Below are 72,089 nucleotides of genomic sequence, written 5' to 3' on the forward strand. Positions count from 1 at the left end.
CCTTGCACAGGGCCCCTCGCAGAAGACGCTTGTCGCGTAGATTGTGAGGCGAGACCCTGTAGGGGTGGAGTGTGGGGACAAAACCCCAAAAAACAGTTTCCAGGCTCTCGGCCTCACATAGAAAGGTGCTGGCTCGGGTAGTAAATGGCCATCAACTGTGATCAGATGCCAGCAGCTGTGGCTAGTTGGCCGTCAGCTGTAACCCGTAAGCCATTGGCCACTAATATAACTGCTGTGGCTACGCTAGCAGAGAAGGAATGGGGGCTAGCAAGAAGATGGTGGCTGGCAAGCGTGGACTGCTGTTAGGCAGATTATGTAGATCCTGCTTCTTGTGTCTCCAGCCCAGCCAACAGCGAGAATATATTGGTTTGATTCCCCTACTTATGGCTCCATGGGTGTTCTTGTTTGGCCTTACCGTGTCCTGCGTTCTTGGGCGGGGAGTGGGAGCTGAGACCCTGCACGACAAGAGGAACCCAAAGAAGCTCATTGAAGACACACCATAATTAAAATGACAAAGTTTAAAGACACAGAAAGACTCTTAAAAGCAGCAAGAGAAAAGCAGTTACTTACCTTCAAGGGAGCTCCCATAAAACTGTCAGCTGATTTCTCAACAGAAACTTCTCAAGCCAGAAGGGATTGGTTAGAAATAATCAAAGTGATGAAAAACAAGGACCTACAGCCAAGATTACTCCACCCACTGAAACTATCATTTAGAATAGAGGGGCAGATAAAGAGCTTCCCAAACAAGAAAAAGCTAAAGGAGCCCATTACCAACAAGTCAGTATTAGAAGAAATGCTAGAGGGACTTCTTCAAGATGAAAAAAAAAAAAATGAGTAATACAATGGCAATAAGTACATATCTACCAATAATTACTTTAAATGTAAGTGCTTTAAGTGTTCCAATCAAAAGTTATGGTGGATAAATGGGTAAGAAAACAAAACCCTTACATATGATGCCTACAAAAGACTCACATAAGATCAAAAGACACACACAGACTGAAAAGTAAAGGGATGAAAAAAGGTATTTCATGAAAATGAAATTAAAAAAAAAAAAAAAGCTGGGAGTGCAAGTATTTTATCAGACAAAATACACTTTAAAACAGAGGCTGTAACAAGAGACACAGAAGGACCCAGTAATTCTACCTCAGGGTATTTATCCAAAGAAACTCAAAATGCTACTTTGAGGGGACATGTGTATCCATATGTTCATTGCAGCATTGTTTACAATGGCCAAGATGTGGAGGCAGCCTGGGTGTCTGTCAATGATAAATGCATAAAGAGGGCATAGTACATATATACAATGGATTATTGCTCAGCCATGCAAGTAAATGGGTCCTTGCCATCTACAGTGGCATGGATGGACCTGGGAGGTATTGTGCTGGGTGGAGACAGTGAAAGACAGATGCAATGTGATTTCACTTATATGCGGAATTGAAAGAACAAAATAAACAAACAAAACAGAAATAAACTCATAGATACAAGAACATTCTGATGGTTGCCAAATGGGAGTTTGGGGGTGTGGGTGAAAAAAAGGAAGGGGTTAAAAAGTACAAATTGGTAGTTATAAAATAGCCATGCAAATATAAAGCAAAGCACAGGGAATGTCGTCAATTATATGGTAATAGCTATGTATAGTGCCAGGTGGGTATTTGACTAGTCAGAGGGATCACTTCTTAAGTTATATAAGTGTCTAACAACTATGCTGTACACTTGAAATTAATATAAAATGATATTGAATGTCAACTGTAACTCTAAAAAAATAAAAAAACGTGGGAGGAAGGTGAAGGGAATAACAGGTTCAAATTTCCAGATATAAAGCAAATAAGTCATGGGGATGTAACATACAGAATAGGGAATATAGTCAATAATATTGTGATAACCTGGTACAGTGTCAGATGGTTGCCACACTTATCATGGTGATCACTTCTTTAGGTACATAAATGTTGAATAACTATGGTGTACACCTGAAACATACATAACATTGTATGTTAGCTATATTTGAATTAAAATCTTGAAAAAATAATGGAACAAAAAATAAAATGTGAAGATATATTTAAATTCTGTGTAGTGATATGGGTAGATGTTAAAGAAAGTTGAGTCTACTCTCTAAACCTCTCTAAACCTTTGCTGTCTAATAGAAATATAAGCAGCTTATGTAATTTAAAATTTCCTAGAAGCTACATGAAAAGAAAAAGGTAAAAGTATATATCCCTCATTTCAAAAATAGTATCCTTTGAACATGTAATGATGTGTATTGATATGTTTTACATTCTTTTATGTATTTTTCACTCTGTTGCAGAAATCCAATGTTCACTTTTCACTGACAACATATCTCTCTTTGGACCGGTCACCTGCCAAGTGCTCAGTGTGCAAGTGGCTATCATTCTAATAACTTTGTACCCCAATAACTTATTTTCTAAAAATGTGGTTCCCTGATATTTCTCTCTAATTAAAACTAATATTTGGTGAAATAGATTTATCACAGAGAAAATATTGTTAATTATAAACATGAAAAATATATATTTTAGAAAATTTGTTTGTAATTTCTTTACAGTAGTATGATTTGGTCTCTGCCAACCCATTAGTCCATTAGAATGTAGACTCCAAAACTATAGATTTTATTTTTTTGTCTTTTTAGTGTAGTATCCTACAAGTGCCCTAGAGTCCCTGACACACATTTGGCTTGCATAAATATTAATTAATTACAATATTTTTAAAAGTCATCTTTTCTGGTCATAAAATTTTTCCTGCAGCCAAATGCTTACAGTACATTTCCACAAATAGAGCCATTACTATTAGGTACTTTATAACCAATCTAGTGTGGGCATCATTTGTGAAAATTTCCTCTGCATTATACAGAGCTCTGGAAGTACCTCACTACGAGAGGAAATTTGGTAATACTGCCTTCAGAATGAATTTGCTCCAGCTCTTAATTTCACTGTTTCTTCCCAGCAGGAGAACTGCATTTGCCCAAAGTGTCAGTACGTTTCCATGGTCCCTTCTCACTCATATGGCTTCACAAATCTTAAGAGCAAAAGCAGAAAAAGGAAGAAAACATTGTGTAAATCCCCTGGTCCAAATAAAAAATAAGAAAAAGTCAAGTATGATGATCTTTGTTTAATAAACAGTCTCCCCAATACATCAGCAACAATTATTTTTGTTGGTTTATTCTGCTCCAGATTAAGAAATGATTCATTTTCATTGTTTTTTTTTTTCATTTTGTACCAGTGTAAGACATTTGCTACATTTCTATCCTTTATAGTTACATTCTATTCTATTTTTTGTAACAAAGTTAGTGTGTGAAGCAGCCTACTATATATTCAGACAGAAATATAAAGTGGTTTCTGCACATATGTTTTGAACATTGTAATTTTATTTATCGTTCCTCCATTTTATTTCCTGGATCTCACTGAATATTAATTTGTTGAATGGATCCTACTTTAGAGAATCAATGTTGGATAAAATCAATTATATCCCTCTGGTGAAAGTCTTTTCCTTTTGTCTCTTTGCCTTTTCATATTCTTTTTCCATTCTGTTTATATTAACTTTATATACACAATACAGAATAACTTCTTTATGTGCCTCAGACTTGAGAAAGTTGCATGATCAAAGAATGTATTATTTGGATTTGGAGAAAGAAAACCAAATCCCATTCGAAGATTTATAGACAATAAAGTATTCTGAAACTGCATTTCGCATGCACACTTGAGTATGCTCCAAGATAATGAGAGTTAATTATTTCTGGTCAGTGATCGAGTTCAATGGGCCAGGTGGTAGTTGGGAGACACGGTGGGTTAACCTGGCTAGTTTATGGGCCGTTTAAACTGGAAAAATGCAAAGACAGAATGTGTTACACATTATTATTTTCCAGAAATGAGGTATTGCATGGAGATTTAGTGAATAAGTGAAATGTTTAGTTCGTGAATTAGTGGTTCTTGATTATTTGTAAAACAAGGATTTTATCTAGGAACACTTTTAAAGTCTTTCCCAGCTCTCATTTATGATTTGTTTCATTCTGTGATCCCATTATGTCCCAAAATACCCAGTAAGGCAGGCAGGCAACCATGATCAGATCACCAGCTAACTCACCACAGACATACATAATCTAGAAAGCCATAAAAACTTAAAATTTTCAGCAGCAGAGTCTTTGTGCTCCTATAGAGTCTCTCTCAGATGAGCCTTCTCCCTCTAGTCTATCGTCCTCTTCCTATTTCTACATATTTACCCAGGTTTCCAGCTATTCACCCCTACCCCTGTCCCATTCTGGCAGCGTGCTCTGTGATCACGACTGTGAAATTATCCACCTTCCTTCTCTTGTCCTTAGAGTTCTCCACAGTATGTGTGAGCTCACAGTTCTTCATGGAAGAATTAGCTCTTTCAGCCTGGCCAATAGAGATCCTCTATGACACACATTTTCTGTTTGTCCATAAGCATTGATTCTCATAGCCTAACTTCAAAGGGTTATTACATTAAAACACTCCCCTTTCAGAAGGAATATGAATGGAAAGGGGAATGGAGTTATTGAAATAGAAAACCTTGAGCTGCCATTCATTTACTCATTCAGAATTTAATAGGACTCACCTGTACACCTATAATTATCCAACATACTAGAACATTGTGATGAATCAGACCTTTTTCTCAGAATTGCTCTTTCAAATGGAGAAGACAGATATGGAAATGGATGAATTACATTCCAATGTGTCTAAGGCCTATAATAGAGTCTAAACAAAAGACTGCAGAAGATAAATTATTTCAATGGGACAAAAATTGAAAGCTGAGTGTTTTCAGGTAGTAGCAATCTACCTGGAGATTCAGGCAACAACAGAAGTACCACTTTTCACTTGCAATACCCACATGGTTTCTAAAAAAGAAATATGATAATGGATACATTTATTCCTACTCCACTGTGTTTAAAGCATGTCCTTATAGAATATCTCTTCAAATATGAGATGGCTTTATTAATATTGATAAAATTTGAGGCATAGTTATATCAATGGCCACTAAATAGAGAATCGGGAATAATTTAAGTAAAAATTGGTAAAACACTAAATTCTGCTTTGTGAATTCCTGAAAGAAAATCCTTGATGATTAGCTATCTTCTGTGAGAGCTTTAAAAAGAGCTTTCTTCAAGGTATTTAGGATGTCTGCAGTTCAAGAATAGTGGAAGAATAAATATGGTAAATTATGGGTAGTAGCTAACTAGAAAGAAGAAGAAATCTTTGTATGTCAGAGAGAAGTGAAGATTTTAGGATGAAATATTTCTAAATTATTTTAAAGATTTTTCTTCGTTATTTAAAATAAACGAGTTCTGAGGAAAATGTGTTCTATTTATCATTCCCAGCCCTTCACATTGCTAAGAAGATTATTTTATTTAAAATCAATTAAATTCTGTGTGAATTGCCAATTCAAATAAAGAGTTGTATTCAATGAATTTATGTCTCTTAGTATGTCTGGACAGTTAACATATCTGGACTTTTTAAATTTATTGTTTTTTCCCTCTCCAAAGTAATGAATCACAACAATACTTTCAAGGCATAATGAAAAGTGTTGTATTAAATCCTGGATATATTCTGTAGTGTCTGTGTTATCATGTGTGAGGCCCCCTTGAACTTCAGTTATATAAATTTACCATTGGTAAATTTACCAATAACTATCTGAGAGTTTTTTTGCTTGTTTGTTTTGTTTTGTTTTAATGGCGGTTAAATGGAATAACCTGTGGACAGCACCCAACATACAAACACAGGCATGTGCCTGAACTTTAGTGGATTGGTCACCAACTCCTTCTTTCTCTGACCTCAAAGCTTTGAACTAGATATCCAGTTAGATTAAATTTTCATAGTAGATGAACTAACTCTGCACTCTTCAAATACTTGGATTACATATATCCTTTTAGACTTGCTCAGGAATTCTGATCACCTTGGGGAGAAAGAATTCAGAAGCACATTTGAGGCTGAGTACTTTCTTTTCCAATCATTTTGTAAATGAAGACTAAAGACTAAAGAGATGGATGGGGCACAGAATTTTGAAATATGATAATTACAATAATGGTTGTATATGATAGTTACTAGGGAGTACTAGGATGAGTAGCATCAGGGTTAGCTTGATTGAAGCTCTGCATGAGCTGGGTTTGGAAGGGGGGGGCATTTTTACCAATTGCCAGAGCAGAGTGGTATCTGAGAGACTCATGGTACTAAAAACCATGAAAAATGCTGTATCGACAAGACTTCCATTAAAATGTAACCTTCTCCAGTCACATATTCTAGGAGAAAATATCTTGATGGTTGTTGTTCTGTTTGTCTCCAGGATCCTATGAGATGAGAATCATCTAATCTTAAAGAATTCTAAGAGAAAAATAGTCCACTTTTGACAGGGGAGTACCTGAGTATAAGCAAATTATATCACACCTATGGTTAGATGCATCTTATCCCTGCATGGTTATGCTACATTTCCTATGACCTGTGGGCCAACAACATAGTTACGATTGCCTATTTGTATTTGAGGCCAGGCTTCTGGAGAATTAGGGAGGGCAGAGATGGAGCAACTGCCTCCCTCTCAATGTTCCCTCTTAGAGCTGGAGAAACCTAAGGTTGAGAGAGGGCAATGATATTGCTAGATGTAAACAGAGCAGGGTGAGGGTCTTAATCTCTGGGGGAGGAAAAGTGAGTCCAGGAAAGCGGAGAAATTGGTTACAACTGAGAAGTTATCCAGGAACTTCAAGGTTGTAAGGCTTGGGTGGATCCCAGCTGACCGAACTCACTCCACACTCAGGCCTAGCCCCCATGATAGAATAGAGGTAGCATATGGGATATGTTGTCTAGCGTTCTCTGATTCGATGTCAAATGACTTTATTTCTGGGGAATTGCCCAGAAGTTTGGGGCCAGATATCCCTGTTGCCCAGGTGTTTGCTGTTTGACCTTGCACTGTTTGATCATTCATTTCTTCTTCCCAGGTTTCAGAGATAGGACCTTGAAATTGAGCTAGAATAAGTGGCAGGTTAGTGTCCCAATTTTCAAGGGACTTTATGTTATCTACCGAATGATCTTTAATGTTTATGCTCTAATACCCTCTAAAGGAAATATGAAAAATATTAATACTTTTGCAAATTGTAACCTGCTTTAAAACATTTTCCTTTGTTTAAGTAGTGTAGTTACAAACACTATATATCTTGACGTTTTAAAGTACTGACATGTAAAAATAAAGTTGTTATATGACTTTTAAATGCCTACTATGTTAATAGTGTTAATATACATATTTATTATATTAATTATTATATAATTATATTATATTGATTATATAGATAAATATAATTAATATTTATTATATTAATACTATAATATTAATACTATAATACTATAATTAGACACCTGCAAACATTCATTTAAAAAGGAGAAAATGTTTCAAAAGTATAAAATTTTAATGTTTCATTTCCCCTTTAACCTTGTATTTCCCTTCCTTATTTTCTCACATAATTTAATCCTATTTTTATCATTAATTTTTTTTGGTTATCACTATTTTTTGCATTTCTGCAATAAAAATGTTTATATGTTTAGATTTAGAAGCCTGTATTTCTTGTGATCAAAAACAATTAACCATTTTTTTATTTCTGAATTAAGCTATCATTACAATTATTAGTCGCACACAACTAATTAAAACATTACTTATATACTAGAAATTTGGATTAGTAACTATTAAACACAAAAGGTAAACTTTTAAATGAAACCCATCTCTTAATGAGATAGATTTTTTCAATTAATTCATGCATGCATAAATAAACATTATTAGAATGAGAAAGAGTTCAGTGAAAATTAACAGAAAAAAAAGAAAAATTTGATTACATTAATTCTAAGTCCTAAAAAGTGAATTAATAGTTATCGATGATGCATTGTTTACAGTAAAATTAATAGGTATTCTCATTAATCATTCCAGATTTAATTAGTTCATGCTAGAAATGAATAAAAATGTGGGTAACAGTACAACAACACAGACTTAATACCAATTAGAATGAATGTGAATTTAAAAAATATGATAATCTTTTGGGAAAAGTTAATGAAAATATTTTGCCTATATATTTGAATAAATAGTTAAGAAGATATAAAACTTTCACTTGTCTAACATAGTTTCTATTACTCAGTAATGTAAGTTGATTTGCAGAGAGTAAACATGGGGCTTTTTACCACTTCCTCTTTGATATCATGCAAAATTTGCAACTGAGAAACAAACGAAGACAAAGAGAAAATAAAAGATGCACCAAGATGCAAAAGCTGAAAACCGGCGAGGACAGACTTTCTAACGAATTGGTAATTTTCTTACTTTTTATAATGAGAGATTATTTTATATGTAGCTATACAGATAGTTTACCTATGTACTTTGATAGTTTACATATACAGTCTTGCGTGTATCTTTGTCTTCTGGAAGAAATAAAGCATTATCACCTTAAATATTTCTTACTGACTTCATCTTGATTATACAAAATTCCCTTCGGAGCAATGCATTACTTGACACTGTTGGGGTATGGAAGAATTCCATTTTCATATATGGTGTTTTGACTAAAAGACATTCAGTTGAGTTCAATATTTCAAATTGTCCATTTCCTTGGTATCTTGAATTATTTTTCATTTCAAATTTATATGTATGATTTTTTTTCCTTTCCAAGCCTTATGTATTTATTTTTCTTTTTTTATTTCGACATTTAAGACTTTCAGTACAATGTTTAATAAAAGTAGTGATAATATAAACCTATGTAATTTTATTTCTGAACAGTACTTTATCATTAATCATCATGTTCACTGTACATTTTTTTCCTTTGTAGAAATTTATTATTGAATAAAGGAATTCATTTTTTATTACAATTTTGGTAAATATTTATATCTAAGATAAATTTCTTTTTTTTCTAAGGTAAAGTTTATTTTTTTAAAGTTATGTTTTCTGCATAATTTGAGATGATATATGATTTGTTTTCATGATTTAGTTAAGATAATGATTTATTTTCAAATGTTAAGCCAATTTTTATTCCTATTACAAACCCACGTTGGTCATTGTATGTTATTTTAAAGATGACTGAATAGGATTACTACTCTCTTACCTAGTTACGGTTATTTGTGGCTTACAATTTTATTTTCCTGTAATTTCTTTGTTAGGTTCTGAGATCATCATCTTGCTATCTTCACTAAATCAATTGAGACTATTTCATGTTTTTTCTAGCCTCTGAAATAGTTTATGTAAGAGTGATTTTTAAATTTTGTTTTAAAGATCAGAAGAGTTAAATATTTAGTAGTTATCTGAACTTGGAAGTTTGTTTTTAATTTTAATGAGTATAAAGTTATTACAATATCCTCAGTATCTTGCTGGTGTCTGTAGATTTACAATGTTATGCCTTTTTCCCCCCTGATATTAGTTATTTGGTATTTTGTTCTTATTTGATTGGTTTTACAAAGGATTGTCTGGTGCATTACTTCTTTCAAAGAACAAATTTATGATTTGTCAATACATTATATTGTATAAATGTGTTGTATTTAATTAATTTCTGTTTTTATCCTTAACTTTTTCATCATTTTACTTTCCATGGATTTGATTCACTATTCTTTCACTAATTTCTTGGAGCATATATTTAATCAATTGTTTTTCAGTCTTTCTTTCTTTTCTTTCTTTCTTTCTTTCTTTCTTTCTTTCTTTCTTTCTTTCTTTCTTTCTTTCTTTCTTTTTTTCTTTCTTTCTTTCTTTCTTTCTTTCTTTCTTTCTTTTTTAGTTTATAAATTTAAGGCTATTAATTTTCCTCTAAGAATACCTTTAGATGCCCCTCACACATTTGATTTCACATTTTTAATATTTCTTATATCAAATATGTTCTAATTTCCACTGGGGTCTATTTGTTTAGAGATATGTTAATTAATTCTGAAATGTGAGGGACAGGCTCTAGTTATGTTTTTATAACTCATTTCTAGTTAAATTCAATTGTGGTCAAAATATATATTCTGTATAATTTAATGCTATTAAAATATATAACTTAGTTAATTTTGTTAAATGTTCCATACACACTAAAACAATGCAATCTTTAGTATGAATCAGATTGTTGAAATTCTGTACGTTTTTACTAATTGTTAATTGCTTATTATCTGTTACTGAGCAATCTGCATTGAAATATCTTGCTCTGATTATGGATTAGTATCTGTATTTTCATATTCTGGCACTTTTTCCTTTTGCTCATTTAAAAACTAAATAATTAGGAGAAAACAATTTATTTTTTTTATATTTTCCTGGAGTTTCCTTTTATTATTATAAAATATTCTTCTTTGTAGTATGAAATGTTCTGGTCTTAAAGTATACTGTTTCTGATATTATCATCAATTATTTTTCTATTTTTACATGAGATGTCTTTTTTCATTGCCTTTACTCTTTGCATTTGTGAATCCTTATATTTATGGTATGTCGCTAACTAGTAGCATATTAGTTGTATTTGATTTTTTAATTTTTTAATCAAAATATAGCTAACATATAATATTATATTAGTTTCAGGTGTACATCATAGTTATTCAATATCTATATACCTAAGGAAGTGATCACCATGATAAGTCCAGCAACCATCTGACACTATACCAGGTTATCACAACATTATTGACTATATTCCCTATGCTGTACATTACATCTCCATGACTTATTTTATATCTGGAAATTCAAACCTCTTAATCCCTTTCATTTTTACCCTGCCTTTTTTAATTTTTCAATTACAGTTGACATTTAATACCATTTTATATTAATTTCAGGTGTACAGCATAGAGGTTAGACATTTGTATAATTTAAGAAGTGATACCTCTGATTAGTCTAGCACTATACATAATTACCATATCATTGACTATATTCCCTATGCTTTATATCCACATGACTATTTTGTAACAACCAATTTGTACTTATTAATCCTTTCCCCTTTTTCACCCTGCCCACAACCACTCTTTCATCTGGCAACCATCTAAATGTTCTCTGTATCTATGAGTTTGTTTCTGTTTTGTTTGTTTATTTTGTTCTTTTGATTCCACATATAAGTGAAATCACATGGCATCTGTTTTCCACTATCTGACATACTACACTCAGCACAATACCCCCAGGTCCATCCATGCCACTGCAGATGGCAAGAACCTATTTACTTGCATGGTCTTGTAATATTCCCTTGTATTTATAAACTACCCTCTCTTTATGCATTGATCCATTGACAAACAACGAGGCTCCCTTCACATCTTGGCCATTGTAAACAATGTGCAATGACCATATGGATTCACACATCCCCTCAAAGTAACATTTTGAGTTTCTTTGGATAAATAACCTGAAGTGAAATTACTGGGTCCTTCTTTGTCTCTTGTTATAGTGCTTGTTTTAAAGTGTATTTTGTCTGGTAAAATTATTGCACCACCAGCTTCATTGTTTGTTTGCATTTTCATGAAATACATTTTTCCATTTCTTTTCAATCTGTGTGTGTCTTTTGTTCCAATGTGTCCCTTGTAGGCAGCATATGTAAGGGTCTTCTTTTCTTATTCATTCAGCTATATTTTGATTGTAGAATTTAATCCATTTACATTTAAAGTAATTGTTGAGAGATATGTACTTACTGCCATTTTATTTTTCATATTTTTGATTTTTTTTTTTTCGTCTTGAAGAAATTCCTCTAACATTTCTTCTAATACTGGTTTGTTGATAATGGACTCCATTAGGCTTTTCCTTGTCTGGGAAGCTCTTTACCTCTCCCTCTATTCTAAATGATAACTTCACTGGGTAGAGTAATCTTGGTTGTAGTATCTTGTTTTTCATTTCTTTGGATACTTTGTGCCAATACCTTCAGGCCTGCAAAGTTTCTGTTGTGAAACCAGCTGACAGTCTTATGGGAGCTCTCCTATAGGTAGGTAATTGCTTTTTTCCTGCTGCTCTTAATGGTCTTTCTGTGTCTTTATATTTTGTCATTTTAATTACAGTATGATGTGTCTGGGTGTGGGCCTCTTTGGGTTCATCTTGTTTGGGACTCTGCCCTTCCTGGGCTTGTTAGTCTCTTTCTTTCACCAGGTTTGGAAAGTTTTACATCATTATTTCTTCAAATAAGTTTTTAATTTTGTGCTCTCTCTCCTTTTTGCTGGTACCCCGCTGATGTGAATATTGGTACATTTGATGTTATCCCAGAGGTTCCTTAAAGTCTTTTCATTTTTTTTGGATTTTTTTCTCTTTGCTATTTTGATCAGTGTTTTCTGCTATCTATCTTCTAAATCACTGATTTGAAACTCTGCTTCATCTAATATACTGTCAATTTCCTCTAATGTGTTCTTCTTTTCAGTTATTGTAGTCTCTATTTCTCACTGGTCCTTTTTTATGTTTTCAATCTTTATTTTCATGTTTCATACCTCTTTGTTGAAGTTCTCCCTGAGATCATTGAGCATCATTATAACCAGTAAGTTTCAACTCTGCATCTGGTACACTGCTTGTTTCCATTTTGTTTAGTTGTTTTCCTGAAGCTCTGTTGTGTTCTTTCATTTGAGACATGTTTCTTTGTCTTCCATTTTGGCTGCCTCCCTGTTTTATTTTTTTTTTTTAATTTATTTTTGTTCTTTGGTTTTTGTTTGTTTGTTTGTTTTTAATGCATTAGGTAGGACTGCTTTGTCTCTGTCTTAGTAGAGTTGTCTTATGTAGTAGGTGTCCTGTGGGGCCCAGTGGTGCAGTCTTCCTGCTCACCTGAGTCAGGTGCTTCATGGGTGTCTCTTGTGTGGATTTTGTGTGCTCTCCTGTTTTAGTTGAATCTTGGTTGCTGCTTGCACATCAATGGGAGGGATATACCCTCGGGATGATTGGTTGTGGAACTGTCTGTGACTACAGTGGAGGAACTCTGTGCCTGGTAGTCCATTACTCTACCAAACAGGCTTTGCTTTAGTTGGACTCTGAGGACGGCCTAGTACGCTTTTTGGGTGTTTTGTACTTGGAGGTCATCTGTTGATGATCCAGTTTGGTCAGCAGCAGGTGACCCAGTGTGCCAGCCTTGGATCCTCCTGGAATGAGTCACAAAGCTATCTTTGATGGCCACCACTTGCATTTGGCTTGGAGGTGTCTCAAGAAGACAAGCTATGAACCATGGTCAGCTGCCACTAGTGTTGGTCTTGGGTCTGCTTAGCAAGATGTATGGGACATGCTGAAGCCAGATGCTGCTTGTTTGGATTTTGTGAACCTTTAAGATTTTAGAAAACTCCAGCACATGAGCCAAGACAGAATGTTTGTATGGAAAAGCTACTGGAGGTGGATTGGGTGGGCCTAAACCTTGGATGGGGCAGGGCTTCAAGGAATCACTCAGGGCAGTGGTGTATTAGCCATGTTGATGAAGGCTCGAATATGGTGGCTGCCTGTGTCTGCACACTGTGATGCGCTAGGGCTCAACAAGGAAACAATGGATTCTGCCAGCACTTCTGTCTGGAAGAAACTGTCTCTCCATTCCTGGCCTGGAAGCCAGACAATTCATTTTGTCCCCATATGTCCCTATTGCCTTTTGGGCTGCTGCTCTAGCAGTGGAGCTCAGTGGAAGTGAGTCCATTAGCAAGTAAGTATAGGCATGGGTTTTTTAAAAGGAGCTCTTAGGACTCCAGTCACCCTTGCCTCACTCAGCTACAATCCCTGCTGGTTTTCACAACCAGAAATTATGGAGACTTCTCTCCCCAGCACTAGAAACCTGGACTGGGGAGCCTGGTGTGGGGCTAGGCCCCCTCTCTCCTCCAAGGGGGATATCTGCAGCCAAGACTTTTCTCTTGATTTTTAAAAGTCATATTTGGGAGTGGGACCAACTTGTTTTGCATCTCCACCCCTCCTACCAGTGTTGAGGTAGCTTATTCTGTACGTCCTTTGTTATAGGACTTTGGTTGAGGTAAACTTCAGGTGATTCTCAGTTTAGTTGTAATTTTGATGTGGTCATGAGAAGAAGCAAGTAACAGCATTTTTCTACTTTGCCTCCTCGACTAGAAAATGTCGTAGCTGATTGTTGTGTGCTTTCTTATTTGTTTATTTTATTCAATCTGATGTATTTTTGCATTAATTAGAGCATTTAGATTACCTACATTTAGTATAACTACTAATGTATTTGGCTTTTGAGCTGCAGTCTTTCTATTTATTTTCTTTTTGTTCTTTATTCTTTTTAATTTTTTCCTATTATTTGAAAGAAATTATTTTTATAATATTTTTAAAAAATTGTATTCTAATAATTTTAAGAAATTATTTTTGTAATATATAATTGGTAATATTTTAATGCTGTTCATTTATAATATTTCTTTTTTTTTTTTTTTTTTTTTTTTTTTTTAATTAATTTTATTGGGGTGACAATTGTTAGTAAATTTACATAGATTTCAGGTGTACAATTCTGTATTACATCGTCTATAAATCCCATTGTGTGTTCACCACCCAGAGTCAGTTCTCCTTCCATCACCATATATTTGATCCCCTTTACCCTCATCACCCACCCCCCACCCCCTTACCCTCTGGTAACCACTAAATTATTGTCTGTGTCTATGAGTTTTTGTTTCTCATTTGTTTGTCTTGTTCTTTTTGGTCTATATACCACATATCAGTGAAATCATAGGGTTCTCTGCTTTTTCTGTCTGACTTGTTTCACTTAGCATTATTCTCTCGAGATCCATCCATGTTGTCACAAATGTTCCTATATCATCTTTCCTTAACGCCGAATAGTATTCCATTGTGTATATGTACCACAACTTCTTTATCCATTCATCTATCGAAGGACATTTTGGTTGTTTCCATGTCTTGGCCACCGTAAACAAAGCTGCAATGAACATTGGAGTACACGTGTCTCTATAGAGAAATGCTTTTATATTTTTGGGGTAGATACCCAGGAGAGCGATTGCTGGGTCATATGGTAATTCTATTCGTAATTTCTTGAGGAACCTCCACACTGCCTTCCATAGCGGCTGCACCAGTCTGCATTCCCACCAACAGTGTATGAGAGTTCCTTTTTCTCCACAGCCTCTCCAACACTTGTTACTATTTGTTTTGTTGATGAAAGCCATTCTCACTGGGGTGAGGTGATATCTCATTGTGGTTTTCATTTGCATTTCTCTGATGATTAGCGATCTTGAGCATTTTTTCATATGTCTATTTGCCATTTGTATATCATTTCTAATATTTTAAAGAACATTTGTAATAATTTTAGGGAATTATGTTTAATAGTTTTTTTCTAATACTTGTCTATTTTTTAAAAATATTGTGATTACCTATATTTTGGCTAACGTTTTTAATTTTTTTCACTTCCTCATCTATTAGTTTGGTATATACATATCATTAAATGATTTTACTATTTTATAATGGATTCACTTAGATATACAAAAATACTTGACTAATTGAAGCTTAACGTATATTAGAACACTTACCACATTCCAGATAGAGATCCTTGTTAAATTTTAACTCAATTTAATCACTTCCTGACTTTGGTACATTTTTGTTATATATTTGAATAGACAAATACTTCCTGCATAGGAAGTATTTTTTTCATCTAGAGTACATGCTTATGTACAGTGTTTTTTTGTTATTGTTTTGTTTTCTTACCTTTAGTCCTACAGACTCTACTCCTTTGCAACATTATTTACATTAGCACATTTTTCCACCCATTTCAGTGAGGTTGTTTTATACGTTTCTAATATGGTTAGATTCTTTTGTCACATTTACATTACATCCTGGAATTGCCGTGTGTGTGTGTGTGTGTGTGTGTGTGTGTGTGTGTGTGTGTGTGTATAATAATTTGGACACATTAAGGTTCGCTCTTTGTGCTATAAAGGTCTAAGAACTTGACAAATGCATTGCAAATATGTCAAATAACCGCTATTACAGTATTCTACAAAATAGTTTACTGCCTTAACAGTAATCCTCACTGCTGTAATAACTCAACATTTCCTGTCCCTGAACCCCTGGAAACTATTAATCATTTTTTATTATAACGGTTTTACCTTCTCCAGAATGTCATATAATTTGAATCATACTTCCCGTCTTTCTCACACTATCTTCTTTCCCTTAGCAATATGCATTTAAGATTCTTTTATGTAATTTCATAGCTTGATAGCTCTTTTTTATTAATTTCTGAAAATATTTCATTTATGTATGTACCCCAGATTGTTTATCCACTTAGCTACTTAAAGACAGGTTGGTTGCTTCTAAAATTGGTTATTATAAGTAAAATGACTATAAATTGCTTCTGCAGATTATTGTGTGGAAGTAAGTTTTAAATTTAATTGGGTAAATACCTAGAGATATGATTGCTGGATTATATGCTGCATAATAAATGGCCAAACTCTCTTCCAATGTGGTTATGCTACTTTACATTCCCATCAGAAAGGTAGGAGAGTTCTTTCTGCTCCAAATCCTTGGTAGCAGTTGTTGGTGTCAGAATTTTGGATTTCAGTCTTTCTAATACTTGTATAACTATATGTCACTCTTATTCAATTCCTTAATGACAAATGTTTGAACATCTTTACATATTCTTATTTGCCATCCGTGTATCTTCTTTGGAGAGAGACCTATTTAGAGTTTTCACTCGTTTTTAAATTGAAATATTTACTTTCTTATTGTTCAGTTTTAAGTGCTCTTTGTATACAGGAAATATATCAGATATGGGTTTCACAAATATTTTTTCCCGGTCTGTAACTTATCTTTTGAATCTTTCTTTGCCTGGGTTTATTGAAATATAATTTATACATCATACAATTAACTTGTTTTAATTGTACATTTCAATGATTTGGGGGGGGTACCTTACATTATTTTATTACATTTTGGTAGAATATTTATAGCATAATATTTTTATTTTTATTTTTTAAAGTGTACAATTCAGTAGCATTAATTACATTCACAATAATGTACAACATCACCACTATCTATTTGCAATTTTTTTATTACCAAACAGAAATTCTATTATTGTTAAGCAATAACTCTTCATCTGCATACCCTAAATTCCAGGAAATCTTTGATCTCTTTTTGTTCTATGAATTGATCTATATATTTTATATAAGTGGAATCATATGTCTGTCCTTTTGTGTCTCTGAGTTTAGCATAATGCTTCAAGATTTACTGATGGTGTAGTGTGTATAAGAACTTCGTTCCTTTTTATGGTTGAATGATATTCCATTGTATGGGTATTTCATATTTTGTTTATTCATTCATTTGTTAATAGATGATCAGGTTGTTTCTATCTTTCAGGTAAACTATGCAGTAATGGACACTGGCATACAAGTGTCTGTTCAAGTCCCTGCTTTCAATTCCTTTGGCTATGTACCTAAGAGTTAAATTGCAGGGTCATATGGTAATTCTCTGTTTCACTTTTAAAGGAGCTGGCAAATTCTTTTCTGTAGCAGCTACACAGCAATGTGCAAGGGTTCCAATTTCTCCACCTTCTTGCCAATATTTGTTGTTATTGACTAAACGTCTATGTCCTTACAAAATTTGTATGTTGAAGCCCTATATTTGACTATAGTTGAAGATATGGCCTTTTGGCAAGTAATTAGGTTAAATGAAGTCATAAGGGTGAAGTGATAGAATTAGCGCTCTCTCTCTCTCTCTCTCTCTCTCTCTCTCTCTCTCTCTCTCTCTCTCCCCCTCATTGTCTTCATTCACAGAGAAAAGGACATGTGAGCCCACAGTGAGATGGTGACCACCAATAAGCCAGGTGAAGAAGCCTCAGAATGAAACGCACCTTGCCAGCATCTTGATTTTATAGTTCCTAACCACTAGAATTATGAGGAAATATATTTTTGTTTTTTAACCAACCCTGTCTGTGATATTTAAGTATGTCAGCCCTGGAAAATTTATATATATATATATGTTACCTCAATTGGGGTGATGTTATAACAAATAAAGGTGGAAACCACAGAAGTGATTTTAGAACTGGGTAATGGGTAGAGGCTGGAAAAGATTTGAGGTGCATGGCGAGAAAATCCTAGATTGTCATGGAGGGACTATTGGTAAAAAATGTAAATGTTAAGGTCATTCTGGTGAAATCTCCACAGGAAATGAGGAACAGTTTATTAAAAACTGGAAAGGAAATCCTTGTTTTAAAATGGCAAATATTTGTCTGAGTTGTGTTCTAGACAAATATTGGACGGTAGAATTTGCAATAGATGAAACTGGATATTTAGCTAAGGAGATTTTTAAGAATAGTGCTGAAGGAGCAGCTTGGTTTCTCCTGACTGCTTATAGTTAAGTGTGAGAGGAGAGAGATGAATGGAAGAAGCAATTGTAAAAAAAAAAAAAAAAAAGACAGAACTCAAAAATTGGGAAAGCTCACATCCTATCCATATAGTAAATTAAGACAGAGAGCGAGAGCGAGAGCGAGAGAGAGAGAGAGAGAGAGAGAGAGAGAGAGAGAGAGAGAGAGAGAGAACTTATTCTGAAGAAAGTACCAAAGATGTGGCTGGACTATCACTCAATAAAGATAGTATGAGATCGTATGGGAAGAATCACTGTCATTTTATCTTTAAGTGGTAGAGAAAAGATGGAACAGAGGAAGACTATGGGACTTCTTAGCTCCCATAGGACAGGACCACAGAGCTATCCAGCTGTGAACATGCCTTATCCTGCAAGAAAAAGGAAGAATGAACCCAAAGGCAATTCAGAGATCATCAGAGCTGTCCCCCACCCCAAAATTTTGAGGGATGGAGCCACTGCTGAGGTTTCAAAGGGCAAGCTGCCATCACCTGGAACCTTGGGGGTGACTCCACCTAGCAGACTCCACCCAGCAAAGCTTCAAAGGCAGGACTGCCGGCCCAGTGGGTGTAGAAGGTAGATTATCTAAAACAGATCCTTCCCCAGTGGCTCCAGAAAGCAGGACAGCTTCCTCAGTAGATGCAGAAAGCAGGGCCTCCATTCCAGTGGGTACAAAAGGTGGATCATCAAGCCAGAGAGGGTTATTCTCAGGCCTTAAGGTCTAGAGTGGTTTGCCTGGCTAGGTCATAGAATGGATTGACACCCACTACCTATTTCTTCCTTTGATTTCTGTCCTTCAGAAGAGGAATTTCTACCCTATGCCTGCCCCACTGTTGTATTATGGAAGCACAAGTTTGCTTGCCTGGTTTCCCAAGTGCACAGCTGGAGAGGAACTTTGCCTCTGGGTGAATTGTACCTTGAGCCTCACCCATGTCTCATTTAGATGATCTTTTGATGAGACTTTTGACTTTAGAATGATAGAAACAGCTAAGAATTTTGGGAGTGTTGACATGGAATTAATGTATTTTGTATGTGAAAAGGTCATGAATTTGGGGGGAGGGCAACAGGGACCTAATGTTAGGACTGAATGTTTGCCCCCGCTCCCCCAATTTATATATTGAATCCCTAATCCACAGTTGTGTATTTGGAGTTGAAGCCTTTAAGGAAGTAAGTAATGTCAAAGACATAAGGGTGCAGCCCTGATATAATAAAATTAGTGTTTTGATCTAAAGAGACACAAGTGAGTTCTCTCTCTTTGTCCACGTATACACAAAGAAGAGGTCCTGTGCACACACAATGGCACGATTACCACCATGAGCCAAGAGAAGAGCCCTCAAAATAACACCTCCCTTATTAACGCCATGGTCTTAGAATTCTCAGCCTCCAGAACTATGAGAAAATGAATTTCTGTTATTTAAACCATCTAGTCTACCTTATTTTGTTATGGCAGCTTTCAGCAACTAATGCTCACATTTTACATTTTCATTTATTTTTAAAAATTATTGTTTCTTCAGTTACAGTTGGCATTCAATATATTTTACATTTTTAAAATTATAGCTATTTTACTAGGTGTGAAGTGTTATTTCCTTGTAATTTTGATTTGCATTTCTCTAGTGATTAATGAGGTTGAATATCTTTCCATGTGCTTATTGGTATTTATACATCTTCTTTGGAGAACTATCTATTCAAAACTGTTGCCTATTTTTATAATCGGGTTGTTTGGTTTTGCATTTGAATGATAAAATTCTTTATATATTTTAGATATTAATATTTTATCTGAAATGATTTGAAAATATTTTTCCCATTATATATATTGTCTTTCCCTTTTCTTACTAAAGTCCTTAAATGCACAAAGTTTTTTTTTTTTAATTATGATGAAATCCAATCTGTCCATTTTTGTCGTTTGTTGCTCATGTTTTGGTGCCATATGTAAGACTCCATTGCCAAATCCAACATCATGAATATATACCCACAGGACTTCTTCTAAGAGTTTTATATTTTATCTTATATTTAGGTTTTGGAATTTTTTTGTCAATTTTTATTTATGGTGTGAGGTAGGGGTCTAACCTCATTCTTTTGTAAGTTGAAATCTAGCATCATCTATTAAAGACTATTATTTCTCCATTGTAATGCATTTTACAATCTTGATAAAATTCATGTTGTAATAAATGTATGGGTTTCTTGACTATCAATTTGATACCATTGGTCCATATTCCTGTCTTTGCCCTGATATTATACTGTCTTGATTACTGCAATTTTTAAATAAATTTTGAAATCAGGAAATATATGTCCTCAAACATTTGTCTTCCTTTTTAAGATGTCTTGTGTATTTAAGGACTCTTATAATTTTATATACTTTGAGTTTCAGCTTCTCCATTTCTGTTAAATGTCATTGGAACTTTGATAAGAATGACATTAGATGGTAGATTTTTGGGGAAAACATTGACATCTTATCAATATTACATTATCTTATCCATAAGTATGAGATATATTCCTATTTATTTAAGTATTATTTAATTTTTATCAGCAATGTTTTATAACTTTCAGTGTAAAAGTCATGTGTTTCCTTGGTTAAATTTGTTTCTTGTTACTTTTTTTATGATGGATAATATTAAAAATTGCTTTCTCAATTTATTTTTTCATAGTTCATTGGAGCTATATAGAAATATAACTGATTTTTGTACCTTGATCTTACACCCTGCAAATTTGCAAATTTGTTTATTATATCTAGAATCATTTATTGTTGATTCTTTGAAATTTTCTATATATAGGATTATGTCTTCTATGCATGTAGATAGTTTTACGTTTTCCTTTCCAATTTGGATTTTTTTTCCTTTATGTTATTTAATTTCTCTTGCTAGCAATTCTAGAAAATATTCAATTAAAATGGTGAAAGTGATCCTCTTTTCATTCCTGATCTTTTCTATTCTTTAATTTGTTTCCACTCTAATCTTTTTTTTTTTTCAATTTTCAGATAAATATTAATCAGTGTAAACCCCAACATAATATGCCAACATGATTTCGTGCATTTGGAGGGGAAATATTTCCTGGTTAAGTGGGAAATTGTGCGAACGGCTTCTGGAAGGCCTTCATTCTAAGCAGATTTTTAGTGAAACATTCCATTTAAAACTCGGGGCCTTCTTTCTTCAGTTTGCTGTAATCTACATTCACTGACTAGAACTTGTATTGCTGATTGGGACCTAATTTGTTCCAAGGTTCTGGGTTATTCTTTTTATCCCAACAGACATCTGGATTGAACAATGCCAGGCGCATGACATACACCACTGCTCCAGTACCTCCAGCTCCAATAAATGCAAAGAGGGGGATCAAGCTTGGATGCTTCTTAGGCTGACCGATGATTTGGCATAGGATGGTTGTGGCAGTTGGTTTGGGTCTCCGCTCCAATCGTTGTTATTACCTTCCTTTTTTTGGCTTTAGGTTTAGTTTCCCCTCCTTTTTCTAGTTCCTCAAAATGTACAGTTAGTTTATTGATTTGATTATTTTTCTTCTTTTTTAACACAGGCATTTACAGCTATAAACTTCCTCGTGAGCACTGCCTTTGCAGCATCCCACAAGTTGTGCTATACTGTTTTTATCTTCATTTGTTTCCAAATATTGCCTAATTTACCTTGCAATTTCTTTTTTGAGCCATTGGTTGTTTAAGAGTATGTTGTTTAATTTCCATATAGTTGTAACTTTTCCAGTTTTCCTTTAGTTATTGATGTCTAGCTTCATTCCATTGTCATCACAGAAGATAATTTGTATGATTCTGATTTTTTAAAACATTTATTGACAACTGTTTTGTGATCTAATTTATGTCCATCCTGTGGAAGGTTTCTTTTGAGAAGAACTGGTAGTCCGTGTTGCTGGGTAGAGTGTTCCATGTCCATTTGTTTGTAAGGGTTAGTTGGTTTATAGTTACCACATTAAATTTATAACAGTCAAATTGAATTGATACTAACTTCAATAAGGTACAAAAAAATCTGTTCAGATATCCTTCTTTTACATTATTATAAAAAAATGACATCTTAATGCACATATACTCCACAACTTAGATCCATGTTTTTTATATGTTTGACTTTTGAATACTGTGGGAAATAAAATAAGCATAATTGTAAACCAAAAATATCATAATACTGATTGAATTTGCAATAGTTTTTTTAACTTATCTAAATCTATCCCACATAACTACACCCTACTTGACATGTACTGCAGGAACTCTATAACAGAGGTAGTCCCATTTTCTCTTCTCCATCTTTTGTGACATTGCTATCATTCATTCCATTTTCCACATGACATAAATACTTAATACAGTGTGAATATTTTATTTTTAAACAGTTATCTGTTAGATAGATCAATAAGAAAATTAAAGATTTAATTTTGCTTGTATGTATTACCTTTCTGATATATTTTAAAATTCTTTATGTAGATCTGAGTTTCTGACATATACAATTTATCTTTTTTCGTTGGACTTAAGATTTCTTGTATGACAAGTTCGCTCATGACAAATTTCCTTAGTCTTTGTTTTAGAAAGTTGTCATTTCTCCTTTTTTGGCGAATGTTTTCATTTAATATAGAATTCTGTGCTTTTTCTGTGTGTGTCCTTTAGAACTCTAAATATTTTTTGCATTAACTCCTTGCTTGCATGGTTTGAGACAAGAAGTCTGGCCTCTATAGACAAGGCATTTTCCTCTTTCTGACTTTTTTCAAGATTATCTCTTTGTATTTCAGTTTTTGTAATTTAAGTATAACATACCTAGGTGTAGATATTTGGTATAAACTTTGCTCGAATCTTCCTGGAACAGTAATTTGATTTTTGTTGTTAATTTCAGTAGTTCTCAAACTTTTATTACTTCAAATAATTATTTTATTTGACTCCTTTTTTTCCCCTTTTGATATTCCAGTTATGTGTATGTTGGAACTTTGAAATTATCCCACTGCTCATGGATGCCCTTTTTTTAAATCCTCCTTTAATTTCAGTTTAGAAAAATTTTTATCTGATTTTCTTCAAATTTACTTATTCTTTTCTCACCCATATCTGACTTAAACATAAACCCACTGAAAGTATTTTTGTTACACTGTGTTTGATTTTTAGCATTTTCTTTCAGTTCTTTCTTACAATGTCTATCTCTGTGCTTCCATTACCTATAAGTTTTTGCAAGTTTTCTACTTTTTCCATTGGAGTTCCTAACATAATAACCAGTTATTTTAAATTCCCTATTTGATAATTCCAATATCTATGTCATATCTGAGTCTGATTCTTATGTTTCATTTGCTTCTTCGGACTATGTTTTTCTTGCTTTTCCATGCACGTTGTATTTTTTGTTGTTGTTGAAAGTCAGGCATGATGTAAAATGGTATAGGGACTGAGATAAATAGCCCTTTAGTATGAGGTTTTAGGTTAATCTTGCTAAGTACTGAGCTGTGTTTATTTTTCATTGTAGTTTTAGTGCCAGATTTTTCAAATTCTTCTAGTGTCCTTATTTCTCTCCACTGCCATCCCCTGACATACACACACACACACACACACACAAATGCACACACACACACTTTGGCTTTGGGCTTCTTTAAAAACTCTTTGCCACAGTAAGTCAATTCTTGTCTACATTTTTTATTTTTTTAATCTGTAACTTGCTGCTGTTATACTGAAGCCCTGTTCATACGGGGGTAAAGTGTATTGGAGGGGAAGCATTCTATATAATCTTATGGTTAAATCTCATTCTCAGTGCGACTGAGTCACAAGAATGAGACATTCACATTTTTTTTTTTTTTTTTTTTTGCTAGCCCACCTATCTCTTGGGTATATCAAGAAGGTTAGACGGAGTTGGCATGGGAAAAATGCCTTTCCCCAGGTGGGTAAGATTTTGATAAAGTCATTTTTCCTGGAGAAAGTAAGTCTTTATCACGGAGAATACCCTTGTCCACAAGGGCAACTATTCCTCTCCCCCTATAAGCGCCAAGAGAGTATCTCCCCTAATTCCACACTTTGAGAACATAGTTTACCTGGAAGTAAAATTCATCAAAGTGTAGAAAGCCCAATATGTTTTTCGCTTTCATACTAATCACACTCAGCCTCCAGAAATTCTAATTAGTACCATTTTAGTATTCCTACTAGTTTATCATTCTATCATCTTTTGTTCCACATAAATAGATCTTGTCTGTGGCTCTCTAAAATTGCCATCTCTTCAGATTTCAGAATGACAGTTAGTACAGTAACCTCAGTTTCCTGATGGATCCAAGGAGCGCAGACTGATCTTTAGGTTTTGTTGTTGTTGTTTCAAGTTTTCTCTTGTTTTAGGTGTGGATGTGACAGCTTCTAATCTCATTATATGTTGAAAAAGAAACCAGACGTATTTTTTTTTTAATTTTCTTTTAAATTAAAGTATCTTGCTTAACAACTATTTTATCTATAATATGAAGGTCGGACAATTAAGTTTGTGAACTCATCCTAAAAGAAGTGCTACATACTTCATTGCTGAATATCACTATGGTCACCTTCAAAATCATTTTGAAGTCCCAAGGGGAGTTAACCTAACTCCCCTTGGGAAGCTATGCACTGATGCCAGTGCCTAGACCACTCTTCAAAGCAAATTTTGGAACTCTTTTTCTGGAACGGCCGTCAGAGCTGTCGTCATATTAACCTTGATGCCTTGAATTTCATCAAAATGTCTTCCTTTCAATATTTCCTTTATCTTCAGGTAAAGAAAGAAGTCATTGGGGGCCAGATCAGGTGAGTAGGGAGGGTGTTCCTATACAGTCATTTGTTTACTGGCTAAAAACTCCCTCACAGACAGTGCCGTGTGAGCTGGTGCATTGTCGTGATGCAAGAGCCATGAATTGTTGGTGAAAAGTTCAGGTCATCTAACTTTTTCACGCAGCCTTTTAAGCACTTCCAAATAGTAAACTTGATTAAATGTTTGTCCACTTGGTACAAATTCATAATGAATAAACCCTCTGGTAACAAAAAAAAGTTTAGCAACATTTTTGCAACACATTTGCGAACTTAGTTGTCAGAACTTCGTATGTATGTAGTTGACTATTTAGACCCAAGTGCTAAAATTTGTATGTATCTCAGTTAAGTTGTAGCTTGCCAAATTTGACTCATTAATCTCTTCTACTTTCCTCTTTGTTCTTCTTATTCCATAGTTTAATATTATTTTCACATAACTTAAATGTGTTTTCTCTAATTTTATTCAAGTAATCAACACAAAAGATCTTAAGATGTGGTTGGCATTGTTGTATCCTGGGGAGAGAGTGTTGGAGAGAGCACTTTCTTGATTGTTGTTACTATTGTTCAGGATATTCGATATTAAACTCAGTAAGATGTTCATTTACTAATAACTTTCACTCCATTAAAAAAAAAAATTCCCCCCCAGAGACCTATCATGAGAAACTTTGCAAAATGCAATTCAGAAGACTACATTCCCTATTCACTTTATTGTTAATTTTATTATCATTTAGTACTAACAGGAATAATAGTAACTAACATTTATAGGGATTTAATTGTATGTCAAATACTGTCATCTGCTTTAATTTAGTATTACAATTTTTGAAACAACTGTGCAAGTGGTATCATTATGTCCATTTAACAAAAAGGAAATGACACTCTAAGAAGTGAACATTATAAAAACTATAGCATCAGTGGAGCCCACAGTAGAATCTAGTTGTTTGTGTTGGTGAAATCTACAGTCGTGCACTACATTGGTGGTTCCACAATATGACTCTGCATCATAATTTTTATGAGTGATAATTTTAAAAAAGTCAATATGTATGAAGGGGCTCAAAAGACCTGCATGTAAAAAAATAGACCAAATAATTTAATGTAATTAGATTTTGAAATGACTCTATGCCATGCAATTAGTCAACGAAAAGATTTGATGCATCGAGCCCTCAAACATGCTCTTTATCTGTCTTTTTCCCCCTACTGTTGACTTACAGTAATTCTTGATCAGGATTAAAAAAAAATGCCCTGATGCAGAAGGCACCCCACTGTCCTCACATAATTGTTCTGATATTCTTTCAGTTTACTGCACTCTCAACAAAGCCATCAGTCATTTTGTTTTTCAGAAAATCACAGTTCATTTTAGGTTAAGTATTCTTTTAAGTCCAAGATATCTTTTGTGGGCCTCCTATAAAACACTTGTGTGGTTAATCTACATTGCACACCCCACCATCCCTGTCAATTATTCACCCTTCTCGGCCAGGGTCTGTGAACCAGACTTGAACACACTGAATCATTGATGTCCCCCTGCTCTCTGGCACTAGAAAGCAAAGTAGGAGAGAAGACAGAGGCTGAGGTATTTATTTCCTTACTCTATTGTTTCTTTGTTCTAACAGGGGCTGTGTTTCCTTGGGTAGACAGCTCTAGTTGGCAGCTCTTCTTTTGTGTCCCTGATTTTAATTTACTCTGGTAACATTGGTCATACCATTTTCACTTTCAGGCCAAGGGGTAATATGAGCTTCAAATAGTTGCTAATCCCTGGGATCCCCAACATCTCTTGTTGATTCTGAGCTTACTTTTCACACAATGAAGTCACTTCATTGAATTCTTTTGAATTGCACACTTTTAAGGGCACTCTAGTTTTTCTATTGAAAATTCTACTGATACAACCCCTGTAGTCTGCATTGGATTTAAAATAAACTACAACCCCAGTCGTGTCCCATTGTATTTGGAATAAACCACAGACCTTTGTCTCACCCCTGACCCTATTTGTCTAACCCCTGCCTATCCCTTCCACCACTTCCGGTACCCCCCACCCCATCCTCTACCCTCCTTCCTGTTTCTTTGAACTGCCAAGCCAAGTTTAGTAATGCCCCATTACTTTTTTCTGCTCTATGTCTGCAATGGTGCTCTTTTTCAGATTCTTAAATGTCCACATCCATCTGGTCTTTAAAATAACAATTCCTATGTTGTCTGCTAAAGGAAGTCTTCTGGATCACCTTTCTCTGCTAGGGAAAAAAAAAAAGAACCATATGAAAATGTGTTGGAAGGTTTTAAAAGCAAACTTAATTGTTTTGAAAAGGGTTAGTCCAATTTACACACTTTTCTTTAATCTTCCCAGTATGTGCACCCTTGACACATGTACGCTATGAAGCTCCGCAGTTTTCTAATAGGCAGAAGCTTTCCACAAAAACCAATAAGATATGCTTTTCAAAAATAAACTTAAACAAATAGTATTTGACCTTTTATGACTTCAACAATATTATTTCAACAGTGAAGGGTTATTTGCATAATCTACATATGTATATTCTGAACTTTATCTTCCCCTGTACCTATCTGCAGTATGAATATGTCTACGAGGCTGTATCTTAATGATTCATTTAGCCAGCTCCTTAGCATACACAAGGGTATCTTGTCTTTTTTGTGTTATTTCCATCAAAATGTGTAAACATTTGCTTGATTTAATAACAACAGGAAAGGAATGAGAAAAGACAAAGTGTCTAGAAAAAAAAGCAGCAACCCTCCGTTATGATTTATATGGTACAATCTGAAACACCTTTTCAGTATGTTTCTATAAAACCGTCTATAAAAATGAATGGCTGGGTGGAATTCATTATAAAATGGGATTTGTATGAAAAGTGAATTTTCTGCTAAACAAAGACACTGAGAAAGCTTCAGAAAATTTGGAAACTTTGGAGACCTCCAAGTCTTCTGAGACTGACAAAAGGCCTACCATCTCAGCTACATAAAGACTGATGCCCTGTTTAGTACCTCATGCAGGAGGCCTTTAGGTTCTGTCAGTGGCCGTCATCACCATCATCCAGAAACAAAGCATTGATACAATTCCTCACCAATTAAAATGTGCAGGTCCCATGGAAATTTGAGAAACAGCATAACTCATATTTACGGGAATATGCTGAAACTTGAATTGATATTTGAATTTGTTTATTGATTTATAGATGTGCTTATCTATTTGGACTACAGCAAAGAGTCAGCATCCACATGTTGGACATCCTTACTCTACTTCAACTCTTTCTTGCTGTTGGAGACAAAGCTAAGTTTGAGACAAAATTAGCAAAGGCTGTTTACTCATAAACTAATAGTGAGGTAACCCATTTACCCTGACTTTTGTTTCAGCACTGATTAGATGGTATGTCAAGGAGAGTAAATGTGATAGGATAAAGGGAAGGAAAGACTGGCCAGGATTCCATTAAGGTGGGATTTTAGGAAGCCAGGAGACTTTCTAATTGGTCTTCAGGTACCTTTAGCAGTCCTGGGTTGGTGACAAGGGGCAAACAGTTTGGGGATATTTCAAATGAGGATCATTTATTAAAATTTAGGGGCAGAGGATTTTGTGTGACCAGCCATTTCCTATAACAAGTAGGGGTTGACGGAAGTCTTTTGTGTTCAAACTGTCACAGTGGTACTTATGGTGTTGGCCAGGGCAGGAAGTATCTTATGGCTCAGATATGTGAGTTTTGCAAAGACGGAGAGCTTTCACTTGAACTTTCCCTTCTAAGATCTGACTACATTATGTGACTTCCTATTAGCACTTAGAGGCTGTGGGTAAGAGCACTGTCAAGGCGGCGTGTCAGCTAGGTTACCACACTCCCATTTCTCATGGCAGGAGCCTGAGCTTCACAGAGTGGCTTAATTTCATGCTGCATAGGAGACAGCAGGCTAGATCTGAATCTGTCTCTTGATCCAAATCCCAAATCTTCCCGATACTGGGTTTTGCCTTTTTCCAAGTCAAAGAAAAGTGATATACTGGAAACTTTTGAGCAGAAAATTCAATCCTTACATTTCAGTGAAATAGTCTATGGCCCAGAATCAAAAGAGTACCTGTGGAGTAGCAAGCAGCTAAGTAACAACAGATCACAGAGCTAATATTGGAGAGGATTAGCACTGGATTCCCAGACTCCTGGGCTGGTCTGCTGCGTGAATTTCGTGTGGTTTATGAATGTGGTGGTCACATGTCAAAACATATTACTTGGGGGCAGACGGGTGGCTCAGTTGATTAAAACGTGAGCTCTGGGCAACAGAGTTGCCGATTCAATTCCCACATGGGCCAGCATGCTGCTCCCTCCACAACTAGAATAAAGACAATGAGCTGCCGCTCAGCTCCCCTGTGGCCAGATGGCTCAGTGGGTTGGAGCGTGTGCTCTCAACAATAAGGTTGCTGGTTCGACTCCCACAAGGGATGGTGGGCTGCGCCCCCTGCAACTCACATTAAACAACAGCAACTGGACTTGGAGCAGAGCTGCGCCCTCCACAACTTAAATTGAAAGGACAACAACTTGACTTGGAGCTGATGGGTCCTGGTAAAAACACACTGTTCCCCAGTAAAGTCCTGTTCCCCCTTCCCCAATAAAATCTAAAAACAAACAAACAAGCAACAACAACAACAACAACAAAAAACAACATATGACTTTGACTTTGCTGGCCAGAGCATGGTGTAAGAAGGAAATAATACCTACCTCCTCAGGTTATTATGAAAATTAAGTTAAAATGAATACAGGTAAAGCTGTGTCACATTATCTGGGACCTAACTGGGACCACACTGGGAGCTAACGTAGCCTCTGCTGGGGGACAAGCAGGACAGCAGCACCAAAGTGATCTGCTTTGCACTTTCTCGGGCAGCTGCCTTAATCCCTCTGATGGAAGCATCTCATTAAGTGCCCCATTTTTATTCACGACAGGTATGAGTGTCTTCTAGGCAACCTCTCATCATCCATAGCCCAACGCCGGTCCTTGGCTTTGCTTTGAATGTGCATAGCACCTGGATAAAATCTTAAACCGGAAGAGTACAAGTTGTGCAGGTGTTGGAGGGCATGCCCCTTTGGGTTTCTGCTTATAAATGCAAAGGTAATGGGTTTCTGAGTCAGAGGTACTGCTCTATTCAGCCTCTGAGCTGGGTTTCCTGGAGGGCAACAGTCCTATTTATTAAATCAATATGCACTGATTTATAGCTGATATTTTTGTCTTTATATATTATGTCCTCCTAGAAGGGTACCTTTGCTTTATTGCTTAAATTTACTGGGTTGCTCCAAAAGGGCATAAGCTCCTTTCAAATATATGCTGAAGGCAAGAAAAGTGCTGATTTAACTCTCAGAGCAATTCGTGTGTAATATTAAGCTCAGTGGCTTCATTTCTGTAGTCACCTTTTTAATTTAATGCATTCCAACATGCAGACTCCTTAACAGTCAACCCTAAGGATTATCATCTGCATCACTGGAGTCTTTGAAATCTAAAGTTATTCAACTTCTTCCTATACCACCTAACACACACACACACACACACACACACACACACACACACACACACACCTTTCATTAACTGCTTCTGCTCTGACCCTCCAATCTGACTCTGGTCAGCCAGAGAACAAGTCAATACATCAGCAATGACTCTGCATGTTTGTATGCATGCATATTTACATTTACTACATGCACACAGCATGTATATTTGGATTTATACACGTTAATTTGCATTATGTCATATACATAATGCAAAATTACATGCATATACAGCACATGTATATACTTATATAGTGATACCCACAAAGAACCCTCGATGTTGGAAAAGTTCACATAGTTTGAGGAGGAATTACCACCTTTCCAAAATTTATGTATTGTTCATTTACATTTTAGGATTTTCACAAATTCATTTACATTTTAGGAGTTTCTCAAATTCAGCAGAAACTCAGTCTTCTTTCTGGAAGCAACATGCTCCTGTGGAAAGTATACACACTTCTCTGGGTGTCTCAGTTTTTCAGGGCATTCGCTGTGCTGCCTTGAGCAACTCACTTAACTCTCCTGACCCGCCACTTCACCCTCTTCAATAGGAACAGGGGGCTCAAATTCCCAATTCAGGAGGTTGATGAGATGCCTCTTAAGCACCTAGTACAGTGTTGAGGTTCAGAATGGTTTTCCCTAATTGCACTGGTAACAGAAGGGCCTCTTGGGCTGCAGGCAGTGAGGACGGGGCTGCTGTGGATTCTGTACCTGGCACAAGCTCAGAGAGGCCTTGAGATTCTCACCTCCACAGGCCCCTAATCCACAGCCAGGTGGAGAGCAGGGAAAACAGGTGGGAAGGTGCTTTGAAAGTCAATGCGCTCTATAAATCCCAGCTATTATTCTTAAACAGATGGCTAAGCTTTTGATGGCCCACTCAGTCTCCCAAATCTTCAATCCTGCTAGATTTCATAGTGTTGGATGCTTATTAATAAACCGATGATTTTTCTTTTCTTAGCTTTTCCTCTGCCCTAGACAATCCCCATTTCCACCTTTTCTATCATTTTGGTTTGGCTCTTTCCCTGAACCTAAAGTAAGGCTCACATCTGCCCCTGGGGTTCCTAGACAATGAAATAATGGGATGAAAGGGAGAAGCAAAAAAAAAAAAGAAAAATTCCCATTAATCCTCTATCAGCGCTCTTTCAAGGTGGGGGACTCAACTTCTAAGGTTCTCTCTCTGTCCCTGCCTTTGTGCTGCCAGCCCTGTAGTGATGGAGCCCACTCCTCACCTGAATGGCCAGCACCTAGGCACCCTTCCAGAGGGAACTCAGGCATAACCTTCCCTAGGATGGGTTTGAAACTTGTGTGACCTGACATTTTTCTGACTGGATGAAATTCCTCCCCTGTGTCTTCTCCTCACCATTTCTCTGTCTTTCCCTCTAGGCGAGCTGCTTTTAGGACAGAGACCAAGGCTTGGTCTCACTGATCTCAGGACGAGGTGTATGGCTGGTGCTCAACACTGAGTTAGTGACCGAGTCTGAAACTGCCTGACACTTCCTACTTTACAGGAACAGAAATGGAATGGGTACATATTATACTGGGAAGAGGCACTGCCATCTCATTTTACTCTATTATTTTCCGTGTCGAGAAAGTCCATGGAATATATTGGGCTCTTAATATCTTATGAATAAATAATGAAACTACAAAACTAGAATTTCATCAGAAGTATCATGTTAAAAAATGTACTTAACAGCTTTATTGAAATGGAGTTCATACCATAAACGTCATCCATTTTAAATGTATGATTTAATGTACTTACAGTGTATTCGTAAATATGTGCGACCATCATCACCACAGTCAATTTCAGAATACTTTCATAATCTCAAAAAGATATCTTGTACCCTTAAGATAGCACTCTCTTTACCCCACTTTTCTTTCCAGCTGTAGGCACCACTAATTTTCTTTTATCTCCATTGATTTATTTGCTCTACCTATTTCTCATGCATACATTAATATAATACATATTTTGTGCCTGCCTTCTTTCACCTAGTATAATGTTTTTAATGGTCACCTAAGGCATGTGTCAGTGCTTCATTCTTTTTTGTGACTGAATAATATTCCATTGTCTGGATATGTCATATTTTGTTTTACCCATTCCTCAGTTGATGGGCACTTGGACTGCTAAGAAAATCCATTTACACATTTTTGAGTGAATATTTGCCTTAATTTCTCTTTGATATATACCTACGCGTGGAATTGCTGGGCCATATTGTAAACTTAGGTTTATTTAAATAAACCTAACATTTATTTAAATAAATGTGAGACTATTTTCAAAGCAGCTGCAAAATTCAGCATTCTATTGCAGTGTATAAAGGTTCAGATTTCTTCACATCTTCACCAACACTGACTATAATTTTTGAATCCAGCCATCCTAGTAAGTATGAAATTGTATCTTATCTCAGTGGGGTATTGAAGTCTCCAACTATTATTATTTAATTGTCTATTTTTCAAATTCTGTCTGTTTTGTTTCATGTCCTTTGAGGCTTTCTTGTTTTACACACACACACACACACACACACACACACACACACACACAGTTTGACAATTATGTTTGTGAACTTGTTGCAACGATTTTGCTAACCATTTTTTATATCAGAGGGATTACTCATTATGAATTTGTACCAACAGACAAACAGATAACCAACTTTACTACTTGGAAGTGATGAAAAGGCTTCATGAAAAAGTTAGACGATCTGAAGATTTCGCCAACAATTCCTGGCTCTTGAATCACGACATTATACTAACTCACACGACACTGTCTGTGAGGGAGTTTTTAGCCAGTAAAAAACTGTATTGGAGCACTCTCCCTACTCACCTGATCTGACCCCCAATTACTTCTTTCTTTACCAAAAGATAAGGGAAATAATGAAAGGAAGACATTTTGATGACATTCAGGACATCAAGGGTAATACGATGACAGCTCTGATGGCCATTCCAGAAAAAGAGTTCCAAAACTGCTTTGAAGGGTGGACTAGGCGCTGGCATCAGTGCATAGCTTCCCAAGGAGAGTTCTTCAAAGGTGACTGTAGTGATATTCAGCAATGAAGTATGAAGCACATTTTCTAGGATGAGTTCACGAATTTAATTGTCTGTCTTCATATACATGTTGTTTCACTTGACAGTACCACAGATTTCTGAGGTTCTGATCATTTATCCTTTTTCTTGTTTCTTTCTGTTCCTTGGGCTAAATAATCTCAATTGACATATCTGCAACCTTGCTGATTTCTTTTTGAGCTTCCTTAAATCAGCTTTCAATCTCCTCTAGTGAATATTTTATTTCACTTACTGTAATTTTAAGCTCCAGAATTTCTATTTGGTTTGTTTTTATAATTTCTGCCTATTTATTAATATTCTCTAGGTGACGAGATATCAGTCACAACTTCGTTTTATTCTTTTGACATAGGTTCCTTTATTTCTTTAAACATATTTAAAATAGCTGATTTAAAATCTTTGTCTAGACAGTGATTCCATTGTCCAGAGTTCCAAAAGGGTAGCTTGCTTTGATAGCTTTCACCCCTGTGCATGGACCAAACAAGCCACTTGTTTACAGTGAACAATTCCATGGAGTTTGTATGGTTGGTTGTTTTAATATAACCCATAATTTCTCATTTTTTGTCTCATTTTTGTTGTTGTTGATGATGAGTACAGGTTATTTTAAATAATATAATGTGGCAATTTTGGAAATAAAATGAACTCCCCTACTCAGGATTTGCTGTTGCTGCTGTTTATTTTTGTGTTATTGTAGTTTGTTTGTTTAGTGACGTTTCTGAACTCACTAAACGTCACTATCAGACGTTTCTGTGAAGGTTGCATTCTTTGTCAGGTATATATAATGAAGTCTCTGCCTGGTTATCATAGTGTCAGATAATTGGACAAAAGTTCCCTTAAATACCTGGAACTAAGAAGTCTCCCAGGATTTGTCATTCGGCTCTGTGTGTGTGTTGGGGCAACCCTCAAACTCTAAGCCAGGCAGCTGACAACTCTGTCTTAACTTTTACTTCCGGTGTGTGGAACCTCCAGGTTTAACAGAGGCGGGAGTTTAGAGCACCCCCGGGTATGGCCGTGTGACCACGTGCATACCTGGCTATGCACGTAGCCCTACTCATGGATGTAGCCTTTTATGTTCCCAGGAACGTGTCAGAGATTTTTGAAGCCTCCTATGAATATCTCATTCCGAAGCTTTTTCTTTTCAGCTTTTTGGGTAGCTACCAAGTTTTCAAACAGTCATCCACTGCTTAAGGCAGCTGTAATGTTAAACAATTGCCACTTATTTTTTTTCAACACGTGCCTCAGGGAAAAGGCTGTTCACATTGGGGGAGCTCCCAAGTGGGACAGACGAAGACAGCCTGGAGAGTGGAAGTTTTCACAGAACTGCCAGACAAGGCAATAATGACAATATTTGGAAATAGGTCTTTGAAGAACATCAATCCCATCTGCCATCTCCGTGGTTACTATCCTGCTCATTTCACGGTGATCCCCGGCTGTTTGTTTTTAAGGCTACCATGGAACTGGGGATGTGGGATAGAAGCCACACATGTTAAAACGACACTGCTAGCAGCTCACTGTTATTCTTGACATCCAGTCATCCTTCTTGAATAAACACTCTCAATTTCTGCAAGCCTTGGTTACTTTCCAGACTTCTTAAAAATTATTCTGACAATTTTTGCCTGTTTTCTTGTTGTTTTTATGCAGAGGCGTTTTGGAAGTTTTTAGTCTGCCATTTTCACTGACAAGCCCTCGGTCCCCAAGATTTATATTTGGTAAGACAGTATTTCTGTTAACTATATGTAGATTTCACAAAACATTGAATAAACAAGAGTATCTGACACTCTATTACACTATTTCTCTATTAATTTATTCATCATTCCATGATACCCACCCCTCTAGCCATATCAAGCTACTTGCTGTTCCTCTAACATGATGGAAGCCTTGTGACTCTGAACAACTCACTGTGTCAGTTCAAATGTCCTGTGTTCTCTCCAACCTTTTACCTGGACAATTCCTATTAATCCATTACAATTCTGATCAGGTATCATCTCCTCTTTCATTAACCCCTTTCAGCCAGTAAGGTACTGGAGTGTCTCACATACTATTATAGCACCCTGTTTATCTCTATTACAGCACTTGTCAGTATTACCATATTCATTGTTTTCCCTAAATGCAAAGCACATTCACTGAGATATTTTTTGAGCAAAATAGTGGCATAATCCTAACTTAATACGTACATACTCCAGCATGTATACCTCCACACGCACAACGAAAACATACATATATTGAAAGAAATCTTTGCTGAAAGATTTCCGAGGATTGCTATCTCTGACAGGTGATTGTGATTTTTCTGCTTCATACTTATATATATTTTCTAAGTGTGATCCAACAGTTTTTAATCTTTGTCGGTTTTTGTTTTATTTCGTTTTTTTTGGATTTTTAATGTAAATGATATTTATTCATTTATAATCATTTCATAATGTAAATGTTGCCAAAAAAGTTTAAGAATATTTTTAATTAAAGTTTATTGGGGTGACAATTGTTAGTAAAGTTACATAGATTTCAGGTGTAAAATTCTGTATTACATCATCTATAAATCCCATTGTGTGTTCACCACCCAGAGTCAGTTCTCCTTCCATCACCGTATATTTGATCCCCCTTACCCTCATCAACCACCACCCTCCCCACTTACCCTCTGGTAACCACTAAACTATTGTCTGTGTCTATGAGTTTTTGTTTCTCATTTGTTTGTCTTGTTCTTTTGTTGTTTTTGGTTTATCTACCACATATCAGTGAAATCATAGGGTTCTCTGTTTTTTTTTTTCTGTCTGACTTATTTCACTTAACATTTTAATCTCAAGATCCATCCATGTTGTCTCAAATGCTTCTATATCATCATTTCTTACCGCAGAACAGTATTCCATTGTGTAAATAAACAATAACTTCTTTATCTAATCATCTATTGAAGGACATTTTGGTTGTTTCCATGTTGTGGCCACCGTAAATAAAACTGCAATGAACATTGGAGCACACGTGTCTTTATGAATAAATGTTCTCAGATTTTTTGGGTAGATACCCAGGAAAGGGATTGCTGGGTCATATGGTAATTCTATTCGTAATTTTTTGAAGAACCTCCACACTGCCTTCCATAACAGCTGCACCAGTCTGCATTCCCACCAACAGTGTATGAGGGCTCCTTTTTCTCCACAGCCTCTCCAACACTTGTTACTATTTGTCTTGTTGATGATAGCCATTCTGACTGGGGTGAGGTGATATCTCATTGTGGTTTTTATTTGCATTTCTCTGATGATTAGTGGTGTTGAGCATTTTTTCATATGTCTATTTGCCATTTGTATGTCCTCTTTGGAGTAATGTCTCTTCAGGTCCTCTGTCCATTTTTCAATTGGGTTGTTTGTTTTTTTGGTTGTTAAGTTGCATGAGTTCCTTGTATATTTTGGATATTAGCCCCTTATCGGAGGCACTGTTTGCAAATATCTCCCATTAAGTTGGTTGCCTCTTTATTTTGTCAATGGTTTCTTTTGCTGTGCAGAAGCTTTCAAGTTTCTTATAGTCCCATTTGTTTATTTTAGCTTTTACTTCCATTGCCTTTGGAGTCAAATTCATTAAACACTCTTTGAACCCAAGGTCCATAAGTTTAGTTCCTATGTTTTCTTCTATGCAGTTTATTGTTTCAGGTCTTATGCTTAAGTCTTTGACCCATTTTGAATTAATTTTGGTACATGATGACAGCAATCCAGTTTCGTTCTTTTGCATGTGGCTTTTTAATTCTGCCAGAACCATTTATTGAAGAGGCTGTCTTTTCTCCATTGTATGTTTTTGCTTTTTTGTCAAAAATTGTCTTTCCATTTATATGTGATTTTATTTCTGAGTTCTCAATTCTATTCCTTTGGTCTATGTGTCTGTTTTTCTGCCAGTACCATGCTGTTTTGATTATTGTTGCCCTGTAGTACAAGCAAAAGTCAGGGAGTGTGATACCTCCAGCACTGTTTTTTTGTTGTTGTTTTTTTGTTTGTTTGTTTTTTAAGATGGTTTTGACTATTCAGGATATTTTGTGGTTCCAAACAAATCTGATGATTTTTTGTTCTATTTCTTCAAAAAATGCCATTGAAATTTTGATGTGGATTGCATTAAATCTGTATATTGCTTTGGGTAATATGGACATTTTAACTATGTTGATTCTTCCAATCCAAGAGCACAGAATGTCTTTCCATTTCTTTGTGTCTTCTTCAATTTCTTTCAAAAATGTCTTATAGTTTTCAGCATATAAGTCCTTCACATACTTGGTTAAGTTTATTCCTAGGTATTTTATTCTTTTTGCTGCAATTGCCAAAGTAATTGTTTTTTGTATTTTTTTTCTGAGATTTCATTGTTAGTATATAGGAATGCAATGGACTTTTGTACGTTGATTTTGCAGCCAGCAACTTTACTGTATTTGTTGATTGTTTCCAATAGCTTTTTGGTGGAGTCTTTAGGGTTTTCTATGTATAGCATCATGTCATATGCAAAGAGTGATAATTTAACTTCTTCATTACCAATATGGATGCCTTTTATTTCTTTCTCTTGCCTGATGGCTCTGGCAAGGACTTCCAACACTATGTTGAAAAGCAATGGTGATAGGGGACAGCCCTGTCGTGTTCCTGAACGTAGAGCAAAGAGCTTCAGTTTTTCACCACTAATTATGAGATTAGCTGAGGGCTTGTCGTATATGGCCTATATTATGTTAAGGTATTTTCCTTCTGTACCTATTTTATTAAGTTATTTAATCATAAATGGATGTTGTATCTTGTCAAATGCTTTTTCTGCATCAATTGATATAATCATAAGGTTTTTGTCCTTTACTTTGTTTATGTGATGTACCACATTAATGGATTTGTGTAAGTTGAACCATCCTGTGCCCCTGGGATGAACCCCACTTGGTCATGATAAATAATCTTTTTAATGCATTGTTGCATTCGATTTGCTACAATTTTGTTCAGGATTTTTGCATCTGTATTCATCTGTATTCTTACTTGGTTTTGGTATCAGGATAATGTTGGCTTCATAAAATCAGTTAGGGAGTACTGTCTCTCCTTCAATTTTTTGGAAGAGTTTGAACAGGATTGGTATTAGATCCTCTTTGAAGGTTTGGTAGAATTCACGAGTGAAGCTATCTGGTCTAGGACTTTTGCTTTTAGGAAGGCTTTGGATGTCTGATTCATATTTATTACTGGTGATCAGTTGTTTAGAGTTTCCAGTTTTTCATGGTTCAGACTAGCAAGGCTATATGTTTCTAAGAACTTGTCCATTTTTTCTAAGTTATTGCATTTGGTGGCATATAGTCCTTCATAGTATTCTTGGATGATTCCTTGTATTTCTGTGGCATCTGTGATAACTTCACCTTTTTCAGTTTTGATTTTGTTTATCAGTGTCTTCTCTCTTTTTAGCTTAGTGAGCCTAGTCAAGGGTTTGTCAATTCTGTTAATGTTTTCAAAGAACTAGCTCTTTGTCACATTAATTTTTTCTATTAATGATTTTATTTCTAAAAATAAAATCCTTTATTTTTTCTCTATTTCATTTGGTTCTGATCTGATTTTAATACTTTTTGTTCTTTATTTCATTTGGTTCTGATCTGATTTTAATACTTTCCTCTCTTCTGCTGACCTTGGGTTTCATTTGTTTTTCTGTTTCTAGTTCTTTAAGATGTAACATGAGGTTATTTTTGGGGGATTTTTCTTGTTTCTTGAGATAGGCCTGTAATGATATAAATTTCCCTCTTAAAACTACTTTTGCTGCATCCCCCAAATTTTGGTAAGATGTATTTTCATTGTCATTTGTTTCTATGTATCTTTTGATCTCTCCTCTGATTTCTTCTTTAACCCAGTCGTTCTTTAAAAGTATGTTGTTTAATCTCCATGTATTTGTGTTTTTTCCTGCTTTCTTTTTGCAGTTGATATCCAATTTCAAAGCCTTGTGATCAGAAAATATGCTTGGTATGATTTCAATCTTAAATTTGCTGAGGTTAATTTTATGTCCCAACATATGATCTATCCTTGAGAATGTTCCATGTACAGTAGAAAAAATGTGTGGTCTGATGTTTTAAGATGAAGTGCTTTATTAATGTCAATTATGTCCATTTTATCTAATGTGTCATTTAGGGCTGCTCTTTTGTTATTTATTTTCTGTTTGGATGATCTATCCATAGCTGTCAATGATGTGTTTAACTCGCCTAGTATAATTGTGTTTTGGTCAATTTCTCCCTTTGGTTCTGTTAGTAGTTGCTTGGTATATTTCGCTGCTCCCTGATTGGGGGAATAAATATTGATGACTCTTTTGTCTTCTTGTTGTATTGTCCCCTTTACCATTATGAAATGTCCATCATTGTCTCTTGTTATTTTTTTCACCCTGATGTCTGTTTCATCTGATGTCAGTATAGCTACACCTGATTTTCTCTGGGTACAATTTGCTTAGACTGTCAATTTCCACCCTTTCACGTTGAGTCTATGCTTGTCGTTGTTGCTGAGATGTGTCTCTTGGAGACAGCACATGGTTGGGTTTAGCTTTTTGATCCAATCTACTACTCTGTGCCTTTTTAATGGTGACTTCAGTCCATTTACATTTAGGATGATTATTGATATGTGAGGATTTGCTATCATTCTATCTTTAGTTTTCTGGTGAGACTGTGTCTCCATGTTTCTTTGCCTTTTTCTTGTTGTTTATTATTTCTGTGTGGTGGTATTCTATGATGTTTCCCTATGTTTCTTCTTTTATTACAGTATATATTTCAGTTCTGGATTTTTTTTTTTGAGTCGTTACCCTTAAGTTTATGTAAAAGAAAGTTTGATATTTAGAATACTACATTTTCTTCAGCACGCCTACTTTCTCCATTCCCATGTTCCGGTTCAGGCCTTTACTCTCCCCCTTTTTATGTTTTGGTTGTCACAAATTGTCCCTGGTGATGGTGGTCAAATAGCCTCCTTTAGTATTTCTTGTAGTGCAGGTCATGTATTAGAAAATTCTCTCAGCTTCTGTATGTCTGAAAAGGTCTTTATTCCTTCATATCTAAAGGATATCTTTGCTGGGTCTATTATTCTTGGTTCACAATTTCTCTCTTTCAATAGTTTGAATATTTGGTTCCACTCCCTCCTGGCTTGTAGAGTTTCTGCTGAGAAATCTGATGATAATCTACTGGGCTTTCCTTTGTAGGTTACCGTCTTCTTTTCCCTGGCTGCCTTGAGGATTCTTTCTTTGTCGTTGATTTTAGACAGCTTCAATACAATGTGCCTTGGAGAAGGCCTGTTGGAGTTGATGTAATTAGGTGTTCTATTTGCTCTTGGATTCGGGGATCCTGTTCTTTTCACAAGTTTGGATTATTCTCATCAACTGTTTGTTTGAATCTATCTCTGTTCCCTTCTTTCTTTCTTCTCCTTCTAGTATGCGCGTTATTCTTATATTGCTCTTTCTGATGGAGTCAGAAAGTTCTTGTAGAGTTCTTTCATTTCTTTTAAGCCTCAAGTCTCTTTCTTCTTTCTTCTGTGTAATTTCCAGGTTTCTATCTTCGATATCACTGATTCTTTTCTCCATCTGGTGAACTCTACTACATAAGCTGGTTGTTTCATTCTTAATTTCTTTTATTGAGTTCTTAATCTCCAGAAATTCTATTTGGTTCTTTTTTTTAAATTTCAATCTCTTTTGTAAAATGCTCATGTTGTTCTTTGACTGTGTTTGATTTCATTGAACTGCCTTTCTGTGTTTTCTTGCATCTTGTTGAGTTTTTTCAGAACTGAAATCTTGAATTCTCTGTCATTTAAGTCACATATTTCCATATCTTTAAGTTCCCTTTCTGGAGACTTTTCACTTTCTTTCTGAGCTGTCTTGTTGCTTTGGTTATTCGTGGCAATTAATGATATATATTTTTTTAAATTTTTCTTCCTAGTCATTTACAGGAGTGGATTCTGCGATAGGTTGATAGGAAGAGGTATTTCTTTTGTTTTCCAGTACGTATTGGTAGAATGTTTTATTTTGACTGCGGTCAAAAAAGACTGCGGTCTTTTTTTTCTCTCTCACACTGTAGTGTTATATTTTCTCTTCACTATTCCAGCTTCTCACATAATGGGGGCATTTGCTGGGACACGGGCTTCTCCTCTGTTAACAATTCACCTGGGTCATAGGTCACAGCGTCCGTGTAGGGATGAGGAGAGCTTTTGAAGTTCCAAAGCTCTTCCTGCACTAGATTCAGAGCCTTTGTGTTTCAGTAGTTCTCTTTACTCCTACAGGAATCCACCCAGATAGGTGGGGAAAGGGCTGGGTGAGTTGTGAGAGGTGGCCCAGAGCAATGGCTGTGACCACCACCACAGCCCGTCCTGCTTCCACAGCTCCCTCCACTTTGCCGAAACTAGTTGGGCTGCGAATCTGTGTTTGTGGACCACAGTTCTCAGAACTACAAATATTCTGTTCTTTTTATCTGACACTGTTACTGTTCTGATTCTAGCACTAGACAGGTGTTGGCGGGGCAAGCTCTGGGAGGGTTGGGAGGGGGCGGCTAGTCTCAGTGCCTAAGGCTTCCGTTCTCTGCGACAGTGAGGGCTTACTCTACCGTTTTCAGCCTTCTTCCCTCAGTCTTTTCTCCGAGTTCTTGTTGTTAGCGTTGGGCTTAGCCATGTTATATGCTGTCCCCTCAGCTCTGTGGGCCATAAAGGGAGCCCTAGCAGTCTGAGTTCTTCCCTCTCCCATGGCTATGGTAGTTCCGGGATGCAGCGAGTTTGGAGCACTGAGCTAGGTCTGCGTCCTGCGCCTGCGATGCTCTGTCTCCGCACTTCTCCCTTCCCTCCTCCCCTGCTTGTGCAATTTCCCCACCTTTAGGTGAATTCATTAGTGAGACTCTTTGTCTTTGTCTTGCCTGTCTGCTGTGCAGGGAGTCATTTGTGAACTTATAGTTTTTCAACTTGTTGTAAATTCCAGGGGTGGTTTTCAGAGGCTCACTTCATGCCGCCATTTTGATGATGTCACTCCTTGTTTTGTTTTTTTTTTTTTTTTTTTTTTTTTTAGAGATAATTTGGAGGACCTGGAGTCCAGTTTTGGAACATTCATGTATGTGTGCAGTGACTGATCTACATTGGGCGGGCACTGCTGTCAGAAGAAGACAAATCAACATCCACAGACAGTCCTTCACACGCTGAGAGCAGGGTCACATGGGACTCTGATTTGTTCTTTTTAATAGGCGAGAATTCCACTGGCAGCCACTAGAACACTCTCACACCATAGCAAAGTTATCCAAGCTGTTCTGCCAGCACAACTATGTTAACTATTGTGAACATTCCCTGCCACAACTTGTATGGTACTTCATCCCTGATGCCCACCATGGAAAATGACCCAGATGACATATCTATGACACTGCCTCGTTCATGATGCTTAACATCATAAAGGCTTGACTTGTGTCTACATAGCATGCATTTCACACCACTGCCTAATCTAGCGAAGACAAATGTCCCATCTTCAGGATTTCAACCAAAACCCATTTACTCTTGCTTTACACACTATTTAACCAAGTTTCTAAATGTAAGGATACATATTCAAATATATTTTGTAAAGAGGTAGAAGTTTTGGCCTTTAATAGTTCAATGATAGCCATCACCTTTCCCAGCATCTTCAGTCTTGCATAGTTTGGTGCAATGTATGGCCCTGTCCTCTCTTTATGATCTTCAAATGGCCTGCAAGCACTCTTGCAAGCATCAAATATCTGTCTCCCTCCACCCCATTCTTCTCCGGTATGACAAGTAGGTACACTTAAACTTCTGCCTAGCTTTCCATGGTTCTAATTTCTTAACCTCTCTGGATATTTGATGCCTGAATCTTCCTTCAGTTTGAATTGAATTAAGACCATTACATTCTGTAAAATTCCAGATAGCATCTCCAGGCTATAACTCCGAGTTTATATTCCCAACTAGGTGATATCCTTTCTATATCATTTCCATCCTGTATTCCAATGTATCATTTCAATTCTTTTTGACCAGTTCCTCAAAACTGATGTTTCACCAGGATTTTGTGCTTAGAACTCAATCCAAATATGTCCCTGAGCACTCCCCAGATCATCCTTGCATCACATTCTGGGAACTCTCCATGCCCCTCCTCTGTGAGGAGGCAGGGTCCCCGAAATGGACTCCCTGAGCCCTCCTTCGCTGAGAATAGAATAAGAAGCTCAGTCATCAAGCTAGTGTGTCCTGGCCATATTTTCTGAGTTATTTGGGTTGACATTTCCAGGACATATGATCTTAAACACTTCCCGTGTAAAATATTCTGACCATGTTCTGTGATGTAAAAAAGTAAAAACAAACAAACAATCACACAAAAAACTAAAACCCAAATGAAAATATATCTTAAATTCAAGCAATGGCAACTTCAAGGAGCTTACATGCCAGTAGAGGGAAGGCACTGTGAAAATCAAAACTCAGGGTAGTTGTAGACAACATAAAACAAGTAGCATCTCAGAAGGGTTAGAGTTCAGATAAAAGGGAGATAAAATATTTGGGGTACAAAAATATTTTGTTAAGAAGAAATGAAGTATGTTGCACATTTTAGAAAGCACTCCATAGTATGTTTTTTGGTACTTAAAAGAACAAACTGTATCTAGAACCTCCACGTGGATGGAGCAGTAGAATGATGGCCAGTCACTGTTGCACAAAACTCCTCCATGGAATGGGTACCAATCCCTCAACCTGGCTCTGCAGAAGGTTCTCCAGCATCTGCCCTACCTTTCTCTGTATTTTTTTAGCTTTCCTTTCTTGACCTCCTCATACCCCATGCTTAACACACAATGAGCCACCACACTTCACCAAATGCAACATTCTTTCTCTAAATACATGATTCTTGTGTCAAGAATGAGCTTTCCTCAACCTGCTTTGCTCCCTGTTCTCCAAACCACAACTCAGGTGTATTTGGAAAATGGGAATATTTCCTGAGCATTTCTCCAGGTGTGTCAAAGGCATCCTTTATGCTCCTGATACTTCTTCAGTCTATTCCTACTGCTAATTTGATTACTGATATTATAATTGTTGTTTATGCTTCTCTGTCTCCACCGTCAGTACAGGATCTCCTTGAGGATATCCCTACATTTCTCCCTCTATATCCCACAACAGAGACTAATTAAATGCCTGACAAAACACCAAACTAAGAATTCATTTTATGTATTATGTGAATGCACGTGCACGTACACGCACAAAGGTACATATTTTAATTATCAGTGCCAGGCTGGGGTGAAGGATTTAGAGTTAACTGAAAATGCCCGTGTGATGCTCTCACACCAGAGCTTTTCTTTCCCCTGAAGAGCAGTTTCATTTCAATCTCAGTTTCGATTTTAACACCACTAGCCCAGTTCCTTTTTTTCTTCATTCCCTTTGTGCACATCTCCAGTCTTGAAAGAATGCTGAAGAATAACACCGAACACAAATGAAAGGTGCTTGTGCCAAAGAGCCACTGCAGTTCAAAATGCATCTTAAATAGCAGGGCTGTGATGGATTCACTTCTCCTGTTTGTCCTTGAGAACCAGCAGGGGCACCTATGTTGGGTAATAATTGCTCTGCCTGCTTGAAGGCATAGCACTTGGCTTATAGGACATTGATTCATTTGGATCTTGTGTCTATTCCAGCTCCAGGGCATTCCCCACTGTTGAAATTGACAAAGAATGGGAAGAGATAAATGTGAAAGGCTGGGGCTTTGGGGAGCCCCGAAGCTCATATTGATGGGCCAGTAGCCATGGCATTGCTTCCTGTGGCAGTTCTCCAAAAAAGAGAAGGCAGACTATGAGTGACCTCTCCCACCATCAACACATTGGAAACCATCTTTGCATCACTTAAGAGGGGAACAAAAACACTTGTGAACTTGCAGAATTAACATATAGGGACTAGAAATAAAATCATCAGAGGAGAAGGTGCATTATTGAGTCCTCGAGTTTTATGTTTCTTCAACATATACTTCAGCCCATTAACATTTTAACTCTGTGTAGTCCTAACATCTGACTAAAATCCGTTCAAAATTCAATGAGAACTGGAACCAAGATACTTTCCTGTTCTTGTGCAAAACAATTCTGGGGTGAAGAATATTTTTCGTGTTCTGTTCTAACCAATACCAGAATAAGGTAAACATGGCTTAGGTACTTCCTCTGGGAAATACTTGTTCCTGGAAAATACAACCGTGCCTCAATTAACTTAGTTCACTCATTAAGGCTAACAGCTTGCTCATCAATATTCACCGTGACAACTCTGCTCATGCACACAAATGCAAAACTCCTATCTCACTCTGCCTGGTCCCAGTCTTGCAAACCCTGTAGTAAACTCAACCGATCCAGACTCTAAAATCCTATTAGACTATCCTCCCCTGACTTTTTTTTTTTTCTTAGAGAAAAGAGAAGACACCGAGAAGGTGTTATTCTCTCTCAAAGTGGTAAGTCTCATTACCATTGTAAGTCTAATTAGATTTGGGGAGTCAAGGATTCAGCATTAGCAATGATTTCTTCCTCTTTAAGCTAAAACTCATTTCTTCAATCCCCCACTAGAGTGGAGAACAACCTCGCCCTTTCAAACCCCTGCATGTGTTGCTGTGCCACACACCCTGCCTCTTCCCTTCAGACCTCTCCAGATGACTGTTACCAGAGAGTGGGCCTTCCTCGGCGCAGTGTTCAGGTTCTTAGAATCTCAAGCAAAGAACTGAACAAGATACCGAGATAAAGTAGTGAAAAAGCAGTTTAGTAGAAGAGATAGTATACTCCAAAGAAATAGGAGCGGACCCAAGCAGTAGAGAATGGCTCAAGGGCCCAAGGTGGCATTATTAGGAGAAAAAGTACAAAGAGTTTGGAGCAGGCCAAGCAAAAGAAGAGGATCAAACGCCTGATTGGCGAGGACTTGGAGTTTTTGTCCTTTTCTCTCTCTAATGGGCTGTTTCTTTCTGGGCGTGGGACCACTTGATTGATACATGTGATTGACAAGAGGATATTACCTCATATTTTTGGACTAAGCATGTTCTTCCCCAGAATTCAGTCTGTTATAATGAACTTCCTGGCATATGTATGATATTGTAACGATGGTATAATGAGGCCCAGGTGAAATGAAGGTTGTTGTGGCCTTTACTGAGCAGGTGTGAATGACTGTTCTAATCCAGTCAGGCATTTTGTACCCATTTTTTTCTTCATAGGGGTAATTTCAGTGAGAAAGGAACGTTTTGGGCTGAGAGGGGGAGGTCTTTTGGGGGGTCACATTCTGTGGGTGTTGTTCGACGTGCAGGAATGCAGAGACCCGATGCCTATCTCTAACTGCCTGCCTTGTTTTCCCCTTGAGAGACGTGATCCCCATAAAATCTCTATGGGAAGTTGAGGGACAAAAGGTCTATTCTTTTGTATCTGCTTCTTGTTGGGCAGGGGTATAGAGCTGTCCCTACCTTTTGGAGATTCACAGAACTCTCACCCTATCTGATCTTAGATGAGAGGAAGTATTCTCAAGATCCACCTGGAAGACCGCATTGGCTTCTTTGAATCTTGTTGGGGTATCCTCTGTATCTCCAGGGCCCATAAACAAGGAAAAATAGATTTTAATTAATAAATCTGTTAGCTCTATAGAGCCTGTGGCCATTCAACCAGTCATTTAGGTGGCATCAACTGTCCCAGAGCTGGACCCAGAATGGTTTGGAAAGAACTTTAGGCTTCAATGATTACAATCAACAGGTACACTGGTCTGGGGGAATGTTAAAACCTATTTGGTCTCTGGGATTGACTTATCCAAGAGTTAGGTCCAGAATGGCTTGGGGGATGTTGGGAAGTCACAGGCTTTTAAGTAGTTATCTGAAGCAGGGGTGAGAGACATTCAGTGGTTCAGGCTAGGAGCAATCTTTAGTCTAGGATTCAGAAACTTGTTAGAAGAGTAATCAAAGCCAGGGAGTAGGGAAAGAAGACTTAAATCTTCTGTAATGAGGGGGCTCTCTCATATCAACTCCACTCTCTGCTCCTCTTAGTCATATCATTTTTATACTCTTTCCAGCAATGGTAATATATATATGCTCCAATCAAACAAGCCAACGACTTCTTGTTGAACACACCCTGGCTGATTCAGCTCCATGCTTTTCTTCTTGCTGTTCTCAATCTATAGACTACTTAACTCTACCCCAAACCCCTGTCTGTCCAAACCCTACATAGACATCTGCTCAGATACATCTGCTAGAAACATGGAAATCTTTTTTTTTTAATTTATTTATTAGGGTGACAATTGTTAATGAAATTACATAATTTCAGGTGTACAATTCTGTATTACATGATCTATAAATCCCATTGTGTGTTCACCACCCAGAGTCAGTTCTCCTTCCATCACCATATATTTGAAAAACATGGAAATCTTAAGCTTCTCTTCTTAAATGATTGTATTGCAACATATTTTACTACCATATGATGTGTTTATACCCTTCTCTTCTGATTAAAAAATATAAATAAATAAGAGGTATAGAATATCAAGCCTCGTGCAAACATATTCAATATCATGTGGAGTAAGGAAGCTTACTCCCTTTCAGCTTAAGTTTGCTCCCTTTCAGGAGATAGTCCAGAGTTGAGTGTAGTGGGGTTAGTTCACTAGTTCACTAGCTGCCCTGGTATTTGCATGCCTCTCGCTCTGCCTGCCTATGACTTGGTGGGTTGACAGAAATCAGCAGAATGGCCTCATCACCTGACTTAATCTACCTTGTGATCACTGCTTCCTGATAGACAACCGCAGCTGAGTGGAGGAGGGGGTCAATGAAATGCCTGTGGTGTGGCTGGTATCACAGCCTCTGCTGGAGCAGGCTCCTCAAGGGCTTTTCTGTTCCCAGGGAGGGAAACTACCACCCAGCTGGACAAGGCTAGGAAGGCAGAAAAGTGAACAGTGGTCAGTGGCCCTGTTTCCTACTAACCGTTCTCCATTTCCCTTCAGTGAGTTGGTAACAACTCAAAGCAGATCTGTGTTTTCATTGAAGTTCAGCACAGTGTCTGTCATGGTGCTCACAAAGTGTTTGCTGGGTAAGAGTGAATCCCAGGGACTATTTACGATACAAGACTTGAGAACACAAACATCAGACTCGTGTGTTTTTCTTGTACGTTGTCATACAGAATTAACTGTTTAATAAAAACTTTCCAATGATGGTAAAGCTAAATATATATCACTATAGGAGTGTTAGCCCCATGTGGTCTTCCCCTGTAACTTAAACAATAAGACTGTGACATTTTATAATTGCTGGAGGCAAGTTTTGCATATGAACACAAAATATAATTATTCATTAATAATTTATTGGAACAAGCTTTACTCTGATACAATAAATGAATTATTAATTGATGCTCTTATGGACAGTATTTCTGAACAGAAGTTGCTTTATTTCTCCTTCCCCAGTTGGGTTTTAGGTTAGACACAATGTTTATAGAAGAAACAGATGTCACAAATTTAATTATGGAAACAAATCAGAGCTTTACTTTTCAAGATCCATCATGTTATTTCAAAATATATCAAAATTGGCATATTTAGGGACAAACTAATTTAAAGAATGTGCTCAAGCCAGGAAGAAAACACATTTTGAGTCTTTAGAAGAACAAACGCACTTTTCAGGCAAAGATCCTCTAGATCTTTGCTGTTCTAAGAACAACAGAAAGTTTGTGTCAAAAATCTGCCCCTGTCTTGTATGAGAACAGCTGCTAAATTATTTTCCTAAAGAATGATAGATGCTACCAGTGTCTCAAATTCTGAGTGCTTCATAGTGAGGTTGTGTGTAACCTGCATGGAGAGGAGAAGAGCTCTTCCTTTTCCTTCATCCCTTGCGTCTCCTAGAAAAGTTTGTGGTAGAGAAAATACTCTCAGAAATATTTTTATTTAATAATAAAACATTGTGTGCTAGTTATCTTTTAAAACGGTAGCAGTTTGTCTAGCTGGTGAGAGAATATCTGTCACTGTCGAGTTCAATGATGATTTTAAAACAAAACAAATGGCTGGAAGACACTTGTTGTTATAATCAATTATTAGTTAACATGAGGTGTGTGTCTGCTATAGACACTTTGGTGCTCACTGCAGATTCAGAATTGAGAAAAACCTAATCCTCATTTTTGAGCATATCTGAACCTAACAAAAAAAGAACAAACAATTGAACCAAAGTACTCAGAGAAAGCTGCCAGAATGGCTGTTTGTAGGTTCCAAATCCAGTCACATAATCACCTTGCTGAAAACACATCTTTCACTTTACAGTGCCTGCAAAATAAAAACCAGACTCCTTAACAGCAGATCCTGCTAAACCATATCTGACTTTCCCTTTCCCCAGTTTTTAATTACTCTCATTCCTCTCAGTATCACCGTAGACTTCAACATCATTTGCCTCTGGGTATTCAAATATACACTTTTTTCTTCATGAAAACCCTGCCTCCCACAGTAAACACACCATCACACCAGCTCCCAACAACCATTTAGTACCCGTCAAGTTCTTAGCTCTTATTAACCTTTTAGACTCCACTGGGACATGATTTTCTCCAACAGCCTTCTCTGACACAAGAACGACTGATTATAGGAGTCAGTACTGATACGGTAAGTGTTAAATGTATTTAGCACAGCCAATAATTTAGAATAAGACTAAATTGTGTAAGTTGGTAACTGCAGATTAAATGGAAGTAGAGAAAACAGAGGAAGAACTAAAGTTATCAGAACATTGACCAAAGAGATATCAGTGAAAATAAAGACAAAAGGAAAATACAAAGATGTTGCTGGTCAGAACTTTGCTTCTCTTGATTAGAGTTAAAATATAAAGAATTAAAAAAAGTTTTCACTGGTGAAAAATACTGCTAGTAATAGACACAAATCGGAAAATTGAAACTGGGAGACTATGCCAGAAGAAGTTATTAAATTCAGACGAGACACACTGTGTTTAAGATGACAGCAAAATATCTGGATAAAATTGACTTGTAGAGTGTTTATAATGTGGGTCTTTATATTTAGAAAAAACAGAGATAAATATGATGGTTTTGACATTTGAATATCTTTGTAATATTGCAGCAAAAGTGATGTATTTGTCATGTATTTCCCCACCAGACTGTCAATTACACAAGACAGGGACATGCATGTATTTGTTGCTATAACTCAAGCAATTAGAATAGTGTCAAGCACGTAGTAGGCACATTGTGTCAGGCACATAGTAGGCACATAGTGTCAGGCACACAGATGAATTAATAATGAACAATGTACTTCATGTAAGAGAACACTCAGAGAGAGGTCACCAATTCTGTTAATGGATCATGTCGTCCTTTAAAATTGCCTATTTATAAATGATTCTTTGTAGCCAATTTGTATACACTAATTAGTGTACACTAATTAGTATACACTAATTTTCTAAATTTAGGAACCTCTGAACAGCCCCAATGGCACCAGGTACACAGCAAGACACTCAGGACCAGAAAGCTTCTAGCATGACATGAGAGCATTAGAAAACCTAACTGAGAGATGTAAGCAATCATTTCAAGTATTTAAACCAATTATAATAAAAAGAGTCTACCACTACTCCTTGTTTTCTTTGTGGCGATACAAGTCAGAGATTTGGTAGAATTTTGACAGTCATGCCTGGATTTTCTGCTTCAAACAGTAGAGGCAGGCAGTCTCATGGGGTTTTCGTTGCAAGCACACTGTCAATGGGAATGAGGTCGAGGGATCCATGTACCATTTCTTGACGTTTCCCAGAAGTCATCAGAATTTCTCCTTATCACCCAAAGTGTCCTAGAGAGTCAATTATTTCTATATCCATTTAAGGTACTCCATACAATCCTACACAATGCCCCGCAAAATGAAAATAATTGATGTCGTTTCTAGAGAAGAACTCTTGTGCCTTGGGAGAAAATGTGTGCTTTCACCGCTGAAATAAATATTTTCTCCTGTTTCATGGAGGAGAAAATCAGATGGGACGAACTAGCTGAATTCTATACCAGGAAGGCTGGTGGACAATACATTGAGGAGGCCACAGAGGAGAAAGAAGGAAGAGAACAGCTGACTAGAGATGAGGAATTCACCAGCATCTATAAATTGAATCGTGATCAATTTATATAAAAGATTTATTTGTGTGAATTTATATAAAAGATATATTTGTGTGAAGGTGTAGTCTTCATATAATAAAGCTTTTTTAAAATGGTAAGTTCCTATGTTTTCACATATTTCCGAATATTGTGTATGTAACTAATGGATTAAGTACTTGATTGAAAAAGAAAATGGGTATTCCTCCCCTTACTGTTTTTCCTGAACTTGAAGAAAATAAATAATTATAAATGCCCTAAAAATGTCCCCAAAGGTGTTCTTTTGTTTCTTCACTTTGAACCAATGATGAACAAAATAAATGATAGTTGGGCAATGTCAAAATTTGTAGACTGGGAACCTTACAACCTACTGGGATTCATGCAGAATACACACTGTTATTTTTAAGAACATAATTTAAGTGTAGTTCTTGCTTATCCACCCAGTAAAACTAGAATGAAAAAAAAAAAAAAGCAGCCTGTACACTAAGCAAAGATGGGGGAGAGGGCATCCATTATGATCTGGGTTAAAACAGAAATGTTAGCAAATATACTGCATTATTTGCCTAGTTGCATTACATTCAGTTACTTTTGAAAGATCAATTAGCTCAATTTTCTATTGCTATTTTATTCTAGTGATCATAAAGGGAGAGTTTAACAAAGAAAGATGGAAAACCAAAAGATAGAGATAGTTTGGTCCAAACTAAGGTCTTAAATGAAAGGCCACGATATAACTTTCTCTACAAATTTCCAAGAGAGGCGTCAATGAAAATCCTCCTTGTAGAAAAAAAATGTCTTTCTTCTATTGATGAAGAGTCATGTTCATAAGAAGTCTCCATTTGATTATTAAGCATTATAGGTTTATGTATTTAATTTTTGGAAAGGGAACAAAAGAGGTAGTGCTGAAATGTTACATGATGTAGGAGAGGAATTTGGAGCCATGGGTTCAATCTTTGGAGAGAGAGAAATAAATGTAATTAAAAAGGAAACTCTCAGAATGGAAGGAGGATAAGATCAGATGAAATCAGAGATTATGAGGGTGCACACATGGCTGAAGTATTTTAAGATTTAAAGTGGGAAGTTAATGAGATGTGTCCTGCATTGCTGTGATGTAAATTTCTCTTTTGTTTCCCTCAAAAATCTTCACTGGAGTCATTCTCATTCAATGGTTTGCTGAATTTTATTATTTTGGGTGTATCACTGAAGAAACCATAGTGTAACAATGAAATTTCATATAATGAAATATGAGTCCAAGATACAGAAAAAATGAGAAAGCCAACCTTGGAAAATTTGGGAGTGGAACAATAGATTTGCATGGATTGTGAGCAGACGGGGGTAGGGGTGATGCAATGTTTAAAGATAGTACTCAGATCATCTCACTCTACAGCTTAAAACTCTCAAGACTTCCTCTACAATGAAAGTCGCATGTCTTACTGTGTCCTATAAGGCCCTTAATCCCTAGAGACCTGGCTACTTACTGTCTTTATCTACTTCTTTTCATCATTTGGTATCACCTCAGCTCCACTCTGAAAACATTTTAAATTTCTCATCTAAAACACTCCTCTTTTTTTTTTCTTTTTAAACTTTTTATTTTGAAATAATTGTAGATATCAGAAAAATTATAAGAAAACACAGTGTAGTCCCCTTCACCCACTTTCCCTCAATAGTAACATCTTCAAAAACCAGTAAATTGACATTGTTACAAGCCACAGAATTTATTCAGATTTCACCAGTTTTACATGCACTCATTTGCGCGCGCGTGCGCGTGTGTGTGTGTGTGTGTGTGTGTGTGTGTGTGTGTGTAGTTTTATTAGCTTTACCACATGTGAAGATTCATGTAGCCATCACCGTAATCAAGATATACAATTCTTACATTACGACAAAGCTTCCATGCTATTCCTCCTCTTCATCTCTGATAAAACACTCCTCTTTACTCTCTATTAAATCACCCTTTTTTAGCTCTGTATGGCTCTGATTCCTAAATATTATACTGTTTATATTTGTGTTTATTTTCTGCTCTTCCCACTGAAATGTAAGCTTTATGAGAACAAAGAATGTGTGTGCGTCAATCTGCATTGTTACTGCTTAGTACAATGTTCAATCTGCTTAGTACATAGTAGCCCTACCATTTATGAAATGTTTTTTTTTTATTATTATTTCACTCACACTGAACACAGATGCTTTATCTGACATACATAATTTATTCTTACTAATCTCTTTTAATCTCTACTAGCATTTGATGATCTGTGCAGTCTACAGTAGAAATAAGAGACAAGCTCTGTGATCTGAACTAGGTCATAAAGAAACCAGAGACATCGGAGGCATGTTACGAAGGAACTGAAACTTGATTGGAACTTTCAGGACAGTGCAGAATATTGGTTAATATTAAAGGGGATACAAAACTTTTAAGGAAAGAGGAGGAAGCGATGTTTTCATGATAGCACGTTAGTTAAAGCAACACAATAAAACTTTTGAACATATATTAAGCCTATTGATAAATTACACTAATTTGAAAACTATTAAAATATATAACAACTATCATTTTAACATTTCATCACTCAGTATGTCATCTCATTTTCACTTAATTTTTTAAAAAGGGAAGAAAATGAGAAGGTTTAAGAAAAATGAAGAAACTTACACATTATAGAATTCAGTAGTTCATTTTATGAATCATGAAAATAAAGCCTAGATGGTTAGTGATTGGTCAGTCAGTTAGCTGCCACACTAAGGTAAAACTTACTCCCTCTCATCTTGCTTTCTCCACTCCTATTGGCCTCATTACTGCTGACATTCACACCTCCATTGATTCATTCTATGAATGTGGGGGAGTGAGTCACGTACACATATGAGTGCAACACAATGAGCTAAGCACAGGGAGAACATTGAATAAAAGACGGTTGAAACACAAAGAAAAATGTATAGTAGCCAGGGACTCAGGCAAAGCACCAGTGAGGAAGAATCTTAAGGAAAATGAGAAACACTAAGGTAACATTGTGTTGAATCTGAGTACTCTACGAGACAAAATAACTGCACCAGCCTCCTTCAGGGGAGAAGAAGGCCCTGACAGGCGCATGGTTTGCACAACAAAAGATGCTAGCTCTGTAAGCAAAGGAGACTGTGGCATTACTATTATAGATGAGAGAGTCATCTGATGTGTGTGATAGCCCTTCAGTCTCCAGGATTGATTTGGAAGGAACACAAGAGGTCCCAGAGTAGGATGGGATGAGAAACAGGCCTTTTGGGGACAGTTACTGTGACTCTTCATTTAGCCACAATACAGTATGTTCTCGGATAATATGCCATTTCCCTGGAGATGAGAAAGCAGGGCTAGGGGACCTTAAATGATCTGACCATTGTCTGAGAGTAAGTGGCAGAGCTGCGAACAGAATCCAGAATTGTCAGCCTCCAAATCCATTTTGGTTTTCTGTTCTATATAGCACAATAATTTATTTTGGCCTCTACATTGCTGACAGGATTGTGGTTTCTCCCACTGTTCTCTATTGGATACTTCTAGATCCAATCTGTTATTTAGAAGTTTTCCTCTTGTAAATAGGATAGGTTTTCTGACTGAAGTGAAAGTGTATCCTTTTACAAAATATTTTCCCCTGAGACTTCGTGAAATGGTATAATCTTGGGTGCTTATATTTTAGCATTGTTCCTATCTGTTATACTTTTTTTTTATTTATGAAACAATCTCAATGAAAAACAGCAATGAAAATTCCTCCGGGCAATATTTTCTCATCATGATAAGGGGATACAACTTTATCTCACTTAGCTGAGAATGCAGAGCATTTAAACAAGGCTGTATTTGGTCTCTCATGTATAATGTTCAATTCAGTTTGGGTTAACTTTTCTCTCATACATTTACTAATTCTCTCTTCTGTCATACATTTATTATACTAAGAGCAAAAGATTCCATAGCTTTCCTTCTTTCATCAGCCAACATTTTATGACCAAACCATCTCCCTCCACTCACAAATTCCATCAAACTGCTTATCACTTCAGTGATAGATTCCATCAATTTTTCAGGAGCAAGCTTACTTTGGGAGAGTTTCTAAGAGCCTTTGCTCAAGGGCAAACCTTATTCTCAAATAAGATCAAGTTGAAAAAGCACATGAAGTTTGTCACTAAGTGTGCAGGAGGGGGAAAAATGCAAAATGAGAATTGTGTTATTTTAGTTGCTGCCTTTTTGGCCCTGGAATAGCCTGTGTCTGCTTGCTTAACATTCCAGACAAAAAGTCAACCCATCTTATAGTTACATTGGTAGCATTATTGGCTAGAAACTAACCTCCTATTGATCTGGCCGCCATGCCTTTTCTGTGGTTGAAGTCTCTCGTTTCAGGAGATAGGCAATAGATGCAGAAAAATGGTATGCACTCGAGCAAGGATGGATGTCTCAGATTAAAGGACAAGGAAGATTTGTGGCTTTTACATTAACAAGAGGAAGTCATAGTTCAAAGGATTTAAGTGGAAAATAAACAAAACAACACACAATTTTTAAGATATGTCACCATTCTAGAACTAAAAGTGTAGTTTACTTCAGACATAATAAAAGCAATGAGATTCTTGTACATAGGGTGTATTCCCAGGTTATCCTGACATCTAGAGAGATAATAAACTTAGCCAAACGAAGAAATACATCTATCTATCTGTCTATCTATCTATCATCGATCTATCTATCTATCTATCTATCTATCTATCTATCTATCTATCTACCTATCATCCATCTATCTACCTATCATCTATCTGCCACATATTATCTAGCTATCATCTAGCTAACTGTGCAGATATATGTAATCCAACATGATCAACATACTATTCTAAATTTTTCAAGGTTAAAGCATTTGAGTTTATCATTTATGCAGCAACTAAGAAGTCAAAAGAAAAAAAGCCCAAAAGAAAGTGTAGAATTGAAATATTTTGCTGATTTACTGTGGGTTTTGGCACATCAATTCTCTGACCTTTAGGTCCCCGATCTGTCAACTAAAGATAAAAATATCCAGCTTCCCCACATCACAGAGTTCTTAAAGTGAGAAATTGGGATTATATTTGTTAAATCACTTGATATACTATTAACACTGTAAGACGTCAGTCAGCAGTTAGTATAGAGAAATGGTGATTTTTAAGAAAGCATTATGGAATGTATGACTGAGTACAACTATAGATTTGGAGAAGGAATGATAAGTTCAAAGTTTTTAAGTTTGACCTTTTCTAGACTACCTGATAGGTAGATGAGTTACCAATGCCACTTCCCATGGTTAGAAATGGAGGAGTAGAAATTTTAGAGTAAGTTAACAGTTACATATTGACTATATTGATTTTGAGGTATTGGAGACATCCAAAGCACAAAAACAGAAGTCAGAGTCTGTTATTTGCAGGGCATGTTATGCCACAGGCAAAATTATGGGAATCATGAGTTTATAAGTGTGGTGGGAGTCATGGCAATTTATGGAATGAATAAGGAAGAAAACATAGAGCATTGGCTTTCCATGTCGACTACCCATCTGAATAATCTACACAGCTACTTAAATCTCGGAAACCCTAGTTTTTATTTCGGTTTCCAGCCCAATGTTCATCCACAAACTTGGAAATTTCCCCCATTTAATTAGGTTGACCATTCTTTGATCATAACCTTAAGAGAAAATGTGACACACACACACACACACACACACACACACACACACGCACAAATGTCAGCCTTTTTGTACATAATTGCTGACTTTTGTCTCTTGAGCATATGGCCCCCGAGAGAAGAGAAAGTCCCTAAAACTCAGATGATGAGACCCCACCACCTCTCCCCACCTGATCAAGATTATCTGGGCTCTAGAAGAAAATGTCTTCCAGAACAGACTAGATTGGCAATGACTATGGTGGTGGAAGAGATCTTAGAGAATTTTTCAACACTCCCTTGTGATGGGGGGATTAAATTATAATTCCACTCATCCAGGAGTGACACAGAGGTTTCCTAGAGAGCCATCTGACTGAGGGCCCTTGCAGGCAAACCCAATGGTGATGTAGCAGCAATTTCAAGGACAAATGACCAAGCCCTGATGGGCTAGTACAACTGAACTACTTGTCGTGGACTGAATGTGTCCTCTCAAAATCCATATGCTGAAGCTCTAGCCCTCACTGTGATATTATTTGGAGATGGAGCATTTGAGAGATAAATCAGGTCATGAAGCATGAGAATGGGACCTTCATGATGGGTTTAGTGGCCTTATGAGAAGAGAAAATGATTTTTCTCCACTCCTCCCAGGTGTACTCACTAAGGGAATGCCAAGTGCACATGTGTATGCAAGCCAGGAAGATAACTCTCACCAGAAACTAACCATTCTGGCACCCTGACCTTGGACACTCAGCTTCCAGAATGGGGAGAAATAAATTTCTGTTGTTTTAGTCTCTCAGACTATAGTGTTTTTTTATGACACCCTGTGCAGATTAATGTGTGTCTCGAATCTACATGCAGTCTTAGAGTGAAACAGAGAAACTCCAAACTACCTGAGATTAAGTCAACGCAGCACAGTGGAAAAGGGTCTTACGTTAGATTCAATTACAGCGGTACCTTGGTTTTCAAACATCTCTGTTGACGAACATTTCGGTTTACGAATGCCATAAATTTTATGGATCTGTGGTATCGTTAGATAGTAAAATTCATGCTAAATTTGCAGATTTAGGGGTTGATTTTAAAGGTCAGGAACGGATTAATCCATTTTGCATTACTTTCTATGGGCAAACCGTGCCTCGGTTTTAGAATGTTTCAGAACTCCAACGGTCTTCCGGAACGGATTATGTTCAAAAACTGAGGTACCACTGTACTCAGAATCTGTAGAGATAAAGGCCAGTCATCCTTACTTCCAAACAAACTCCACAAGTTATTCTAATGTACAGAATCACCAAGAAACAACCTTGATAATAACTTACACTTAAAAAGTGTGCTGGAAGAGCAGAATATGAAATATATAGAACAGAGGTCTGAAATGTCCTGAAGATCAAAGTGCCTGTGCAGGCAGTGGAAAGCAGGATTTTCCAAAGGAGGGAGAGTTTACCTCAGAGGATGAGATGTTATGAAGGCAAGTCAGATACAGGTGTGGGAAGCTGGTAGAAATAGAACACACAATTATTTGAAGAAATTAACCAAGATAAGGAAAATAACACTTGATTTAAGAAAGAGCAATATCAAGAAAATCATTTTTTTTCTTCTGTCTTTCTTTTGTTTTTATGCTGTTTTAAAATTTTTGGTTTGAGAATGATAGGAGTCTTTAGTATATGTTGGAGCTTATAAAAAAGAGGTTAAAAATTTTTGAAAATGAGGGCATTATTAATATATAAATAAATAGTTAACATTTACTTATATAATGTATACCCTATGCCTGGAACTGTTTTAAATGTCTTGCTTATAAAAATTTACTTATGTTTTATAGCAAATCCACTAAGTAAATATAGAGGGTGCCAAAAATGTATACACATTTTAAGAAAGGAAAACTGTATTAAAATTGTAATACTCAATATATGCCATTAACAAAAAATGAATACAAGTCACCTTTGACTTCTGCAATTACAAGAGGTGCTCAAAGTGGTACCATCAGCATCCAGATACTTTTGATTATGGCAAACTACTGCTTGAGCAACATTGACCAAAGTGTCCACTTGTATACATTTTTGGCACCCCCAGGACTATAAATTGGAATGTTTTAAATGAACACACACACATATGCATGCACACACATACATGCAGACACATGCACACACAGTCTAAATGACTCCTAAGGGACACACATAAGATCTGGTCAACCTGGGATTGGATGTCAAACTATCTGCTTTGAGCTGACACTTGCCCATGGTTTCCAAACTGAGTATTCTTGTGCCCAGAGCATCACAGTGAACACAAAGGCCCTGGGATAGAGTAAAGATTTTGAGAGGAACACAGTGATATGTGGCAATGGACGTTTCCTCTTTAGAGTATACTTTGCTTCTCCTATTCACGTGAAGTTGTGTTCTCAGTATTTGCTGCCATTAAAAGCAACTGCCACATAAAAATCACTGTGTAACACCATACAAGGGTGGTGGCATGCAGGATGGTTCCATTGTTTGAGACACTGTACAGTGCTCATCAGGCACACCTATCTCGATACTGAGTAATTATGACTTGAACAATAAAAGAAAATGTTTCTTTTCAATTTGCATATATTATTTTTCTAGCAGATAAAAATTTATTGAGGATACATATTTACTAATTGTTTGGACTGAAGTACTTAAATGGATCTTTTAAGGAATTCTCTGAGCCTGAGAGTACAGAGACCCTATCAGCAGCGTGAACCTGGAAAGTGGGGAGACATCAGTCCTATGTTGGAAATGGGAAGGTGAAGCCTGGATGGAGAAGTTAACCATGGAATGGAGAAAAGGTATAGCTTTTTTTTTTTTTTTAGACAGAAAAAGATGGGATCAGAACATGTACATTGACATTTTCAAATGAAGAAAAGAGAAGTTAGAATTCCGTTTATTTGACCAGGATCTATTCACTGAGAAGGAGGCGAGGTTGTCTGCTAAAAATCAGGAGGTAGTATTGAATTAAATAAAAAACTGATAAAGCTGAAATAGATTCTGAGTTCTAAAGGCATAAATAGTCTCTTCCCTGCTATACAACTAAGCATATAATGAGTTCAACAAATTCATGGTTATTTATTTAGTCTAATATTATCAATTTTAATTTTTAGATAAAAAATTTCATTGGAAATTTTGAAAAGAAATATATAAAAGAGAGGGAAATAAAATCTATGGTTTTGCAGCTTGTCATATCATATCTGATACACACCGGTTCCAGCTCTGTATGAGATGTGTGGTTTGTATACTAATTCACACACATACGTTTTCTCTTCAAATCAATAAACACAGAAATGTTGGCTTCTGTGAGATGGATGCATGCTGGCTCTTTCTAGAGGTACTCACAGCTTCTGAACTGAGATATGCTGGTAAACACATATTTTAAAAATTGTTTTTATTTGACACTTCTGGCAAAGCACCTCTTAACACTCTCATCACCCACCCTCTGCCTGAGCCTGTCAGTAACCTGACAAAGTGAAGCCTTCTTCTCCCAGCTCATCTATTTTGAGGTTTGAGAAATGTCAATGAGAACTAGAAGCAGAAGTCCCAAAAATAGGTTTCCAATCCAAAGGATAGCCCATGTTTAGAAGAGATTATACAGAGAAGCTGAAGAAAAAAGTGCCTTAGATTTAGAAATAGAATTTTAAACAAAAGTCTCATTTAAATAGAGGTTTCATTTTAAATAAAAACTTCAGCCAAACATCTTAGTCACATGCCCTTTCCAGCTATTCTAAAATGTGTTCAATGTCTCTGTGTTACCTTCAGAATAAAGTCTGCAGTCTTTAAGCTAGCATTTAAAACATTCAATTGTGTCATTAAATGACCATTCCAAGTATTGGAGCTAGGTAAAAACACAGGGTCTCAGAGTACATTGAATTCAATCACCTGTATTGAATGAATAAATGTGGAAGCTTCAGCAAGTTGTTTAACATCTCTGAATCCCACCTTACTTTTAAATACATGGAGATATATATATAAATATGTATATGTATATGTATAAATACATGGATATATATATATATATATATATATATATATATATATATATATATATCTCCATGTATTTAAAAGTAAAGTGGGATTCAGAGATGTTAAACAACTTGTTGAAGCTTCCACATTTATTCATTCATTTATTCATATATATATAAAGGTTATATATGTAAAGGTTACGTATATATATATATATATAAAGGTTTATAATATATAATATATATTATATATTTATATAGGTTTATAAAAAATATATATATATATAAAGGTTTCTGCTTCCAGGAAGGTGATAAACATGTTTTCCTATTTCTCCTGCAATGAACAGAACAATCCTGGAAAGTATACACAAAATGACAAGAACATATAAACAATAACAACAAAAACATAAGAAAACTGAAAGGTAGAGAGAAGGCAGATCAGCTAGAGACCTCACAGCATAAGGAATAGCGGAGCATTGAGTTCTCTGGGCCTTCTTTTTTTTTTCATGTATCCCAGACATGGAGTGGAAGAAGATGGTAATTAATAATAATAATAATAATAACCTCCAAACATGCAGATTAAAAGACCAAAGAACAAGGAAAGGGGAAATCTAGATAGACAGAAAAAATTTTAGACAGTGACTCTCTCCTGCAGCCAAACACCATAGACATACTGTAGCCCCACCTCCACCCATACCACAGAAGCTGAATGGGAAGCCTACACTGGAGGCTACCAAAAAAGTCTGAGTAGGAAGCAAGGATTTTTATCCCCACTGGGTAGTATCATGCCATGCCCGTTTGGTGTTAATGGGGACCATATGAGAAATCTGGACTCCCAACCACATTGAGAAGTCTCCGAAGATATTGGGATGACATTTCAGAAGACCTAGAGAAGGCTGAAGAATTTTACCACAGCCCAGAGGTTAGGAGGCCACCTCCCAGGGTGTCAATGAAGACACATGGGGAATTGCAGGGGGGTACTTCCTGTGCCTGCCAGCCAAGATTGTATCATCAGAATCCCAGTGGGGAGTGGGAAATTTCACCTCTACCCAGAAGTAATTAAGACAGCATCCTCCATCCTCAGATGTCAATGGAGGCTGAGTGGAGAACGTGTACTTCTATCCATGCATGGCAATACCAAGGCAACACAAACCTTTCCCCTGCCAGAGTCACATCATAAAAAGTCAGTGGAAACAAAGCAATTACAATCCAGAATCTCATAACATAATATTCTTGATGTCCACATTTCAAGTGAAATTCACTTATTATGCTAAGAACTAGGAAAATCTCAACTTGAATAAAAAAATGTATCCAATAGACGCCATATTTCCTATTGCCACTCTGACAAATTAGCATAAAATTAGTGGCTCAGAACAATTTAACATTATTGTCTTACAGTTATAAAGTCAGAGGGCCAAAGGGGCTTTCACTGGGTTAAAGTAAAGATGTTGACAGAGCTGCATTCCTTTGATGGCTCTAGGACAGAAACCTTTCTTTTCCTTTTCCAGATTCTAGAGCTTGCCTGTATTCCTTAGTTTGTATCCCACTTACACCTTCAAAGCCAGCAATGGACACTTAAGTTGTTCTCACGCTATAGCACTCTGACTTTCACTTCGTTTCTGCTTATTTCTTCCATTTATAAGGACACTGGTGATTACATTGGGTCCATCCAAACAATTCAGGATAATTTCTCCCTGTTTCCAACAATTGATTAAAAACTGAATTCCATCTGCACCCTTAATGTCCCTTTGTCATATAACCTAACATATTCACAGGTTCCAAGGATTAAGACATAGGCACATTTGAGGACACATTATCTGTCTACCACTGAGGAGAATATTATCAAATATAAAAACTTATAGACACAGACAATAGTTTAGTGGTTACTAGAGGGTAAGGGGGCAGGGAATAAATGGGCAAATATATGGTGATGGAAGAAGAACTGACTCTGGGTGGTGAACACACAATGTGATGTATAGATGATGTATTACGGAATTGTACACTTGAAACCAATGTGATTTTACTAAATATTGTCATTCCATTAAATTTTAATTTAAAAAAAAGAAAACTTTTTTTTTTTAGCAGTAATTTCAAATTTTAATGTTTACAGTATCTCAGGTATCTCATTAAAACTGCAGTTTCCTGGGCTGTCTCACGAAGTTTCTGTTCAGCAGATCAAAAAGAAATCTTTTTAAGTTTTCAAAGTTATTTCATTCAGTTCCCTTGCTGAGATGGTAACTATTTGGAAGTTTTATGATGTTTCTACTCTTTTCCACTTTTCAGATCAAGGAGCTTACCACATGTCTCTATGCCTGAGCAGCTTACATAAACATGTCTCCTCCATGATCAAAGACAGTCCTTAATTATAAAAGTAAAGAAGCATTAAGTCCAGAGCAATAAGTCCCTCCTTGTCTCAAATTTATATGCATATGTTTATAGATTTCCATAAAAAGAGATAACAACATTTCCTTCAAATGAACATTTCTGGGAATGCCCTCATAGTTTTACTATTTGTTTTTAAAAACATATATGAGTATGTAAATATGAAACAATGTCAAAATATCAGCTTTTCATAAAGAGCAAAAAAGTTATTTTTTTTCTGAATACTTTCTAATATAGATAAGATGTCACATTTCAAACATGTAAAGGGTACTGCGTCATAAATAGAGGTAAAGTATCTATACTTCACTTACACTGGTAAAATGTTGACATGAAAATGTTGACACCTACTGGGAGGAAAAATAAAGAAAAATGGAGAAACAAAAACATAGAACACAAAGAGAATATTTTGACTGGAACACTTAAAAACTAACATATTAATATTAACATTAAAAATCAGTAGCCATGATTTTTAAAAAAAAGATCCAAGATGGCAGAGATAAACACTGTGCTTGTCTCCTCCCATGACCACATTAGACTTACAGCTAAATTATAGAATAAACAACCTGGAGAACCATCTGAAGTCTAGCTTAACAGGAGATTTGTAACTAAGAATATAAAGAAGGAGCCACATTGAGACCAGTAAGAAGGGTGGAGACACAGAACTTGCTGTCCCCACTCCTGCATGTGGTGGCTGAGAACCCAGAGGGATATCTCAGCTGTGGAGGTCTCCCCCAGAAGAGTGAGGGACCCCCGCCCTACACCACTCTCCTCAGCCCATAGTACTGGTGTCAGGAAGAGGAACCCCCTCAATATCTGTCTGTGGAAACTGTAGGGATGATGGGTAAAATGGAAGGCTGTGGAAAACCTAGAGGCTCACTTAAAGGGCCCACACACAGACTTACTCACTCACAGGCACTCATCCTGGGCTCTAGGAGAGGGACTGCGCGCGGAAGGCATCAGAGACATGCAGAGAGTGTTATGTGGCTTCAAGCTGAGGACTACAGGGACGGTTGCCATTTCCCCTGTGTAGGGTTTTCTCCCCATGCAGCTGGCAGACAGGCACCATCTTTCCTGTGTAGAGCCTTCTCCTTCAGGATCAAATGCGAATCTGCACTGGCCTGATGAGCTTCACTTGCATCACCTTGGTGACTCCGTTGATCCCTGCCCCACACACTTCATGCAACATGAGAGGGATTTTCTTAGCCCACAGCCAGACTAACCTGTGTTGCACTCTTTCTTAGAAAACTCTCAGGGGTCTGTGGGCCCCAGGCAGGCTCTAGGCTCAGCACTGGTGCCAAACCAAAATCTACATTAACCTGGTGAACACTTTCCCACTCTAGTGACTCCCTGAGATCCCACCTCACCCAACTTGTGTAAGGTTCGTGAGGCTTTACAAGAAGATGGGTCTTACAGGAACTGGCAGAGGCAGCAAGCCTCAGGGTGCCCTGGGTTTTTGCACAGCTACCTCAGGGCCAGTGCTAGTGGCAGTCTTTCTCGGTTCTCATCATGACCTCTCCCACAAGCCTCCAGGTCCAAGCATAGGAAGAGACTAACTGCAGATCACTTTGTAGCTGTTACCAGGTAGTGCTTGGATAATGACAGGCAATGCGTGACGTGGGTCTGCTCCAGGGCCCCTCGAAAATTACCAGAACCAACATACCTAAAGGTCAGATTCAGATCACAGCAGTACACCACCTATGGCACAACCCCACAAATGACACAACGAAATGGCAGTCTCAGAAGGCACCAGAGCCCCCTGGGACAAGTCCTGCTCCATTGGGTAAAATCACCACACAGCAGCCTGTAAAATGTGGAAATCATAAGGACACCTAACCTGGGCAGTTTCTAGCCTCAGGGGAATAGAGAAGGCCACTAGAACAAACATGAGAAGGCATCACAGAAAATGGCCACCATTTAACTTTAACTAACCCTAGGTTAGCTGTGGTCCATAGAGCAGCAGTGGCATGTTACAAATGGGCCAGTTCCAGCCACAGGTACTGTTATGACATTGCAGTGATCCGAAGTTTCTCTTTGCAGGTTGTATGCTTCTGATAAGCAGCCCCTCTCTCATGTAGTAGAGTTTCAAGATCCTGTTCTGCATCACAGTTTTGTACTAAATACTGGGTAGACTTTGAAATAGAGTGTGGTTAGAAGCCCAATCCCAAATCCCTAAAACCTCCACCAGTTATAGATGCAGGTTCCAATGGATGCATGAGGGTGTGTATGCATGCATGCGAGTTAGATAAGTATTTCAATAGACTTTTATGGCCGATGTTCCTTTGGTGACTAGAGCAGGTCTATTACCCTTGTCTTCATTAGAATGCTGAAGATCCCTTTTATTATTCTCAACAATACTAAAAATAAGAGTAGTGAAACAATAGTGATAGGCAGTTAAAACTTAGTACTTCCATATGACAGACCATTTTATGCCCACACAGCCTTGTGAATTGGTCATTGTATGGACTTTTCTGTGTGTATGTATTTTATACATGAAGAAATTGACTCAGAGAGGTTATAAAGTTTTAACCAAGGTCAATCAAATTAGTGGAAAATTGTAATCCTGGTCTGACTCAAGCAAACAAGAATTTTTCCCTCTAGGATAAATTTTCTTAATTTTTTCTCCAAGGTGAATCAATTACCTCTTCATGTCCTCCATTGCAATGGCAGAATGAGGCAGACACACTTGCACACAAGGAACCTAGAGCCCTTCTCTGTGTATTGTAGTTTGTCTCTCCTGCAAGCTTCACACCTCCTTTTTTCCAGAACATCCCAGGTCCTTCACAGCAGCTTATCACATAGGAGGGATGAGAAGAAAACTAATAAGGTAAGACTCGAAGCTCTCTCTTCTCCCACCTAAGCAATATACCCTTTTGCCCAGTCTCACCTGCCCCAAGCAACCAGCACAGATTCATATCTCTATATATGATAGCTTCAAGGATCTTCATCTTTGTAGTTGAATGAACAGAGGGTAAAGGCATCTCAAAAAATAGGTGAGCTGAAAGATATTTAATTTCCCCTTAGAATACCATGTTTTCTGTTTGGGTAAAAGTGTTTCCACTGGCTAAGGGCAGATACTGCATTCTGCCATGTTCCCCATGTGCTGTAGAAATAGGTGAAGTCAAACGTGACATAAAGGAAGAGGAGGGACCACACAACCATGCCCCTGTGACCCCACTTAAACCACAAGCAGCCGCACAGCCTTTCCCAGAAAATGACATTATTTATTATTGTTCCTTTATATACCATATGAGATGAGGTCATCAAATTCATATTTATTAATAGCAGATGGCTTCATGTGTTGCCCAGGGCTTTCGTGTAGATGTCTGCTTACATTTCAAAGTAATAGAGTCATTTATTTCCTTTACAGCTACCCAGGAATTTAAGGTAACATTTTTATATCTTCTCTCTTGTGAAGACATCAGTACTTTTATTCAGCATCCACCAAGGCTTGGGGAGGCAGGCAGCCCCTTTTACTGCGACCATCAGGGAAATCACTGATTTTGATAGACTCATGGTTCTTTTCTCCATCCTTAGTTCATAGTTTCTATTAAAAAAAAGTCTCAGTGGGCTTAGAACTTCTGCTTGGAATATTGAAACCCCAAAGAAAAATGTTAACAGGACAAGAGAGGCAGTCTTCCTGATTTAATAAAAGACATTTGAGAAGAAATAAAAAATTCAAAAATGGAAGAAATGTTCACCACCCTAATGCCAGTGGTCTTTCTCCCTGTGGCTTTTCCCTCTAGGCCATTCTCTATAAGGATTTTTCAGTGAAACTTCTAAAGACAGATTTCACAAGTCAGATCTTAATTTAAAATCCATCAATGATTAATTTTGAGGCTGAGTAAAATAAACTGCACACCTTAGCTTGCTTACAAGGCTCTTTAGTGCTTGTGCTTGGCCATGTTTTCCATCTATTGCTTGTGCCTTCATTCGTTACCTTACCTTACCTGCCCAATTATGAATACGCCCTAGCAAAGAGTACTACAGCATTCTTATCTGTGTATCTTTGCCATCAATAGTGCTGTTTCCTTGCATGCCTCTCTATCTCTGGCCTCCTATACATAGAGGTTGATTCTGATTATCTCTGACTTTTCCAGGCCTACGCTTAGGATTAAGGGTCTTCATTTGTGGAGTTGTTTAGGAACTAACAGGGTAGAGATTGGATGACTGAGCCTAGGTGTCTTTTTAAGAGTGTCAACCTAATATCATTTATTTAGGTGTCTCCGTGGAGATGGGGTTTTAATCCAAGGTTGATAGGAATGTGTGATAATTGGTTGCCATGTTGGAGGTTCTGGTTCTATAAAAAGTTGGAAACATGGTACCTGTCACCCAAAACATTTACAATACCAGAACAAGTACACACACACACACACACACACACACACACACACACAGTACACAAATGCATTTTATCACATAATATAATATTATAAATATAAAGTGTAGTGCATAGGAATGATGGCACATGGATCTGAGAAGCTACTGCAGATAGCACAGACCTCACAGTCCTTTCAGCAAATGAGAGCATAACTTGTCACCTAGCATAGCCTCTAAAGGGTTTGCAGACTTCCTCAGTGTCTGCTACAATACTTCCTGTCTTTAACCTATATTGTTCTGCTCCAATTTAGATCATTCCCTTGGGTTCTTTCTTTTGGAACCTGAGTTCTGAGAGACTCAAAGGGCATAATGACTTCTAGAAAGTTCAGGAAAAAGGTTGAAGAATGGACCTTATCCATTTAAACTACAATGGAATTTGGGAGTAAGCAGAAAGCAATTACATAGTTGGCCAGGTACCAGGGCAATGGGGCCAGCCACTCCACACCACTGCTCCATCAGCCGTGCCAAATATGGAGTAATGATTGATTGTAATGTCATTATTTACAGGTATATTTTTTTATGTATTCTATTTAATAATAATAGGGAACTGTATTAAGAACACCTGCTAATCATCTGCTTCAGCCACTTTAAAAAGGAGCAATTCTTATAGTACATTTACATTTTCTAATTAAGTATTATGAGTGTCAATTAATGTCTTAATTACATGTCATTATCTACTCCTGACACTGGTGAGTCTTTGATTACTATATTGATACGTGTTCTGTTCTTTTTTTTTTTCAAAAACAACTATTTGGCATTTTTTTTTTCTATTTTGGAAAAGCTTCTCTGCAGCTAATCATTGCCCCTTCTCAGCAACATTTTCTGTGGTGTGTTTTCTTCATCTCACTCCTGTCCAGCCTCTTTCTTCTCCATGCTTCTTACATTGAGACGGTCTTGATACCAGAAGTCCACATGTGGGCTGCCCAGAGGCCCCCACCCCATCCTCTTCAGGTAACTGGACTGTGCTGGATATTCTCTCTGTGAATAAGTGTCTTCTTAATGATCACAAGAGTCTGGATTGGCAATGAAGACGTAGAAAGAAATTAAATACAGAATCTGAACTAAAGAATGGCAAATGCCTACTGTAAACAAATAAATGAACATACTATGACACAGGTCAGAATGACAAATGCAAAACATTCCTGTCTGTCTCAAAAGGTTGAATTACTTGGCACCATCACTTCCAAAACAACCTTCACTGGGAAAGACTAGTGTGGCTGAGAAGTAGGTACAGGAAGTAGCTGGGGCCAGCGCCCTTTCCAGACAGATACAATGATGGACTCCTGATGTGGGGCCTGGAAAAGAATCTCTTATTGAGTTTGGGGTTTATGATGTAACTTCTCAACTAAATGGAAAAGGATACACTTCTGTCTATTCTGTACAAGTAGTTGGAATAAAAAACTCATTTTATACAATTACAAGTGTTACACGATCAGAGAAGACTCAAGCTTAGACTTCAGAGAGGTAAGAGGGACAAGGAAAAAGCTATGAAGGGCGGTAATTTATGAAATATATACAGAAAATGTGTTGTTTCTCATGATGATGTACGTGATGGATTGGTGTTTTACTTCAATCCTATCCTCTATCGAGAGTGACTTCTAGTAAAACTAAAATGGCTGGGAAGCTAAAACATATTTTAGAGATGCTTTTATTACCTAGAGTTACAGATTTAATTTAGATTAGGTCAATCAGAGGCACTTGTGTGTATTTTTGTCTGATGCAGATTGTAACAGGTGTCATGGTACTAAAGTGGACTTCCTGATTGGGCAGTGTCCCAACTGGTGATATCCTGATTGCATGCGTGTTCTGATCACAGCGTACATGTGGGCTTTGGGAGTAAAACTTAGAAGCTCAACACAAAATGTTTTTTAAAACTCTCCTAAAACTCTGTAAGCAATGTCATGCCTTTGTATTAAGTCCCTTTTAACTTAAACTCCCTACAATAAAATCTCTGCAATTGAGCTGTTATAAGGATGATTTTAAATCCATTTGCATATCAAAATTTTCTACTTTTATCCATTATTTCTTAGTTAGCTATTGCAACTGGCAAACTGTTTGCATAATTATCACAAAATTGGAATGATTAAGTTATTTTGTTTCACTCAGGAGAAAAATTTTAGTTTAACTAATGGACTCCTGAAGACAAAAGCCATAACCACATAAGAAAAATGTAGATAGTACATGGCCAGCTAGAAAGGAAACCCTTTCAGTCTGAAAATCATTTGAGTTTTCTTCATACCACCTCATAAGCTAATCATTTTATCCATATTTGAGATAGTGCAAAGTGATAAACAGTGATGCAATGACTATTTTTGTGCTTTATATTATGCAATACCTCAAGCATAAAAATTAGTGAAATATTATAAAAAACTACCAGATACTCATAAATGACACTCAAAAATTGTTAAGTCACTTAGTCTTATTTCACCATCACCCACTCATCTCAACTTTCGTTTTTTCAAAGAAAATCTCAGATCATTCCATTTCATCTATAAACATGTCAGCATGTATTTCTAAAAGATAGTGCTTTATTTGGTTGTTGTTCTAAAAGAGCCATGTTATTATGCTCATTAAAAGCAATAACTTTTAATATCATTAGGGATTTATGTAGTGTTCAAAATTTCCGTCTTTTTTTTTTTTTTTCCATTTGCTTGTTTGAATCTAGATTTCAAATACATGGCACTTGACTAATTTGTCTCTGTCATCCAGGGTCTCTGCTCCCGCTCCTGGCACCAGAACGCAGGATACGGTGAGGTCAAAAAGGAACACCCACGGAGCCATGGATAGGGGATTCATACCACTATGTTCTCGCTGGTGGCTGGATTGGAGATAGAGGAAGCAGGCTCCACAAGATGCAGAATCTACCATCTGCTTCTCTGACAACTAACCAACCAACCAATCAACCAACCAACCAACCCACCCCACTTGCTAGCTGCAATCCACCATCCGCTTCTCTGCCAACCAACCAACTCCCTTGTCAGCATAGCCACGGCAGTTATATTAGTGGCTAATATCTAACTGGTTACAGCCAATGGCCAACTAGTTACAGTTAATGGCCATCTATGACCCAAGCCAGCACCTTTCCATGTGAGGTCGAGAGCATGGAAACTGCTCTCCTGGCTCTGTCCCCACAGTCTCTTAACTCCCATTTGAACTATTGATTTATCTTCTAGCTCTTTTTACTTCCCCTTGCAATTATTTGTTGAACAAACCAGTATTTGTCACATGAAATTTTTGTAGTCATCTTCCTGATCTCATGTAATGTTTTCTCTGTTACCAGTATTTCCTGTAAATTGCTTTTGTGTCCTATAGGCCTAATAGAGCTTTTGGCAAAAATTCTTTATAGGTAGGTTATTATTCCCTCAGAAATCATAGAATTCAGTAGATTGTCTTTGTAGTGGTTAGCTGCTAATGATCACTGTCTATATGCATTGCATTATTAGGAGTTGGAAATCGGGTATTCTAATAGTGTCACTTTTTAAATTTTTATTAATTCATTAAAATGCATCAGAAGTTTATACTGGTAATTCCCATTTAAGTTCAAGATCTTCACTTAGGCTTGGTAACCTTAACCCTTATCTCCTTTGTCCTGGTCCTTTAAGATACCAAGAAAATTACTCCTGGCTTTATTTCACAATACATCCTCAACAGTCTCAGGGTAATAATACCAACACCACTGTCAACAATATGACTTCTAAACTAGTTAATATTTTGCTTTATTTTGTTTTACAATTCAGTTTTTTATGATATAATTCATTGGGATACCAGTAAAATTATTGTGGTTTACATACTTTGAAATACTTCTTTTTATTCAATTATGTCACCAACTTGAGACACGTGCATTTATTTCATTTTCCTTTTTTTGTATATTCTTTTATTTTATAATTATGTAAAATCATCACATGCTTGCAAAGTCAAATCTATGAAACATATTCAGAGAACTCTAGTTTCTAGTTCCATGACCTCTTCCTGTTTCTCTTCTTCCCACAAAATTATCTTCTGTTTAATTTTATGGTTTTGGTTTATTTTGTTTTCTTGTGAATGTAATCATGTTGTGTAAGGGTTTGCATATAAATACATAAGACACTACACACACTTTCTTAGATAAACAATAGTACATTTTATTTATTTATAGTAAATTATGTATTTTTCCTCTTTGTTTCCCTCTTCTCTTATGTGTAGGACATAACTCGCAATATCATTCAGAGGTATTCCTCATTTCTTTCTATAGCTCTCTGTTCTCCTTTTGGATAGATCTACCAGGGTTTATTCAACCTTCTTATATTGGACATTTGGGA

At 36.7% G+C, this 72,089-nt stretch overlaps 1 pseudogene across 1 annotated transcript; it reads right to left on the minus strand.

Annotated features, from left to right (window-relative positions):
• Nucleotides 1–21,333: 21,333 nt before the first annotated feature.
• Nucleotides 21,334–55,773, minus strand: LOC308499107 (cytochrome c oxidase subunit NDUFA4-like; annotated as a pseudogene). Its single transcript has 3 exons — nucleotides 55,752–55,773; nucleotides 28,756–28,925; nucleotides 21,334–21,609 (listed from the first exon to the last, which is right to left on the minus strand). The product of its transcript is annotated as a cytochrome c oxidase subunit NDUFA4-like (transcript).
• Nucleotides 55,774–72,089: the final 16,316 nt, after the last annotated feature.

Source organism: Rhinolophus hipposideros (genome assembly GCF_964194185.1).
Source record: "Rhinolophus hipposideros genome assembly, chromosome: 6".
NCBI classification, from domain to species: Eukaryota; Metazoa; Chordata; class Mammalia; order Chiroptera; family Rhinolophidae; genus Rhinolophus; species Rhinolophus hipposideros.